Source organism: Staurois parvus, unplaced genomic scaffold, assembly GCF_062004578.1.
Source record: "Staurois parvus isolate SC_StPar_1 unplaced genomic scaffold, SC_StPar_1.0 ptg000017l, whole genome shotgun sequence".
Taxonomy (NCBI): Eukaryota; Metazoa; Chordata; class Amphibia; order Anura; family Ranidae; genus Staurois; species Staurois parvus.
The window spans coordinates 11566421-11638509 of record NW_028317813.1 but is presented as its reverse complement, the minus strand read 5'-3'; the positions used below and the strand labels follow the sequence as shown (position 1 = coordinate 11638509).

General features: G+C 43.4%; 1 protein-coding gene across 1 annotated transcript; it reads right to left on the bottom strand.

The window, feature by feature from the left end:
* Positions 1-42143: 42143 nt before the first annotated feature.
* BLOC1S1 (biogenesis of lysosomal organelles complex 1 subunit 1) lies at positions 42144-68916 on the bottom strand. The gene is made up of 4 exons (XM_089679727.1): positions 68772-68916; positions 62950-63022; positions 49988-50120; positions 42144-42714 (listed from the first exon to the last, which is right to left on the bottom strand). The coding sequence occupies exons 1-4, from the start codon at positions 68830-68832 to the stop codon at positions 42604-42606; spliced, it is 378 nt and encodes a 125-aa protein (XP_089535853.1). The 5' UTR covers positions 68833-68916; the 3' UTR covers positions 42144-42603.
* Between the last annotated feature and the right edge of the window lie 3173 nt (positions 68917-72089).

Genomic DNA, 72089 nt, shown 5'->3' with positions numbered 1-72089 from the left:
AGACCAACAGCTTAGCATGGGACCCAGAAGCAAGTGGAGATCACTGGAGTAGTGGTGTAAGTTTTGGTGAATTCCAGCTTCCAGGGGCATTGGCTTGGTATGTCTTAAATATATATATATATATATATATATATATATATATATATATATATATATATATATTACATTGGTCCAAGCTGGACCAATGTAACTATGTGTAAAATACCCATACCTGGAATTCTTCTTCAAACACTTTCATGCTTTATTGTAAATTATATATTTAATACCAGTTGAGTCTTATGGATACCACTGCTCATAGTCTATGTATTGCAGAGCCTTTCCTTCTTGCCTTGATTTGTAAAGTAGGAATAATTGCTATTGCTATTTGTGAAATTAATTTCCCTCTCGTGTTCAGAAGCTGAAAGGCAGAACATTGTGTTTCAGATTGTTCCGTGGCATTTTCTTTTCCTTTTTTTTTTTTAAAGGATTATCTTCATTATCTTTCATGGATTGAGTAGATAGGTAGATTAGACAACAAATGTAACACCTTGGGGATATTTAATAAGAAAGATACGATTCATTGCACAAAAACAGAATATACTGCTATACTTTAACTCTTTACTATATAAAAGACTGTAAAGCCTGTAAGCTATGTATTTGCCAAGGAAATTGTTTTCTTTTTTTATGTTTTATTTCCTTTCATTTCACCTGGTGACTCGGCTAGTAACACAGTTAGGCTACGTTCACACTAGCCTTGTGTGCAGGCGGCAGAGAGGCGTTTGGGCTTCCCAAACGCCTCTGCCAATTCTGCACATTACAGCACATGGTGCTGTTCTAACAGGAGCGTTTGCGTCGCGTCGCGTTGCGTCGCGGCAAAACGGATGCCTCTGGTCGAGTCAGGAGGCTTTGAAGCCTCCTATTCTCGTCTATGGTGCCGCTCCGCAAACGCCCGGCCGGCGTTTGCGGTGCGGTTGCGACGCGGTTGCGGGGTGTTTGCGGAGCGGTAACACCACTCAAATGCATTATAGGCGTTTGTGGGGCGTTATTAACGCTCGGCAAACGCCTAGCAACTGCCGCTAAACCGCGCATGCGGCGTTTGCAGAGCGTTTGCCGAGCGTTAAAAACGCTCCGCAAACACCGGACCAACGCTTGCCAAACGCTATAGGGGCGTTTGGCAAGCGTTGGCAAAACAGCCTAGTGTGAACGAGCCCTTAGGGGTTGATTTACTAAAAGTGGAGAGTGCAAAATCTGGTGCAGCTCTACATAGAAACCAATCAACTATTTTTTTGCCAACGCTTAATTGAACAAGCTGAAGTTAGAAGCTGATTGGCTACCATGCACAGCTGTACCAGATAACCCCTTAAGCCAGCCATACGTGGATCAAATTCCGAAAGAATTTTCTTTTGAAAATCTTTTCTAAGAATTTTCTTTCGAATTTTGCACCATTAATGGCCACAGAAATGGCCAATTTTCGTGCAACCATTAACCTCCCTAGCGGTATTCCCGAGTGTAGCTCGGGGTAAAATGTCAGTACCAAAAGCGGTAACCCCTAGCTACACTCGGGCTTACCATGCAGCGCTGCATAGGGAGTCCCTGCAGAGATTACCTTGTCCTTCGCTCCCGCGATGTGTCCCCTGCAGTGTTCCCGGCCATCTCCTCCGGCCGATGCCGGCATCCGGCTTCTGTGTTCCGGTCCCTGTGACGTCGGGACATACGGGCGCCAGCGGCGGCGGGAAATTTGAAAATTTTAAAAAATTTAATTTTTTTCAAAACAAATTTTTCATAGTAAAACATTGCTGTTTCAACCCATTTCACATACATACTGTCCCTAGTGCTTTGTCCTGTGCCCTGCCTGCATTTTGTCTGTTCTTTCTGCCTGGAAACTGAGAAACGTCCATGGCGTCCAAAAAGTGGCCCTTTAGGTCAAAAGCAGTTTTAGAACAGCTAGAGAACAGAGATAATAAATTAGAACCACTTGCAGAATTGAGTGATAAGGATTCGTGGGGAAATTCGTCATCAGACACTGAAAATGATTTTGCGACTTTGCTCAGCAATGTACGAACTTGGCGCTCTATTTCAAATTTCAGTGTTTTCGGTTTGATTATATTATTGAATTAAATGTATTATTATTATATTATTATTTTTTATGATTATTTAATAAATTATAATTTATGATTTTGTGTTTCAAATTTTATCATACCCGGGATGTTTAATAGACTCTTGTTCAGACAGATTTCAGTGAGTTATTCCTAAAAATTACAGCCTACAATAAAAAAACTACTTATTTCCATGCAAAATAATGGTACCGCTTTCAGCACCAAAAATCTGAAATAATCATACCGCTAGGGAGGTTAAATTTGAGTGATCGGGCATGTTGGAAATTTTTTTAAAAACAAACAAATTTCTGATCAATGATGCGAGAATCGTGCCAGAAATGTAATAAAAAAAAGAAACAAGAATGAGCTGTGACCTGGAAAGAAAAGAAAATTCTTCGCAACAAGAAAAAAACCAAAACGCATCAAAAACATGGCAAAAATGCATGTACAAAAACGCAACGAAAAACGCACTGCAGAAACGGATTGTGATGGAGATCAGAAATATTATTTTATTGTTGTGTTGTTTTGTTGACTTCACAGTGTGTCCAGCAGTCAGCCTGTCTGCTTAATTAAATGTAGGAGATCCTGTGCTAGCAGGGGGTGGGAGATGAGGTTGATCTCGGCAGGGGGCCCAGACAGCATGCTGTCCTGTGGCTGTCAGCACCAGGAGCTTGGTCAAATTGAAAGGACCATATGCCCTATGAGGATAGAATGGGCAGTTTTTGAGTCAGGATGGAAAGAGCAGCTCTTGGCTGCAGGCCTCACTAGGAGGTGCATTGAACTGTGCTTTGCTTTGTGCACTGCTGGGACTTGTGGTTCTACATTGCCTGGGCGGTCTTGCAGCTGTGGCCAAGACACACAGCCCTCTGAAGACCCTTGAGGAGTTGGTGCCTATCTGCCTAGACTTCCTCTGCTGGAGCCACTTCTGGCTGGTGAGTCCCTAATTGCTACCCTGTGCCAAGGACTTAACCCTCTCTGCTGTGCCTGCTGTGTGCCATCCCCTGTGCTGAGGATCCAACCCGGACTTAATCCTTACCCACCAGAGTTCTGCCTGTTTGCTGTGTGCCACCCCCTGTGCTGAGGATCCAACCTGGACTTAATCCTTGCCTGCCAGAGTTCTGCCTGTCTGCTGTGTGCCACCCCCTGTGCTGAGGATCCAACCTGGACTTAATCCTTACCCACCAGAGTTCTGCCTGTTTGCTGTGTGCCACCCCCTGTGCTGAGGATCCAACCTGGACTTAATCCTTGCCCGCCAGAGGCCTGCCGCCCTGCTGTGTGCCACCCCCTGTGCTGAGGATCCAACCTGGACTTAATCCATGCCCTCCAGAGACCTGCCGCCCTGCTGTGTGCCACCCCCTGTAATGAGGATCCAACCTGGACTTAATCCACGCCTGCCCAAGTTTTGCTGCCCTGTTGTGTGCCACCTCTGTGTTGAAAACCCAACCTGGACTTAATCCTTGCTTGCCAAAGTTCTGCCTGTCTGCTGTGTGCCCCCCCCGTGCTGAGGACCCAACCTGGACCTAATCCTTGCCCGCCAGAGTTCTGCCTGTCTGCTGTGTGCCACCCCCTGTGCTGAGGATCCAACCTGGACTTAATCCTTTCCCGCTAGAGGGCTGCCACCCTGCTGTGTGCCACCTTCTGTGCTGAGGATCCAACCTGGACTTAATCCTTGCCTGCCCGAGTTCTGCTGCCCTGTTGTGTGCCACCTCTGTGCTGAGGACCCAACCTAAACTTAATCCTTGCCCGCCAGAGTTCTGCCTGTCCGCTGTGTGCCACCCCCTGTGCTGAGGATCCAACCTGGACTTAATCCTTTCCCGCTAGAGGCCTGCCACCCTGCTGTGTGCCACCTTCTGTGCTGAGGATCCAACCTGGACTTAATCCTTGCCCGCCCGAGTTCTGCTGCCCTGTTGCGTGCCACCTCTGTGCTGAGGACCCAACCTGAACTTAATCCTTGCCCGCCAGAGTTCTGCCTGTCCGCTGTATGCCACCCCCTGTGCTGAGGACCCAACCTGGACTTAATCCTTGCCCACCAGAGTTCTGCCTGTCAGCTGTGTGCCACTACCTGTGCTGAGGACCCAACCTGGATTTAATCCTTGCCTGCCAGAGTTCTGCCTGTCTGCTGTGTGCCACCCCCTGTGCTGAGGATCCAACCTGGACTTAACCCTTCCCCGCCAGAGGCCTGCCGCCCTGCTGTGTGCCACCTTCTGTGCTGAGGATCCAACCTGGACTTAATCCTTGCCCACCAGAGTTCTGCCGCCCTGTTGTGTGCCACTCGGACTTAACCCATTGCCTGCCAGTCTGCCACACTGTTGGGTGTCATTCGGATTCAACCCATTGCCTGCCAGTTTGCCTCCCTTTTGTGAACCCAGACGGTGCTAAGGACTATCCCCCCGTGTTACCTACCAGAACTCGGTGATCCTTGTCACGTGTCCCACCCTGTGGTACGGACTTAACTTTTGTTTTGCCAGAACCTTGCTATACTCATCGTGTGCCCTCCAAATCACTCAATAAAACCCTTGTGTGTCCCACTGCTCTCCGCGTGTGTTCTGTTCCACCCACACCTCCGTCACATGGATCAAACACAAACTGCATAGGTGTGAACCTAGCCTTAGCGAGAGTAGCATTAGATGCACTAGAAGATTTAGATGGACTTGACTAATAAATCGTAGCTAAACTTCAGCTAACACATTTTTAAGCAGTGTGTGTGTCAGGAATCAAGGAATGACCAGAAAGGTGTGGACTGACACAGGGAAACGCAGGTTTCAGGTATAGTATAATACAGGTTATTATTAGCCACCCAGATATATATATATATATATATATATATATATATATATAAACGCACAGTGAGCAAACCAACCTTCCACTAATCTTTAGGAGGTGCAGGAACACAGGCGTAGTCAGGGCTGGAGAGGTGGAATGGTCAGGCCGGCCATAGGGTTCTGTAATGACCGTTTGGTGGTACCTCTAGCGGTCCTCAGGGCAGGATTCCACAGGGCGTGGAGTCTAAGCCCCAGTCTGCCTTTTCACCAGAGCCCCTGATGGTGGGGATGGACTTGGCGCAGGACTGAGACCAGGTCGCGGCCCCTGAGTACACCTGCTAGTGGTAGAGGGATCCGCCAGAGGTATGTGCAGGTACGGCTGGATCCGTGCAGGATGGATGGATGGCAGAGTAGTTAGCGTGGTCAGACAAGCCGGGTCGGTAACGGTGGAGGCAGATCAGTACAGAGCAGCAGGCAAAGAGTAAACGGGTCACAAGCCAAGGTACAGCAACAGGAGGTCAAACAGCATAGGAGTAGGCAGAAGAATAGTCAGGGATGAGCCAGTAGTCAGAACAGGAGACGGTCAACAGAGATCAGGATCAAGCCGGGTCAGCAACGAAGCAGGAACACAGGATACAGGTACAGAGGCTCATGGGAAAACATACACCAAGGCCCAGAGCACAGGCCTGGTCATGCCTTATATACACCTTTCTGCAATCAGCCCCAGGTTTGGCTGATTGTGAGCTTCTGGCTGCTAAGAGCACCCGCTGGTCAGCTCTGGTACTGCAGCCCACACGGCAGGTGAGTCCCACCACCAGTGCTGAGAGCACCCGCTGGTCAGCTCTGGTACTGCAGCCCACACGGCAGGCGAGTCCCACCACCAGTGCTGAGTCCATTCCTGACAGTGTGCTATATCTAATTTCCAGTATTTTATCACTTACTTCCTGCCCCAATGTGCCTTAACTTCTTTTCCAGCATTCTCATTCTAGGTATTCCAGCTGTTTGCCTTTGCTGCCTCCACTATTTCTTTGCCATAGAACGGCTACCAACCAAGAAAAGAGGAAAAATGTCCTTTGGGGCATTTATGGTTTTAAAAATGGGAGCTGGTACAGTGTCACTAACGCAATCAAATACAGTACTGTACTGGATATTTACTAAAACTGTAGAGTGCAAAATCTGGTGCAGCTCTGCATAGAAAACAATCAGCTTCCAGGTTTTATTGTCAAAGTTTAACGCCTAAGGGTAAAACAAATCGAAATGCCTAAGCACAATTTTGCAACGTTGACATGTGTTAGTAAAACCGTACATATCAAGTACTTCCAGGTGAATTATACCTTGTTTTTTTCAGGACAAATTGGGCTTTCATTTGGTGGTAAATGGTAATGGATATCTCCTGATTTTTCTTTTATTATCAAAGAAAAACTGGCCCATAATAGTAAAAAAAAAAAGATCGGTGACAGGGACATCCTGGGGGGCAGAGATGATGTCTGCATAGATGAAAAGCAAGTTGGGAGGTGTGCAGAGAGCTCCCAGCCAGCTGGTTGGGAGGGAGGGGGGCCCAGAGTAATTTGATTAGGCCATTGAATTAGGCCATTTGGCCTAGTGACACAGGGGACAATTGGAACAATACAGAGCAGGACGCTGAAGGCAAGTGATACAAGGTATTAATAAGGGGATTAATAATTGGCATGCTCCCATACTGTGACACCCCCTAAATACATATGTAAGCCGTGTACAGGGGTGGGCTCCCCAGGATACAGTGAAGTCACGAACGAGGAAAGCAACCCCAACACCAGCTTTTGCCACAACAGAATTTTACTTAGATGTGGCAAATAAGCACAACCACAAATGCTGGAAACATACAATAAATTTACATACACCCAGCCCAAAGGCTGAGACCCTTGTGCTGCACAGCACGGCGCCTTCTGATGGATGAAGGTAGAAAGTAAAGTAATTTACCTACTGGTGGGCACAAATAAACTGCCACACCTTACCTGTTATTACCCTAAAACAGCAGGAATCAGTGTATGCGTGTATGGTATGGGCTGGCCTGCGGTGCAGCACAACAGCTTACAATCTTACACAAATCTACAGTATTCCCCCTCCCATAACTGGTCCTGTAGCACGTGCCTGAGTATTCCTTCTGAGCAAAACGCCAGACTGGCTTGAGTTTGTAGGATTTTATCAGCTCTCCAATGTGAAATGTCACTTTAAGTTGTGGAGTCCTTCCAATAATCAGTAACAACACTTGTGGCCTGACACAAACAGAGACCCTAACTGACTAACTATAGGCCTGGTCTCAGTCTCAAGGCGCCAACACTGAAATGAGGTGCATGCACGATCTTTCCAACCCCGGTCCGTTTTGCATCCTCTGGTGACTCTGAACAGAACAAATGTCTCTCGCAACAAGCTTGCGGTCTTGCGTATATGTTGCTTAGTTCCTCTGCTCTCATCAGCCTTCCTGGCAGTACTCTCATCAGCTTTCCTGGCAGCAATCTCTGGTTACTGAGGGGTGCTCTCACACCTGGATGTCATCAGATTCTCAACTCACACGGCCTCCCTCATTCACCATTCTCCAGAACATGGCTGCTCTCTCTCCTCTGTGTGAAAACTCCACCTCTTCATGAATATAGAAATCTCTATGCAGTCTGAGGCTGTGTTAGAAAAACAGTGACATCTTGTGGCTAAACTGCAGAATGTCAGTCAAAACATTTAATATACTCCACACAAGCAGTATTCAAACAATGAGAGCTGTTTTCCCATCTCACACATACCTGAGCCTGATCTTGATCCAGCGATTTGCATCTGAGGCTCCCTTGGCTCTCTGCTTTCTCATTGGTTCAGATACAACAGCAAGAGCCTTTGGCTGTGAATCATAGCCAGTGAGGAGGGCCATAGCCAAGCCCCACTTTGTGTGTCTTATGGACTATGCGGGCACTCAGCAGGGGGAGAAGTCTGGAGCACCGGTGGGAGACCTGAGAAGAGGCGTATCGGGGCTGCTCTGTGTAAAACCATTGCAAGAAAAAAAACTTTAATCACATCCAGTTTCCAGAGAACTCTTCAGGTAGGTGGGTCTGCTTCTTGAAGCCTGGTAGTTAAAGTGTTACTAAACCCACAACAGTAAAATCAGTCTGTATATGCAGTAAAGCATGCTTGTTTTACTCACTGTGGAACCTAAGGGGTTAATCCTCTGCATTGTGTAAAAAGGCTGTTTGATCCTGACTCCTCTGATCCTCCACTTTTTCAAGCAACTGCCTCTTATCTCCTGATAAGACATACTGAACCATAGACATTTTGCACATACTCAGTTTGGTGTGTATTGCTAGAGAGGGTTTTTTTTTCTTGGGAGAGTGCATGTAATCAGCACAGGGCCAATCAGCACTGTCCAGACAGAGGATCAGAGGTTCTGCATCCTCCTAGAGCAGAAAGAAAGCTCCTCCTACAAGCTTTAGCTAGTGCTTGGCCAAACACTGATAGAAGCCACAAGACTGCTCTAACTGCTGATGAGATAAGGTATTTAGCAGTTTATAATTACTAAAATAAATGCATTTCTATGTTCTGTGTACTGTGGGAGACTAGATATAGTGGATGTGGGGTCCTGGGTTTAGTAACACTTTAAGAAATCTGATTTGTGGTTGTAAGGAACTTTTAAGTAATGGCAGTGCAGGTTTGGAGGATAAAGGATGTAAACAAATGCATGTCCTTTTACATTTACCTGCCCATAGACGTAACATGGGTCTGGAAATCTATGGTCACGGCCTACACTTTCTAACATCAGCATTGTAATCAGGGGCGGACTGACCATTTTGAAACTTGGGCACTGCCCATGTAGGGGGCCCCATGAGACGCCCCTGGTACCTTTTTCATAGGCTTTTTTGCGTTTGGGCAAGGACACAGGGACCCCATGATCCCCTATTGCCTGGGGGCCCCATGAGTTGTCAGTCCGCCCCTGCTCTCAGCACCTCTGTAGTTCAGAAGGCAGGTTCTGTGAAATGTATGACACAGCAGTGCCTACTCACAGGGCATAGTGAATACATGTCACAGTGTTCAATGAAATGTGTAGGGATCTTCACATAGTAAGTTTTCAGACTTCACGATCATTCAGATTCGTAGGAGTAGGCTAGAAATGATTTAAATACAATGTGGAAATGAATATATATAAAACATTGACCATAAATAGGCATTAACCACTTGCTGCCCATCCAGGACAACCCTGTACATCCTCAGGTTTGAGTGGTTATAAAGGGGATCCTTCCAACCCCCCCAGCCCCCGGTTACCCACTGGGACTGAAGACAGGGGTTCCACAGAGATTACCAAGGCCCAGAACTTCCCCGAACATCTCTACGGTCGAAGAACCTGGAAGCGATGAGGATTTGGTCACTTCTGATTTCAGTCTAATGCACACAGGCCTTTACCGGCCTGTGAAGGCAACGCATCACACTAATCTTGGTTTAATCAGATACTTGAAGCGCAGAGAAAAGATCTGGGGTCTAACAGACCCCAGATCTCGGCATAAAGAGAACCTGTTCGAGCAATCAGAAGGGATGTTGTTCATCCTTTGTGATAGACATACAAAATTAAAGAGACAATGCAAAAATGTAAATAAAATAAATAATAAAATGTTGTAAATTTTAAAGCATCCCTGTTCCCTCGTGCTCGCACAAAAAGGCAAACGCATACGTAGGTCGTACATGCATATGTAAATGGTGTTCGTACCAAACATGAGGTATAGCTGCGAATGCTATAACGAGAGCAGTAATTCTAGCACCAGACCTCCTCTGTAATTCTAAACTTGTAAAGACTTTTAAATAGTCACAAGGATATTTTTAAGTACCATAGTTTGTCACCATTCCAGGCACGTGCACAATTTTAAAGTGTGACATGTTCTGTATCTATTTACTCAATGTAACATCTTTTCTGTTTTACCAAATGGGTATTATACTGTATTCTTGTGCATTAAAATTCATTAAAAGAGAAGTATGTTATTTTAAAAAAAATCTTACTTAGGTGGATGCAGCATCGATCTGATATTGCATCTGTCTCCCTTCAGATCTAAATGTGTCTGTCAGTCACTGCGCTCTAATGCTCACTGGTAGAAGTGGCTGGCTGTCTCTCAGCGGCTCACTAAGAGGCTGAACCAGGTGGACATCCAGGCTCCTGGGTGGATCCCGACCATATGATCATGTTCCTTACCCAGCCTGGACCGGCTGAGTGATGTCAGCCAACAGCAGACTTTAGCCTGCTGTTGGCTGAAAATGGGTCACGGGAGTGCACAACAAACTGTGATTCACAGGAGAAGTACAGCCAAACGAGCTTTACAAAAAAATACACTTTAAAAAAAAAACACTTTAAAAATACACAACAAAATACACTTTAAAGGAGAAGTACAGCTAAAGCTCATTTGGCTGTACTTCTCCTTTAAAGTGTATTTTTTGCAGAAAATTCCATTTGAAAAACTGCTGTGCAAATACAGTGACATTAAAAAAATTGCAGCAACTACCATTTTGTTCTCTAGGGCCTCTGCTTAAATAAATAAATACATAAATAATTAAAATGTTATATATATATATATATATATATATATATATATATATAAAATGTTTGGCATTCTAAGTCATTTTCTAGCACAAAAATACTTATACATGTGGGAGAAAAATGTCAGAATTGGCCTGGGGATCAATGATTAAGTTCTGCATCTTCTGTTCTGCTCCGATTCAGCAAGGGATCTGTTCATGGATCCTCTGCTAATCAGAACAGATGCTGCCCATGCGAAGAACCTGAAACCAGAACCCAATTCCAAAGAATGACTCATCCACCAGATTCAATTCTATTCACTGTACAATGCAGCAAACTGCATGGTATGTTAAAAATGTATTTCTGTAAAGCAGGCCCAGTCTCATCAGAGTAAATGTACTATATGTTGCATTTTGAGTTTGCTGCTTTGCAGTTTCCAGCTCAAACACATGGAGACCTATCCCTTATTACACTGGTACCAGCTTATATTGGATCTAGGCATATCTACTCTCCACTTCAATTTTTGCAGGTAAGATAAACATGGCAGGGAGTCATGTTTCCCTATATTGTGAAATGGATTTATGATAAGAAAGAATCTATTGTGTGTCTTTTTTTGTACAGCCAGGGAGTTTTACACCTGACTGTAAGCAGAAAAATACAGGAACAAAGTAAATGATACCAGAGAACAATAAACAAAAGGACTGGTTATTGAGTCTGGGTGACAGCTGAGATAGACATCAATTACTAGGTCAAATATTTAGTGCTGTTGTGCTCCCTGAATGTGGCATGTAATAAAAACTAAAACAAAAGAAAAATGGTTATTAGATACATGAACATTGACTTGCCACTCTGGCAGTTTCATTAGGTCTGGAAGTCCTGTAGTACAGCAACAGCGTTAACTGAAATGCAGTACCCGATGCTCAGATCTCTTGCTATAAATACATGGAAACATAACTTAGATGTAGTATGTAGTAATTATCTTTCTACAGAGCACCATTTATCTGGCCAGAGACAGATTCCCAGCATTGCAACCCAAAGCAAGCAAGGATTATCCCTCTTAAAGCAAGCCCTTCCTTGTTATACTGATTCTAACATAGATTCGAATATTACAACAATGTAGATAAACCTATCTGAGATCACTGTATTTCTGGTGATAATGAAAACTATAAAGGGAAAAACCTGCCTCTTCATATCAGCCACCCAACAGACCTACTGTCTCTAATAGTTTGTCCAGCCCATGGCATTCTGAACCACACAAAAACAGGAATCAATGGTTCCTTCAACACTTTTTATACTGATGTATTTTATACTCTTTATACTGATACACGTGATTAGCTTAACCAGTTGTCTACAGCAGGGGCATATTTACCACAAGGAAAACAAGACATTTGCCTATGCCGGCATTTTTCAGGGGAGCAGCACCACCCACCAGAAGAAGGGCCGGAAAAAGGGACACATGCGGCATAGGGACCAGGTGGGATCTGAGAGAGGTTGCAGGCTGCTTGATGGTGTATGGAGAGCCCAACTCTTGATCCCAGGGGTTTTTAGAGGTGTGAAGGTGAGCTGGGGGGGGGGGTTAAGGCTCTCTCAGGTGGGCAGAGGTGTTGTTGGTCAATGTCAGGCTCCCTCTGTGGGGGGGGGGGGGGGGAACGCCGGATTTTTATGTTGCCTAGGGCAGCACAAAACCTAAATGCACCAATGGTCTACAGGGCAATACTTTGTGCAATGTTAAAATAAGCATTTTTTGATAGAAATTTACCCTAAACCCCCTACAAGTGTATTTTTCTGAAAGCAGAGGCCCTTAAGAATAAAATGGTGGCAGCTGCAATTTTTAATGTATATTTGCACAAATGTTTATCGAACACATATTTTCAGAAAATAATACACTAAAATGAGATTCAGTGCACACAAACACAATATAATTCCTTTTTTCTTGGTAAAATATAAAGAATGGGGTCAAGAAAATAGATACTCAACATGTCAAGCTTCAAAATCGCACCCACAAGTGAAATTTCAAAAAACTATACAGATTCTGGTATGTATTTCCTCTAATGAAGCAGCTTTGGCCGTGAAACGTGTAGAGCTTATGAATGACCCTTCTCCTCCCTCTTTGTGAAGAGTTCATTTGTTTACAACGTTACACATGGTCCATTTTAGGACAGAGTTATCTTGACTTACAATTGTAATAAGCTTGTAGAGGGCTGTACAGTGAGGAACAGAAGTATTTGAACACCCTGCGATTTTGCAAGTTCTCCCACTTAGAAATCATGGAGGGGTCTGAAATTCACATTGTAGGTGCATTTCCACTGAGAGACAGAATTAAAAAAAAAATTCAGGAAATCACATTGTATGATTTTTAAAGAATTTATTTGTCTTGCACTGCTGAACATAAGTATATGAACACCTAAGATACAGCAAGAATTCTGGCTCTCAGAGACCTGTTACTAAGCCTTTAAAAAGTCCATCTCTACTCCACTCATTAATATAACTTAGTAGCACCTGTCTGAGCTCTTTAAAGATACCTGTCCACAGTCAGTCAGACGCCAACTACTACCATGGGCAAGACCAAAGAGCTGTCAAAAGACACCAGAGACAAAATTGTGGACCTCCACAAGGTTGGAAAGGGCTACGGGGCAATTGCCAAGCAGCTTGGTGAAAATAGATCAACTATTGGAGCAATTGTAAGAAAGTGGAAGAGGATAAAGACGACTGTCAGTCTCCCTCGGACTGGGGCTCCATGCAAGATCTCACCTTGTGGGGTATCACTGATGATAAGAAAGGTGAGGAATCAGCCCAGAACTACAAGGGAGGAGCTGGTCAATGACATGAAGAGAGCTGGGACCACAGTTTCAAAGGTCACTGTCGGTAGAACACTACACCGTCATGGTTTCAAATCGTGCATTGCACGGAAGGTTCCCCTGCTCAAGTCATCACATGTCTAGGCCCGTCTAGGGTTTGCCAATGACCATCTGGATGATCCAGAGGAGGCATGGCAGAAAGTCATATGGTCAGATGAGACCAAAGTAGAACTTTTTGGTCTAAACTTCACTCGTCGTGTTTGGAGGAAAAAGAAGGATGAGTTGCATCCCAAGAACACCATCCCTACTGTGAAGCATGGGGGTGGTAACATCATGCTTTGGGGGTGCTTTTCTGTGAAGGGGACAGGACAACTGCACTGTATTAAGGAGAGGATGAATGGGGCCATTTATTGTGAGATTTTGAGCAACAACCTCCTTCCCTCAGTTAGAGCATTGAAGATGGGTCGTGGCTGGGTCTTCCAACATGACAACGACCCGAAGCACACAGCCAGGATAACCAAGGAGTGGCTCCGTAAAAAGCATATCAAGGTTCTGGAGTGGCCTAGCCAGTTTCCAGACCTAAATTCAATAGAACATCTTTGGAGGGAGCTGAAACTCTGTGTTGCTCAGCGACAGCCCCGAAAACCTCACAGATCTAGAGGAGATCTGTGTGGAGGAGTGGGCCAAAATCCCTGTTGCAGTGTCTGCAAACCTGGTTAAGAACTACAGGAAACGTTTGACCTCAGTAATTGCAAACAAAGGCTTCTGTACCAAATATTAACACTGATTTTCTCAGGTGTTCAAATACTTATGTTCAGCAGTGCAAGACAAATAAATTCTTTAAAAATCATACAATGTGATTTCCTGAATTGTTTTTTAAATTCTGTCTCTGAGTGGGAATGCACCTACAATGTGAATTTCAGACCCCTCCATGATTTCTAAGTGGGAGAACTTGCAAAATCGCAGGGTGTTCAAATACTTCTGTTCCTCACTGTATATTTGTTTAGGATACACCTATATCAACGATTATCAGAATCCTTTCCCCTTTTTTAAAAAGATGTTTTATGTATATATATTTTTTTTATATTTTGGAAAAATAAAATTATGTATGGTGATATGCAGTTGCCATTTGTTTGCTATCTGATGCATTAAAAGCCCAAGTGCTTAAGTGTTTTTGTGATTGCACCTTGTATGTGTAGTTTGGGGAATTGTAAGAGAGTAAAGGAGGTTCCTTTAGCAAAACAAATCGCTACACCCTTCATCTTATCCAGAGGGTTAGCCAAGTAAAACACCAGATGTTTATGTAGGAATGACTGGGAAATGAATTTCTTGAAGTAGAAGCATGTCAGCCCGGTGGGAATGGTAATACTGAAAATAGCTTTCAATCGATTGATGGGCGAATTAAGCCCCTTCGCATTATGGAAGATTATGCAACATGGCGTAGATTTAGGCATAGGTGTACTTATGGCTCAGGGGGAAGGTAGACCTATCAGGGAGGACATCACTCACCAGCCAACAAAAGGATGAGGATTGACCCCTTCTGCACCGCTTCCGCTGTTGCAGACTCTCCAACTGCAAGGAAGGAAATTGCCTAGGTCTAAAGAAAATGGGGGGCGTGTCCAAGATGGTGGTGGGAGTGGACGCATAGGGGGAGAGCTCCGCCGCCTCTTATCTGAATCTCAGTCCATCCTGGACACAGCGGGGTCCCACTAACTTTGGGGGCCCCTGTGGAGGTTGGCTGCTGCCTACTGAGGTGACCCATGTCAGATTGACCCCCGCCCGTGGTCCCGGCAGATTGCGGCCTGCGAGGCCCGAACTCGGCCTGCGCTGTACCTGGGACCGGCAGTCGGTGTTTTGGATCCCACTGACATCGGGGACCCCTCGTGGGCTGTGGCTATTACCCGGAGGTGAGATCCAGGCCGGCTGGAGCCCCATACACAGATTGATGCCCACTGCGGCCGTGAGGCCTGGCGCGGCCTACACGAAGCCCGGACCTGCCTTACTCTGCACCCAGGCATAGCTGGTGACCCGGATAGGTGAGTTGCTGCTGGGGGGAGTGTGATACCCTCAGCTGCCCCTGTATGCTGCGCAGGGGCCCGGAATCCTGTTGTGGCCTGCGCTCAAAAGAGTTTGCGTGCTCTCCCTGAGGTTTAAGAGGACTGACTTGGTCCAGAGGCTCTGCTGAGCGACCTGCACCTATCCCTCCCCACCACCGCTATTTTCAGCTGTGAAAATCTCTTCTACAATTTAAAGCCTATGGCGAAATGTATGGACTGCTCTGTAGAGATTATCCCTATGTAAAAGTACTCCCATTGGGGGACGCATGCGCGAGGGCAGGGTTGATGGCCATTTTGATCTCCCTGTCCCGCCCCACCGGAACATTTACCTCGGCGTATCAGGCTTCCAATCCCCACGCACTGGTACAAAAGATCGGAGGTGCTTGCGGAATACCTGGTTTATGCCCGAAGATGCATCGCACCTCGTGCATTAAGCCTAAACACCGGGCCCAGCAAAAAGACTCCCCACCCTGGCAGTCCAACAAGATAGCACCCAGCCCCCTTAAGCCCGATGACACCACACAGCTTACAGGGGATCTGGACTAGAGTGAGGACAGTCAGCACCAGTTCCCCTCTGTTTTAACCAGTTCTTTGGAGCACAATCCTGAAGCTTTATTACATAAATTCTGCTCCATTGTGTGGGAAGACATTACAACTGCATCTCGCAAGCTGTCCTCCGATCTGGTAAAAGGTCTAAAGCAATTGGGCCATCATGCTCATCAATTTGAACAGTGTATGGATCTGGCGACTACAGTCTTGAAAGGTCATGAGAAGGAAGTGGAGGATTTACACACAGAGCTGAACATCTTAACAGATAAATTGGAAAATATAGAGTATAGGGCCCGTAGAGATAACCTCTGCATTCAAGGAGTACCTGAAGCGGTAACTGATCTACAGGGTACTACTACTGCCCTCTTTCAGGAATTGGCTCCTGAGATCCCTCTGGAATGTTTGGAATTTGATCGTATTCATAGAGCTCTAGCCCCTAAACCCATAGAGGGCCCCCTAAGGGACATTTATTAAGTTCCACTATTACCGCACTAAAGAATGCTTCTTGCAGGCGGCTTGAAACCGGCCAACATTGGAATTTCAGGGTAACTCCCTTCAGCTGTTTGCTGATTTGTCTCCAGTTACAATAGCAAAACACCGTACCCTGAGACCCTACCTACAAATTCTACAGTCAGCTGATATCAAATATAGATGGGGGTTTCCGCTTAAGCTCTCTTCTCCTACTAAGGTCGCCAGTTCCAGACTTCTTCTCCAGCGTATCTTCGTCACTTCCAGGAACTGAAATTTGACTTGCCACCATCCCAGGCTGAGGAGGCCTCTATCCCTGCACGTTTGCGGGGATCTCAATCTTCACGCAAAACAGTTCTCAAGCTCTTTGAACCCTTCAGGCTCAACGATTCCAGGAAGTCTCCACGAGCTGACAATGTGTATCCTGCTGAATTTCCTACTTTTTTCCATTTTGGCAGTATGGGCGACATTGCCCTTGAGCACTCTTTTTTGTTAATCTCCAGCCCCTGTGTGGTCACGTGATATATTACCTCTTTTACTGGGGCCTAGGCCTTTGTGGACATAATAGCTTTGCTTAGTTGTCCCACTTCTCTTGCTGACGAGGGGCGACACTGGAGGTGGATATTCTGCTATGGGCATGACCCTGCTTAGTGGGCTGGACCCGTGAGCGGTCCCGCGCATATGGCTATCCTGGGTTTTTACCCACCTCTGTGTCGCTTGTTGACTACAGTTTATATGGCCTTACTCACCATCTGATGATTACTAGATAGTGGAGTAACTTAGCCTATGTTGTTTGCTAAATAACTTTTTGTTTTAGTTAAGCCGAGTGGTTCCGGTGCACCATTGCGTCCCCTCGAGCTGGTGTGTGGATTGGACCGTTGTCCTACCCGATACCCAGCCTACATATGGGTTTATCCCCCACAACTGGTTGTTTTGCTATTTGTACTGATCTTATTGTGTTAAATGTATATTGCTTGTATATGAGATGGTTTTATGTCTTCTTCCTTATTCCTTGCCTTTTATCCTTTTCCTGGTCTGTTGTTCTGTGTACCTCATGTTTTCACCTTATTTTTTTCAAGGCTCCCGGGGATTGTGACAGAGGCTATCCTCTTCTTTTTTGGTTACCATGTCGCTAAATTGGTTGTCCCTGAATATTCAGGGTATGAACCTCCCCCAAAAGAGAGTAAAGATATTTAAGTTCCTCCGGGCTCGCCACATGGATATTGCTTGCCTACAGGAAACTCACTTTTCTGCTACTTCTAGCCTGAAGTATTTTGATGCCCGCTACCCTCAGATTTTTCAGGCTACTGGCCCTACAAAAAAGGGGAGTCCTCATTGCTTTCCACAAGAAAATCCCATTTGTTTGTGTGAAGCATATTGCGGACCCAAATGGTAGGTATCTTTTATTGCAGGGTACAATTCAGGATGTAGACGTCACACTTTTGACTTATTATGCTCCCAACGTTAATCCTGGACCTTTCTTATCGCATGTCTGCTCCCTTTTTGCGGTCCACCAACAAGGCACTCTTCTGGTAGCGGGGAACTCGAATTTAGTTCTGAATCCTATCCTTGATAAGTATCCCCCAGAGGACTCTAATCCCTCCACTGTAGACTTGTGGCATAAGCTCCGCCCTGGGGGAAAAAAACTACACTCATTACTCGCACCCTCATCACTCCCACTCCAGAATTGACCATGCTCTAGTCCAGGGGTGGGCAAACTGCGGCTCTCCAGCTGTTGTGGAACTACATTTCCCATAAGGCATTGCAACATTACAAAACTGACAGTTACAGCTATGACTTGCAGAGGCATGATGGCACTTTAGTCCCGCAACAGCTGGAGATCTGCAGTTTTCCCACCCCTGCTCTAGTCTTACAAAAACATCTTCCCCCTTGTGCACTCCATCTCTATTCTTACTGTGCCGTGGTCTAATCACGACCCCATTTTGGTGGTCTGTCAATCCCTTCTTTGCAAGCCTTCCTACTCTTCTTGGAGTATGAACAACTCCCTGCTTTCGCTGAAAGAAGTTCAGGCAGACCTTCTGCGCAAATCAGAGGAATATTTTCAGCTCAATTCAGGTTCTGTCTCTTCTTCAGTGACACTGTGGGAAGCGCATAAGGCAGTCCTTCAAGGTCATATTATCCGAGTAGCCTCAAGGCGCAAACAGGAGAGGCAACATAAACAGCGTCAGCTTGAATCACAATTAGCTACTGTGTCATCTCAATTTAAACAATCACCGTCTCTCTCCAACCGAAGGTTGTTGGACCAGGCTCGTCTGGAATAGGATCTTTGCTTAACAGATGATGCCGAGCTCTCCTTACGCTTGACACGTCAGAAGTGGAACAGCAAAGCAAATAAACCGAACTCTATGCTAGCGTGTAGGTTGCGTTCTTTTACACACAATCTCTTTGCGTACTCGTCACGTCCTAACTAGTAATCCTATCATCTGTATGCAACTTTGGTGACTATCCTTGGCCTTTGCCCACTAGCACATTGGTCAATACTTGTTTGCTGTTAACTCAATTTATAAGGTTTCATTCCATCCTTTTATATATTGTGTTTATGTATTCCGTTTCTCTCCGTGTTAATACTTCAGTAAATTTGTTATGTCCTTCATCAGAAGAATTGTACACCTTATTTTTTATGTTAATGAGATTGCTTTTGACTGCCTCTTTGTTGTTGTGCTGTCTATAATAAAATTAATTGTAAAAGAAAAGGAATAGAAGTAAGGAACAAGAGACCCAGGAGGACTGAATGAGATCTAAAGAGTAAACCAAAAATTGGCCCAGTAGTGAGGAAACATCACCCCTGATCAATTTGACAAAAAAAGCACCCACTGCTTTCAAGGTGCATAGCAAGAGCCTAAGCTCAGACACATCTGAGCAGCAATTCAAGTGGGGAGGCACAACAAGGTGTGGCCTCTACCAGGACAATGCTGATAAGAACTCAAAAGTGCAGTGCTTAGTAAGAAAGTAAATCCTCCAATATCACTTTAAAGGATAAGTTAACCCTTTGGACAAAAAGAATGCTAATTTGTTTGCAGGTAAAAAAATGTGCATTTATTATTTTTGTCCGAAGGAGCCTGTAAAGCATTGCACCAGTGATCAGTAGATCACTGATGTCATGCAGGTCTCCTGCAGACCTGTCAGAATATCTGCTTGCCGTACAGGATGTTGTAGGGATATTGTATATATATATATATATATATATATATATATATATATATATACTTTATGAGGTGTATTCTCACGTTATTGACCAAGTCAGAATATGACTGAGCTAGATGTATTTTATACAACAAAAGCGGAAAGGAACTCTTTGCTATGTTAATTTTAAGCAAGATAACCTGGGCACTCAGGGGCCGACTTGTTACATTTCAAAGGAGGTAATTTGCAAACTTGCAAGGGTGATAAAATGCAGATAGCATAGCAGTCAGACTTGAAAGGAGTTGGTCAACATCTACTAAAAGAGGTATTAAGTATGGTAAATAGCATTCTTCAAAGGGTAACTTGTTTATCTAATTCATAGTAAAAGAATGCAGTTTAGGAAATATCTAGTCAAGTTTTATTTCATCTGTCCAAGCCCAAAAGGCATTACCTGTCACCCAGAAGATCAAAGGGGCCAATCAAAGTGCTTGCCATTGTACTGAATGGGAAAAATGTGTATATTAAGGAAGCTTATTTTTGGTTAAGTGTAACAGGAGAAAGGGGTTCTCTGAAGGTTTCTAATGATTGCATGAATATTCTAAGTATCCTGTCATCTGCCTTGTCTGTACCTCCGCTTTATGAGAAGCTTCTTCCTTTTATTAATGTGGGAGCACAGGTATAGATCATAACTCGCATTATTGCATGCATGGAAGCTACCTCGGTGCATTATAGATCAGACATATGCTGGACAGTATCTTAAATGGGACTCTGAGGGCTGTTGTTCATTGTAATATTTACAAGTATTCAGCTGGGTTTCTGTCATCTGTAACAAATATCTTTATTCGAATTAAGTCATCTCTCTGGAAAAGAATCATTGGACGAGTTGCTGCGGGAAAAGTACATTTATAAATATACACTGGTCATTCATCCTCCATCATTGATATAAGACAACAGATTTATCTTTTGAACAGGTTTTGTGTGGACCTCATAATTTAAAAGACAACAGATATACGGTCAAGCAGATATACTGACAGGGAGCTTAAATAAATTACCACGGCGCTCCACAGCACCATCGTAGTTCATTGAAAACTACAAGCCGACAGCCGCTAAGGCTGTCGGGATTTGTAGGCTAATTCGCAGAACACTGTGAATGAGTGACGTGGCCATGTGGGTGAAACCCCGCAAGGCAGCGCTGCTTTAAAATCTGAAAGATAGTATGAGGAAGCTTCTGACAGATAGTACAGGGAGGGGGGGGGGGGGCGACAGGTACGGCTGACGCTATGGGAACATGTTACATGTTCCACCCTAAAAACAGGTGGAAAATGTAACATGTTCCAAAGATGAACTTTTCTTTTAACATAGTGAATTAACTTACTGCAGGGGACTTACAAAATCTAAACGAAAGATGGGTCTTGGGTCTAATGATCAATATATAACTACGGAGGCCCATAAGGAAATCACTAAGGACGTTTCATCCAGGGTATTACTGTGACCCAGGAGAAAAAGGAAAAAATTCCCTAAGGCACACATGGAACTAGACCTAAGGTCTCAGAGAACTACAAGAATATGACCCTGCGATTGAACAACTGAAAATAAACCAATATATAAACATGGTTAAATTAAACTATCATTCAAGAGTTCCTTGAAAGAGTCCTATGAGGACCTGAAAAACCCGGACAAGAAAAAAGATGAAAATAACATTCAGAGAGGGCAAGAATCCCGAGAGCACTGAGTTGTTGACTGTTACCACAATGGAGAGAATGGAAAGGTACCTTGCGAAGATCTTCCAGGCATGTTCTCAGGAGTGGAGCATAGAGGAGGGTCTTGAGGGATGATGCCCAATCTTAAGAGCAGTTTCTCACCTTCCAGGAATGAAGCAAAAGGAATGTGACTTATTATAGGAGAAGATATGGCATAACTAGAAAGCCCAGCTGTATTTGCTGTACTTACAAGTGCTAGCAGCAGTGGCTTAAGGGCCCTGCACTTCTGTCCTGTAAAGGAAATGTATATTATATAGGGTGCACTTGTTGGAGCCCAACCTCTGTAGCTGTAAGATAAAGGTGCCAGATGGATATCAGGGATGGATGGAAGCAGTAACACTGAGGCAGCGCTTCTTAGAGTTGAAGCAAGGCTCTAATGCAGTAACAAGAAAAAGAGAGGAAGGCGCCTCTAAGTGCAGTATTAACAATTTATTAGTAGACAATGGAAAATTTGCACTTACAAGATAAACGGCTAAAAAGACTCATCGTGTGGTAATTGGATCCAGGTGGGACATCCAGCCGTCCAGCAGCAAGCTATGCCTATAGGATCAGGAAGTAGAGTCCAGGATGTGCCTGTGCATCAAAAATGAAGCTTGGAGAGCTTGGAGAGCAGAGTCAGATGTAGCAGGTGAAAGGGGCGGTAATGCATTTCAGAGCATGCTCAATAGGCTCCTTCTTCAGACCTTTTTTTTTTGCTCATTTTTGATGCACAGGCACATCCTGGACTCTACTTCCTGATCCTATAGGCATAGCTTGCTGCTCGACGGCTGGATATCCCACCTGGATCCAATTACCACACGATGAGTCTTTTTAACCGTTTATCTTGTAAGTGCAAATTTTACATTGTCTACTAATAAATTGTTAATATTGCACTTAGAGGCGCCTTCCTCTCTTTTTCTGTCCTGTAAAGGCCCTAATCAAGAAGGCCTGAGATTTTGGCAAACAATATTTGCTACTCCATTCCTTTTGGGTGAAGTGGGCTCAAAGCATGATCATAGATCCTTTCAGGACCTGCAGCAGTTATTTACCCTCGCATATTTTTTTCAATACCTCCAGCTATGCCATGCCCTTTTAGCGCACGCCAAATTTTCTAACATGAGATCGATCCCCACTTATGGACTACCTTGCATCTGCCACGAATAGAAATGGTCTAATTTCCTCACTCTATAAGTCGTCATTGAATAAATTCCTGTCCAAACTTTGTATCCCCAGTAGGATAGGGTGGGAAAAAGTTCCTGGGGAGCTTGATGAGAGGTCATGGCAGGCTGTGCTGGAGCAGATTTTACTAGTATCCCTTTTGCCTACGCAACAATTATCTCAATGATTTGTAATACACAGAGTATATAGAACTGTGAAGCTTCATCAGTGGAACCGTAGCAAGAGTCTTGATTGCCCAAGATGCTACAGCTCCCCTGTGCTGCGGATCTTTTACACATGTTATGGAGATGCCCCAAGTTGGTCCACTACTGGCACCCTATTATCAATACTATAAATAGGATGTTCCAGATAAATCTGAATAATGATCCATTGACGTGTGTTAGGATTGTTAGATGTAGAAGCCTTTACACCACAGATTAGCACTCCTTTTACCATTACTACTTGACACGTAAATGTATGACCTCCAAGTGGCTATCTCCTCTTCCCCCAACATTAGAGGATTGGTGTACACAGGTTAATTCTACCCTTCTCAAAAGAGCGTCATATCCTACAACAAAGGGGTACTCCCAGCAAATTTTAAAAGCTATGAGATCCATGGATGGGGAGGATGGGACACTGCCCCTAATGTCCTTATGGATTTTTCAGCATTATTGCTAAAAAGAAAACATATTGCTCAAGGTTTTGTAGTTACATTTCTATTTCTGGCAATAGGTGTATGTATCCCACTGGTATATGTATAGCAGAAGTGTACTGATTTAAAGTCCAGCCTTGGTTGTGACAAACTTTATTGTTCTTTGGTTAAGACTGTGGCTCTTCTCTTTATGGTTCACTCATTATGGTTTACACAACTAAATCTCACTGTACTTGGTGTCCCCTGATTGAAACAGGGAGTGAGTTGTGCTTTGTATACCTTTAAGATCGCTAGCTTATGGTCACAGTCACTTATTTCTAATGTGACTGTACTTACTTACAATGTAATGTTAAGTCTGTGTACACTGCTCTTGGATAGATTGCAGTGAGAATGTATGTTGCAGTCTCTTTAGTGTACCATCTTTACCTTTTTTGTTTGTTGTTTTTGTAAAACCTACAAAAATGTGTTAATAAAATCCTATTTGATCAAAAAAAGGATGATCATAGATGGCAGGGTTGCCAGGTTTATGAATTTACTGAGATATGAGAAAATCATCCTGGGTTCACTTAATCAGATTCTGTAGATGCTGAGGATTTGCAACCAGGTAAAGACTTATTCATGGTAAAAGAGTAGGTTAAGCTGAGGGATCATCACAGCTAAACTGCCCAGATTGCCCTTTGTAGAAGTTTCATCATGTGGCTGGGACTGTGCTGCGTCACCCTCTTGCCTGAGGCTGCAGAGGAGCAGGATGTTGGTGATGGCCAAGAGTGGGAACGCCCCCCAGTTGCTCCAGCCATCGCATGGAGTGGGATGCTATCTGGGACCACTGTCCTCAATTGTGCCAGGTGTAAGGCCCCCAGGGTTGCAGAAACTGGTAGGCCTGGTGCAAAATTCATAGTTTAAGCAGCCATCCTGGCAAGCTGCGTACATGTGCCCCTTAGAAAGGTAATTTTTTTTATTACAATTAGGCTTGTGTCACAATTGTATATGCTATAAAAAAATGTCAATCACAAAGTAGAGTTACCCTTTAAGCAATACCTCTGTATGTGTTCCAATGGTGTAATTCACAGTTTGGTTTAAATTTCCTCCTTTTAAAATTGTATTTATATGTGCAATTTCAGTTTTGCTGTAACAGCTTCCTATGGTCGCCCATTAAAGAGGAACACATCATTTTAAAGCCCACACAAGTGCTTCCTCATTTTCTTGGATTTATGGAATGCACTGGTACGTGTCCTTAATGAGGTTAGGGACGGTATCAGCATGATACAGAATACACAAACTACTTGTAAATGAAAGGATAACTTCGTACACAATGATAAAATAGCATACAGAAAATACAGCAACTGCCATTATCAGCATGATACAGAATACACAAGCTACTTGTAAATGAAAGAATAACTTCATACACAATGAGAAAATAGCATACAGAAAATACAGCAACTGCCAACATTGCTTGCTGTGAATTTTTTAACGGACAATGCTAGAAAATAAGAAACTGAAACGGTTGGGAATTGTGAGGTGTTGCCCTTTCACATACAAATCCTGTAGTTTTGGCACTAACACATTATTAGCCTCATACAATATGCACCAAACATTAATAATGCACATTACTCGCACTGTGTAGTACAAACTGCTCATTAAAGGATGCTGCAAGAGCACCTTCCAAACATATGGTTAGAAGTTGTCACACAATGCCGCCATTAATGGTTTGCTTCCCTTTTCCCAGAACAGATGACAAAGCTTAAGGCATAAACCAGCCTTAAAATCATGTGGAGAGAAACAGCAGGTGTTTAAAATCCAGCCTGTGACATCACCCAGCCCCTCCTAAACAAGTACAACACGGCTTGCAAAATGTAGCGTCGACATTAACCAGCTGCCTCCAGGAAAGAGTATTTGAAGACATAAAATGACATGTCTGCACCTCTGGGGGAAAAAAGAAAAAAAACAGCCACAGGCAATGCCTTTATGGTCATGTCCTCGGTTAGCACTGGTTTGCAACCCTTGTGAAGTAAAGCATGACAAAACTCTAGATAGAAAAAAACATGCAAAACATAGGAAATAAAAGGCGTGCATCTTTAAAGTCCAAATGAACTTTCAGAGTAAAGTAGAACTATACTCACCTCTGCTCCAACAATACAGTGTTCCCGAGCTTCCCACTCAGCCACAGACATCGTCAGGTGGCCATCTTCCGGGTCTCGATCACCAGGCGCCTTCATTGGCCAAGTGGAGATGACGTCACTCCTGTGCATACGCGGGTGTTCACTCAGATTCGGCATTGCCGAATTTGTAGAGTGAGCTGCACGTACACGGCTTACTGCACAGGGGCACACAGGCAGGTAAGTAACTTTAATGTAGAAGAGACAAAGCATGTTTCTTCTCCATTAAAATTCCTGCCTGTTTGCCCATTTTTTATTTTGGCCTAATGTTCCACATTAAATTAGCTGAATACATTTCAGGTGCATCAAAACAAAAGGTGTTCAAAGTTTTGCAGTTTGTTGTCTTTAGAAAGCAGCCACAGCAAAAAAACCTGCATTCTGCCAGCATGCTGAAGTGGGACCTTTGCTTTCTGTAGTGTATGGCATGTGTATCTGAATCTTGGTGTGTTTTATCGTCCAGATTGGTGCAGTAATCGAGTGTGACCAGAGGTGGACTGACCATTTGGAAACTCGGGCATTGCCCGAGGGCCCGGGGTCAGTAGGGGGCCCCATGAGATGCCCCTGGTACCTTTTTCATAAGCTTTTTTGAGTTTGGGCAAGGACACAGGGGCCCCCTGATCCCCTATTGTCCGGGGGCCCCATGAGTTGTTAGTTCACCCCTGAGTGTGACACTTTATATCTGTGCTTGAAGATTACTGTAATAAAGACCATTCACTGCTGATCTCTCTCCCTGTGCAGGGTAACTGGTCTGGTCTCCGCCCCCTCCTGTAGTTTTCTGCAGGCAGCCTGTAGTGGGTGGACCTGTTGGGTCTGTCTCACAGCTCTGCTCTACACACAAGTTGTGAACAGCCTAGTAATGATATTGCTTGAACATTTTTTGTGGCCAGAATTCAGCTTTACTTCAATACCGGCACTTTTACCCCCTTCCTGTTCAGGGCAATTTTCATGTTTTCAGCTCTTTCGCACTTTGAATGACATGCAACACTGTACCCAAACAGAATTTTTATAATTTTGGTCACACAACTAAAGCTTTCTTTTGGTGGTATTTAATCACTTGTGAGTTTTTTCATTTTTTGCAAAATTAACAAAAAAAAAAAAGACCAAACTGTTTAACCCCCCCCCTATGATTTTGTTTGTTATAAAATTTTGCAAATAATTATTTGTTCTTCATAATTTTAGGTCAAGATGTATTCTGCTACATTTCTTTGGTGTAAGTAACCCAAATCAGTATATATTATTTAGTCTGTAGAAAAAGTTATAGAGTTCACAAACTATGGTATATATCTAAAAATCGATCAATCCTGAAGTACCGACAACCAATCTAAATTATTGAGGCCCAAAAATGTCAGGACAGTACAGATATCCCCTTTTTGCAAAGTAGACAATTTGATATATTTAGTAAGAGGCATGGTGAGTTTATAAAAGTTGTAATTGTTCGTCATTTTTTGGAAAATAAAGAAATTAAAAAACATTTTTTTACAATTTTTGTCTTTTTTCATACGGTCACCAGTGCAGTACAGCATCATCATATAACTGGTGTGGCGGTGATCATTGACTGGTGAAAGTATGAAAAAAAAATTGTTTTAAAATTTTGAAATGTATTTTTGTTTTTTTTTAAATTAATATTTTTATTTATTTTTTTAGGATTGTTTCTTTTCATAACATACTGTGACCAGAGTAGTATAATGTTACCATAGTAACAATGTATTACTCTGGGGAAGTGATCAGCATTTTTTTTTTACACATTATTATTGCTTATAGCAAAGAATTTCATTGCTATAAGCAAGCATTTAACTGAATAAAAGTTTTTTTGTTGTTTTTAGCTGTGATTGGCCACAGCTTATCACATGACACAGATAGGCTGTGATTGGCTTAGTCTGTACCATGTGATTACTGTGACCAATCACAGCTAGTGACACAATTGTATACAATTTATGGCATGAAAGGAAGCAATCCATTGTTTACCATTTTCAGGTGACCTGCTGTGATTAGTAACAGTGGTCACATGGTACTGGCAACAGGCTGGTACACAGACCTGTCATCCACTGTGTCCGAGGGACACAGCCAGTGACAGATCCCGCCGCAGCACGGCCCCGTGGGAGGCGTGGTCCGAAAGGACGTCATATGATGCCCACCTGGATCGACAAGAGTCCCGCTCAGCCGTCAGTTTGCTATTTGCCGGGCGGGAACTGGTAAATTACCATTCAGGTCCAGTTTGGGAATGTTAAACACAGATCTTTGGAGTGTTGATCGTCACTTTAAACAAGCTTCTAGCAGATTTTTGTAAGCTTCAGCACTACATGAAATCTGATGAAAGCCTACCGAAGCCTGCAAGCAGCTTGTATAAAGTAGCAGTAAGTTTAACATTTCCAAAGTGGAAATGGAGAGTACTTTAAACCTTTCACTGCCAAAGTCGTTTCTGCATGTGTTTAAAATGCACATTTTTAACCTGAAGATTAAAGCATTATACCAAACTATATATATTTCCTGAAAGCAGAGACTCTGGAGAACAAAATCTGGTAAACTATACAGTAAAAGATTAGGTTTTTGGTGAGTAGTTACTGAATATGTCAAGCCTTTAAATTGTGCCTGCCAGCAAAACAGTGACAAAATTCTGTATCCTTTACAGGTCATCAGTTCAGAGTTAATATATGATAGAATTATTGCTTTCACTCTGGTTTGCACATCTAAACCAAATATTTGTTGCACTGTCATTGTTTTCATATGTACAGGTGAAACTCGAAAAATTAGAATATCGTGCAAAAGTTCATTTATTTCAGTAATGCAACTTAAAAGATGAAACTAATATATGAGAGAGACTCATTACATACAAAGCAAGATAGTTCAAGCCGTGATTTATCATAATTGTGTTGATTATGGCTTACAGCTCATGAAAACCCCAAATCCACAATCTCAGAAAATTAGAATATTGTGAAAAGGTGCAATATTCTCGGCTCAAAGTGTCCCACTCTAATCAGCTAATTAAGCCATAACACCTGCAAAGGGTTCCTGAGCCTTTAAATGGTCTCTCAGTCTGGTTCAGTAGGAATCACAATCATTGGAAAGACAGCTGACCTGACAGTTGTGCAGAAAACCATCACTGACACCCTCCATAAGGAGGAAAAGTCTCAAAAGGTAATTGCAAAAGAAGTTGGATGTTCCCAAAGTGCTGTATCACATTAATAGACAGTTATGTGGAAGGGAAAAGTGTGGAAGAAAAAGGTGCACAAGCAGCAGGGATGACTGCAGCCTGGAGAGGATTGTCAGGAGTGGACTGAGGCTGGAGTAAGTGCATCAAGAGCCACCACACACAGACGGATCCTGGACATGGGTTTCAAATGTCGTATGCCTCTTGTCAAGCCGCTCCTGAACAACAAACAACGTCAGAAGCGTTTTACCTGGGCTAAAGAAAAACAGACCTGGTCTGTTGCTCAGTGGTCCAAAGTCCTGATGAGAGCAACTTTTGCATCTCATTTGGAAACCAAGGACCCAGAGTATGGAGGAAGAATGGAGAGGCAAACACTGCAAGATGCTTGAAGTCCAGTGTGAAGTTTCCACAGTCTGTGTTGATTTGGGGAGCCATGTCATCTGCTGGTGTTGGTCCACTGTGCTTCATTAAGTCCAGGGTCAATGCAGCCGTCTACCAGGAGATTTTGGAGCACTTCATGCTTCCTTTCACAGACGAGCTTTATGGGGATGCTGACTTCATTTTCCAGCAGGACTTGGCACCTGCCCCCACTGCCAAAAGCACCAAAACCTGGTTCAATGACCGTGGGATTACTGTGCTTAATTGGCCAGCAAACTCGCCTGACCTGAAACCCATAGAGCAGCGGTTCTCAACCTGGGGGTCGCGACCCCTTTGGGGGTCGAACGACGCTTCCACAGGGGTCGCCTAAGACCATCGGAAAACACATATTTCCGATGGTCTTAGGAACCGAGACACCGCTCCTCGCCGCCGCCGCCGTCTCCAGGTGTGGGCGGGATGACATGCCGCCCCTGTCATCTGGACACACCTCGAGATCAATCCTTGCCTGTGATTGGCCGCCGGCACTGTAGCTCAGGAGAGGCACACAGGCGGCCAATCACTGGCAAGGAGGTGGAGCTTGGAGAGGAGGAGCCGAGCGGCACCGCGAAGATGGAGCAAGTGAAGAGGAGGAGAGCGGCCGGAGAAGGAAGACAGCTGACAGGTAAGTGTGTACCATGGGAGAGGGAGGGAGTGAGCGAGCCCAGGCTGGAGCAGGGGTCAGCAAGGTAAGTATCATTGGTGTCAGTGGGAATAGTGCCCCATCATTGGTGTCACTAATACCAATAATGGGGCACTATTCCTCCCACTGACACCAACGATGGGGCACTATTCCTCCCACTGACACCAACGATGGGGCACTATTCCTCCCACTAACACCAACGATGGGGCACTATTCCTCCCCCAAGTGACACCAACGATGGGGCACTATTCCTCCCCCACTGACACCAAGGATGGGGCACGATTCCTCCCCCCACTGACACCAAGGATGGGGCACGATTCCTCCCCCCACTGACACCAAGGATGGGGCACGATTCCTCCCCCCACTGACACCAAGGATGGGGCAGTATTCCTCCCCCCACTGACACCAAGGATGGGGCAGTATTCCTCCCCCCACTGACACCAAGGATGGGGCAGTATTCCTCCCCCCACTGACACCAAGGATGGGGCAGTATTCCTCCCCCCACTGACACCAAGGATGGGGCACTATTCCTCCCCCCACTGACACCAAGGATGGGGCACTATTCCTCCCCCCACTGACACCAAGGATGGGGCACTATTCCTCCCCCCACTGACACCAAGGATGGGGCACTATTCCTCCCCCCACTGACACCAACGATGGGACACTATTCCTCCCACTGACACCAACGATGGGGCACTATTCCTCCCCCAAGTGACACCAACGATGGGGCACTATTCCTCCCCCACTGACACCAAGGATGGGGCACGATTCCTCCCCCCACTGACACCAAGGATGGGGCAGTATTCCTCCCCCCACTGACACCAAGGATGGGGCAGTATTCCTCCCCCCACTGACACCTATGATGGGGCACTATTCCTCCCCCCACTGACACCTATGATGGGGCACTATTCCTCCCCCCACTGACACCTATGATGGGGCACTATTCCTCCCCCCACTGACACCTATGATGGGGCACTATTCCTCCCCCCACTGACACCAATGATGGGGCACTATTCCTCCTCCCACTGACACCTATGATGGGGCACTATTCCTCCCACTGATACCAATGATGGAGCACTATTCCTTCCACTGACACCAATGATGAGGCACTATTCCTCCTACTGACACCAATGATGAGGCACTATTCCTCCCACTGATACCAATGATGGGACACTATTCCTCCCACTGATACCAATGATGGAGCACTATTCCTTCCACTGACACCAATGATGAGGCACTATTCCTCCTACTGACACCAAGGATGAGGCACTATTCCTCCCACTGATACCAATGATGGGACACTATTCCTCCCACTGATACCAATGATGGGGCACTATTCCTCCCACTGATACCAATGATGGGGCACTATTCCTCCCACTGACACCAATGATGGGGCACTATTCCTCCCACTGACACCAATGATGGGGCACTATTCCTCCCACTGACACCAATGATGGGGCACTATTCCTCCCACTGATACCAATGATGGAGCACTATTCCTCCCACTGACACCAATGATGGGACACTATTCCTCCCACCGACACCAATGATGGGGCACTATTCCTCCCACCGACACCAATGATGGGGCACTATTCCTCCCACAGATACCAATGATGGGGCAATATTCCTCCCATTGATACCGATGATGGGACACTATTCCTCCTCCCACAGACACCTATGATGGGGCACTATTCCTCCCACTGATACCAATGATGGAGCACTATTCCTTCCACTGACACCAATGATGAGGCACTATTCCTCCTACTGACACCAATGATGAGGCACTATTCCTCCCACTGATACCAATGATGGGGCACTATTCCTCCTACTGACACCAATGATGAGGCACTATTCCTCCCACTGATACCAATGATGGGGCACTATTCCTCCCACTGATACCAATGATGGGACACTATTCCTCCCACTGATACCAATGATGGGGCTCTATTCCTCCCACTGACACCAATGATGGGGCACTATTCCTCCCACTGATACCAATGATGGGGCACTATTCCTCCCACTGACACCAATGATGGGACACTATTCCTCCCACTGACACCAATGATGGGGCACTATTCCTCCCACTGATACCAATGATGGGGCACTATTCCTCCCACTGACACCAATGATGGGACACTATTCCTCCCACTGACACCAATGATGGGGCACTATTCCTCCCACTGATACCAATGATGGGACACTATTCCTCCCACTGACACCAATGATGGGGCACTATTCCTCCCACTGACACCAATGATGGGGCTCTATTCCTCCCACTGACACCAATGACGAGGCACTATTCCTCCCACTGACATCAATGACGGGGCACTATTCCTCCCACTGACACCAATGACGAGGCACTATTCCTCCCACTGACACCAATGACGGGGCACTATTCCTCCCCCCACTGACACCTATGATGGGGCACTATTCCTCCCCCCACTGACACCTATGATGGGGCACTATTCCTCCCCCCACTGACACCTATGATGGGGCACTATTCCTCCCCCCACTGACACCTATGATGGGGCACTATTCCTCCCCCCACTGACACCAATGATGGGGCACTATTCCTCCTCCCACTGACACCTATGATGGGGCACTATTCCTCCCACTGATACCAATGATGGAGCACTATTCCTTCCACTGACACCAATGATGAGGCACTATTCCTCCTACTGACACCAATGATGAGGCACTATTCCTCCCACTGATACCAATGATGGGACACTATTCCTCCCACTGATACCAATGATGGAGCACTATTCCTTCCACTGACACCAATGATGAGGCACTATTCCTCCTACTGACACCAATGATGAGGCACTATTCCTCCCACTGATACCAATGATGGGACACTATTCCTCCCACTGATACCAATGATGGGGCACTATTCCTCCCACTGACACCAATGATGGGGCACTATTCCTCCCACTGACACCAATGATGGGGCACTATTCCTCCCACTGACACCAATGATGGGGCACTATTCCTCCCACTGATACCAATGATGGAGCACTATTCCTCCCACTGACACCAATGATGGGACACTATTCCTCCCACCGACACCAATGATGGGGCACTATTCCTCCCACCGACACCAATGATGGGGCACTATTCCTCCCATTGATACCGATGATGGGACACTATTCCTCCTCCCACAGACACCTATGATGGGGCACTATTCCTCCTACTGACACCAATGATGAGGCACTATTCCTCCCACTGATACCAATGATGGGGCACTATTCCTCCTACTGACACCAATGATGAGGCACTATTCCTCCCACTGATACCAATGATGGGGCACTATTCCTCCCACTGATACCAATGATGGGACACTATTCCTCCCACTGATACCAATGATGGGGCTCTATTCCTCCCACTGACACCAATGATGGGGCACTATTCCTCCCACTGATACCAATGATGGGGCACTATTCCTCCCACTGACACCAATGATGGGACACTATTCCTCCCACTGACACCAATGATGGGGCACTATTCCTCCCACTGATACCAATGATGGGGCACTATTCCTCCCACTGACACCAATGATGGGACACTATTCCTCCCACTGACACCAATGATGGGGCACTATTCCTCCCACTGATACCAATGATGGGACACTATTCCTCCCACTGACACCAATGATGGGGCTCTATTCCTCCCACTGACACCAATGACGAGGCACTATTCCTCCCACTGACACCAATGACGGGGCACTATTCCTCCCACTGACACCAATGACGAGGCACTATTCCTCCCACTGACACCAATGACGGGGCACTATTCCTCCCACTGACACCAATGACGGGGCACTATTCCTCCCACTGACACCAATGACGGGGCACTATTCCTCCCACTGACACCAATGACGGGGCACTATTCCTCCCACTGATACCAATGACGGGGCACTATTCCTCCCACTGACACCAATGACGTGGCACTATTCCTCCTACTGCAAAATTACAGTTATGAAGTAGCAACGAAAATAATTTTATGGTTGGGGGTCACCACAACATGAGGAACTGTATTAAGGGGTCGCGGTGTTAGAAAGGTTGAGAACCACTGCCATAGAGAATCTATGGGGCATTGCCAAGAGAAAGATGAGAGACATGAGACTGAACAATGCAGAAGAGCTGAAGGCCGCTATTGTAGCATCCTGGTCTTCCATAACACCTCAGCAGTGCCACAGGCTGATAGCTTCCATGCCATGCCGCGTTGAGGCAGTAATTGCTGCAAAAGTGGCCCAAACCAAGTACTGAGTACATATGCATGCTTATACTTTTCAGAGGTCCGATATTGTTCTATGTACAATCCTTGTTTTATTGATTGCATGTAATATTCTAATTTTCTGAGATTGTGGATTTGGGTTTTTTATGAGCTATAAGCCATAATCATCACAATTATGACAAATCACGGCTTGAACTATCTTGCTTTGCATGTAATGAGTCTATCTCATATATTAGTTTTACCTTTTAAGTTGCATTATTGAAATAAATGAACTTTTAAACGATATTCTAATTTTTCGAGTTTCACCTGTAGGTACACACATACATGTTTATGTATGCATGTATTCATGTAGGGGCAGGAGGCTTTAATTTTTTTTTTTTTTTTATGCATTACTTTAGTTTCTTTAATCTTTTTTTGATTGTGTATGTAAAAGCATGTACTGCCACGAATGTAAGATTTACGGCAGTGGTAGTGAAAGACTTAAAGGCCAACCCCACCCTTTGCACCATGTTACACCTGTACTTAGGGTGTAACGTGGTAAAAATGGGACCCCTCCTAACACCTCCTGTAACAGCATGAAGGAGTTCTTCTCCCTCACAGCCACTTTTGAAATTCACGAGGCTGTCTGAAGACTGTGAATAAACTACAAGTTCCTTCTGCCACCACAGTAGACAAACTTATAGTTCGTCAATGGAACACGAGTCCACACTCAAAGTCCATTGGCACTTCCTCCAGCTTCATCACTGATAGGAAATGGAGAAAGAGTCTACAGGAGCCTGTCATTGCACCTGCAATCCACTGATTGGAGTTGCAATGCTTTTCAGGCCAATTTGCAAAAAAGTACATGTGCAATTTTGTTGGACTTAGCCATTAACCCCTTTACTGTAACCAACATACGTATGTTGGTTGTCAGTGGGGGGTCTTACACACACGCATTCATTCGCTAATCTCCCCTTCCTATTACTGACCCAAAAGTGATGTGTAAGACCTCACAGTTACTTTCCCCAGCCGCTTTGGCCGGGTAAGGAACTAATTAAGGGCAATCTGCACTGAAATATTTTTTATTGGTGGACAGGTGAGACATCAAGGGTTATAAAGACAACCTGTCACTGTAACGGACATGTAAAATTTATTGTAACGGACATGTAAGATTTGAGTGGAAATATGGAATCATAGCCATGACAGGTTGAGTAGATTAAATTAGGCCAGGCCCTTTCATTGCAAGGGTGTGTGCAGGAACAGTCTGGAAATTAAGGATGTATATTGAGCCCCTGGGCAGTAGAGAAATGAATAGATGGTACAAACAAGGGGTCATCAATTGATCTGGGATACAGATGTGTATGTATACACAATTACTCCATAGGCCTTACAGATTCAATCATCATTTAGCATCAATTAGCGTTAATTAGTCAAAAGCCAGGTTCCTGGAGGTGACACCTTTTGTGTGTCAATCAGGTTATCACTTTCTGGGAAAACAGGTTTGGAGGGAAGGACAACAGACAGACTGTCTGCCTTATGTGGAAAGCTCTATAAGTACATCATACATCAAAGAAGGATGTTCCATCTCTCATAAAAGCTGAAATATTAGTTACAGAGATATGAACATGCTTCCTTCTTGTAGGCCATTCTGTACGCTGCATTTGCATATGAAAATCATATTTGTGCCTTGGAGAGGAAGCCAGGAAAATGCATGGAATGGTTAGATGATGCAGGGTCGTGGCAGTCTGATGGTGTTTGGTACTGTTGCGATCGGGCTGATGCGCTGGTGTCAGAAATCCAATCCCCGACTTAGTGTTTAGGCCAGTCTTGGCCCAATTGAACTTGGGCAGGTCCATACACAGTACCTCTTGTGGGCAGGTCAGGATCACCTCCCCCATGGTCGGTTGGCCAAGGACTAATGTCCCGCCCATCTCCTAATCCCAATAAATTGGGTACACGGACATTTGGACATTCGAACCAGCTCCGTAAGGAGCTGGTTCGATTGACCAATGGATTGCTAAGTTTCTGGCTTGCTCCAGCCGCAGGGTAAAGTGTTATTCTGTCTTTTTATTCCCTTTTTATTTTATAGTAATTAGTCATTTGTGTGTCTTCTTATATCTTTTGTATTTCCTGTAACTTTTTATATTTTGTACATATTTTATGCACTGCCCACTTTGGGAAATTAAATCTTAAAATTAATTTGTGAACTTCTGTGTATTTAAGCACGTGCTTATATCTTCATCTTCAGAGAGACTAGATTGGGGAGATTAGATTGTATTGTATTATAGTGCCTTTAAAACGCTCAGTTATGCTCATTGCCAATCTGTATGCAATTGTTCTGTGTGTGGGCAGATTGCGTGCAGATTGTAAAAGGTAACAGATCGGCCAGACGGAGATCTGTGTGTGTGGGGTGTCTCAACAGACCATTCTGCGGATAAACTGTTGGGTGGTGGCAGGCTACCTTTTGTGGTGTGTCTGGTGTGTGGACAGTGGAAGGGTTATCAACACCGGGGTTCAAGCTAGGATAGCTGGAGGGACCTTAGAAGGGTGTGTGATTACTAAGCTGGTCCTCAACTCTAATCAGGGCACCAGGTTGTATGTAAGATCGTATCTGCCAGTGTGTGGTCGACCAGCTGGATTGGAGTGGAGTCTCCATCCGGTGGTGGCCAGAGGTAGTGCGGGCTGTGAAAAGGCATCACGGCTGGTCTTATATACGGTTTGAGATATTCAAGTGTAAATCCCTTTATTCCCCCTCTTTACCACCCTGTCGCGGCCGCATGCATGCGTCACGGTTAGCTAGTCGCTGTGGGCATGGCGTGTGGAGGACACGTGACAGCGTAATCTTTGACAAATCCTTGACAGTCACAAACATGCATCACATAGGGGAATTTATATCCCCTATGTGATGAAAGGAAAAAAAAAAAAAAAAAAAGGTTAAAAAAAATGCATGATTTTTTTATCATCACGGTCACGACCATAGCTAGTCGCTGTGGGCGTGGCATGTGGTGGACACGTGACAGGGTGATCTTTGACAAATCCTTGACAGTTGGCGGCAGCGTGCGGGATCTGCTTAGTACATTAGTGCATGGTTTATTCATTTAACCCATGTACTAAAGGTTGGAAGCTTGGTAGAAGTGACTGTCCTACAGAAGCTCACTCAGTGCATAATTTTTGTTTTGTAGAAGACATACTTGGCTATTTGCTCCTCCCCCCCTTCTTTGTTTTTCTTTTCTATCCTTTATTTGGGCAAAAACGTGAAGATGGTAACCCAGGAAGATAAAGTAATCCGCTGGTACCTGAGACAATCCGATGAGGCTGTGATTGAGCTCTGTGATCTAAAGGACATCAATACAGTTGGCAAGACGAGGTACCAGCTCCTAGGTGCTCTGATAGAGATGGAGTTAGAACAGCACACCATGTCGGTGGAACCCTGCAACTGTGCCACTCCAGATGACTGCGTGAATCGGTGTGACTCTGTTCTCAAACCCTCTCGTTACAAGAAATCAGAGAATCTTTCTCTGGGAACAAACCTACAGCTTTTGGCAAGTGATAACCTCGAGTTGCAGTTTCAGCTCATTTCCGAGTTACTCCGAATTGGGAGAAAGTACCAGCAGCAGAGGGAGCAAACTGAGAGAAGGTACAAAGCCGAGAGGGCCCAAATCCAGCAGGGTAATGCGTTGTTATCTACATCAAGAACTACAAGAGCCAGACCTATGTTTATTGAGACCTGGAAATGTGTTATCTGTAACCAAGTGGGACATTACGCACGGCCCTGTCCAAACGTGAGGATATCTAGCCCACCAGCAAAAGTGTAAAATGTACCCCCTACTGTGTTTCTTGTTGGAGAAAATGGAGGAGGCCAAGCGGATAACCAGCCACCATTTACTGCAAGTAACAGCGTTACAGTTGGACTACAAGGTACGGGATCAGAGAATGTCCTAGCTCGTCCAGAATTGAGGAGCTGTGAGGATGTGATCCCAGTGGAAGCCATGGCTGGCACAGGGGTTGGAGGAGCCATCCCTGCTGTGCCTATGGCTTGTGTTTCTTTGAGCCAGGAGTCTGGAAGTCAAGTGGAAGAAGTGGGCAGAGCAGATCCCACTAATGAAGGAAGCCATGTGGAGAGACTGCAGCCAGTCACCGCAGGCAACAATGTTTCAGCTGGACTCCGAGATAAGGGACCCGAGGATGTCTTAGCCCTTCCCGTATGGAAGAGTCGTGAGGATGTGGTCCCAAAGAAAGCTACAGTTATCATAGGGGTTGGAGGAGTCACCCCTGTACTACCTGCAGCTTGTGTTGCTTTGCCCCAAAGATCCAGAAGCAAAGTGAGAGAAGTGGGCATAGAAGCTACCACGAACATACTGTCAGGTACTGACCTGGGGCAGTTGGTAACCCAGAACAAGTCTAAGTCAACACCCCGGAAGTCTACATTTCCACCCGAGGCCTCAGATTCACGTAATGTACTGTTGAGCGACTCACTGCACACTGGGAATTCTGGGGAGGGTCAGGGGGTGAATGACTGTGTACCAGGGCCTGGCTCTAGTGGCTGTCTGGAGTCAAGGCCTGGAGAAGAGTTTAAAAATCACAGAGGACTCTGCAATGGATAATGTTTTATGTGATGATAAATGTAATGACATGTGCAAGGCAGACTTCCCTCTGCTGCAGTGGTGACTCGGGGTGCCCGCCAGGTGGCCCCGGACCATTCATTGCCCACTGCTACAGAGGAACTGTCTGTGGCAGGGCCCAATCTAGCTGGGTTGGACCCTTGTGAACCTGGCCCAGAGGGCCTAAGGTCTCCTCAGACTGTTGTCCCCCTGGCACCTGTGGCAGATAGCGCTGAGTCCCCTGGAGCTGTGAGAATTGATGGCAGCCCAGAGGATCTCGGGGGTCTGGCTGAAGGACTGCCAGCGGTGGATAGCAGGATGGGGTTGCATGGGCAAAAGGAAGTTGGTTTTGTACCCATATATGAAGAAACAGAGTGTTCTTCTGAAGTTCCTGGGGAGAAGGCACATTGTGTTTCAGTAAGTCTTGGTATAGACCAGTGTTGTGTGCCTCTATCCCCTTGTGGGATGAAGTCTTCTGTTGTCTGCTCCCCTGTCCCCACAGATACCAGTCATGCCATTTTGGATCCTGGGCTGTGGAGCACAGAGGAGGGACCGCAGGGTGAGGGTTTAAGTCTGACTCAATCTGACTCTACCCCCTCAGTAGCTGTGGCTGACGGCACGGAGTTTCCAGCGGCTGTTACATCTGATGCCAGCCCAGAGGAACTCAGGTGTGCCGACAGACGCTCTGCTGAGGACAGAGTAGAAGTGTGTGATGTGGGTCAGAGGACAACCGCTAGTGGAATCTTTCTTCCTGTAACTTTCCCCTCTGTCACCACAGGCGCGGGTGCTGCCAGTGCAGACTCCTTTCTGTGTGTTTCAGAGGAAAGTCTGCAGGATGTTGGGGTGAATCTAGCCCAATCAGTGTCTTCCACCTCAGCAGCTGCAGCTGACATCACTGAGTCCTTCCAGGCTGATAGGTTTGAGGTTGACCCGGAGGAGCTCAGGGATGGTACTGACAGATGTTCTGCTGAGGAGGACAGAGTAGAAGGGCGTGGCACAGGTCAGAGGATGACCCCTGGTGGAATAAAGTCTTCTGTGGATTTATCCTTTGTCCCCACAGCTGTGAGTATCATGATTGAGGATTCATTGCTGTGCACAGCAAAGGGAGGATCACAGGATGATGGGGGAACACTGACCCCCTCTGAATCTGCTTTCTCAGAGGCTGTAGCTGACAACACTGTATTCTCGCAGGCTGATAGGTTTGATGTCAGCCCGGAGGAACTCAGGGGTTGTGCTGACCAGTCTCTGGCTGAGGCAGAAAGAGCAGAAGTGTGGGAGACAGGTCAGAGGGTGGAGGTTCTGGTATCCAAGCCATGGAACCAGGTCCAGATCACCCAGGAACAACCTTATGTCAGGCTCAGGCATCTGGGTGTCGCAGCCAATGGCGAACCACCAGATGACCTGGCCCGGTCAGTCAATAGTCGGTGGCCAGCAGATGAAATGGATCCGCGGGGGATCTGCTGGCCAGTGGTGACCCAAACCCTTTGGGATCAGTCAGAAAGCTGGGCAGAAGCCCTCTCCCATCGGCAGGGGGATGGGCTGAGCTGTCAGCGGTGTCAAGCTTTAGTTGGGAGAACCCCCCCCCCCCCAACCTAGGAAACCTTCCATGTAGACGCGTTAGCCGACCCGTTTAGGCTCAGCTATGCGTCATCTGGAAGAGGGGAGATGTAACGGACATGTAAAATTTATTGTAACGGACATGTAAGATTTGAGTGGAAGTATGGAATCCTAGCCATGACAGGTTGAGTAGATTAAATTAGGCCAGGCCCTTTCATTGCAAAAGTGTGTGCAGGAACAGTCTGGAAATTAAGGATGTAAATTTGAGCCCTTGGGCAGTAGGGAAATGAATAGATGGTACAAACAAGGGGTCATCAATTGATCTGGGATACAGATGTGTATGTATACACAATTACTCCATAGGCCTTACAGACTCAATCATTTAGCATCAATTAGCGTTAATTAGTCAAAAGCCAGGTTCCTGGAGGTGACACCTTTTGTGTGTCAATCAGGTTATCACTTTCTGGGAAAACAGGTTTGGAGGGAAGGACAACAGACAGACTGTCTGCCTTATGTGGAAAGCTCTATAAGTACATCATACATCAAAGAAGGATGTTCCATCTCTCATAAAAGCTGAAATATTAGTTACAGAGATATGAACATGCTTCCTTCTTGTAGGCCATTCTGTATGCTGCATTTGCATATGAAAATCATATTTGTGCCTTGGAGAGGAAGCCAGGAAAATGCATGGAATGGTTAGATGATGCAGGGTCGTGACAGTCTGATGGTGTTTGGTACTGTTGCGATCGGGCTGACGCGCTGCTGTCAGAAATCCAATCCCCGACTTGGTGTTTAGGCCAGTCTTGGCCCAATTGAACTTGGGCAGGTCCATACACAGTACCTCTTGTGGGCAGGTCAGGACCACCTCCCCCATGGTCGGTTGGCCAAGGACTAATGTCCCGCCCATCTCCTAATCCCAATAAATTGGGTACACTGACATTTGGACATTTGTGATCCGTACGGAGCTGGTTCAATTGACCAATGGATTGCTAAGTTTCTGGCTTGCTCCAGCCGCAGGGTAAAGTGTTATTCTGTCTTTTTATTCCCTTTTTATTTTATAGTAATTAGTCATTTGTGTGTCTTCTTCTATCTTTTGTATTTTCTGTAACTTTTTATATTTTGTACATATTTTATGCACTGCCCACTTTGGGAAATTAAATCTTAAAATTAATTAGTGAACTTCTGTGTATTTAAGCACGTGCTTATATCTTCAGAGAGACTAGATCGGGGAGATTAGATTGTATTGTATTTTAGTGCCTTTAAAACGCTCAGTTAAGCTCATTGCCAATCTATATGCAATTGTTCTGTGTGTGGGCAGATTGCATGCAGATTGTAAAAGGTAACAGATCGGCCAGACGGAGATCTGTGTGTGTGGTGTCTCAACAGACCATTCTGCGGATAAACTGTTGGGTGGTGGCAGGCTACCTTTTGTGGTGTGTCTGGTGTGTGGACAGTGGAAGGGTTATCAACACCGGGGTTCAAGCTAGGCTAGCTGGAGGGACCTTAGAAGGGTGTGTGATTACTAAGCTGGTCCTCAACTCTAATCAGGGCACCAGGTTGTATGTAAGATCGTATCTGCCAGTGTGTGGTCGACCAGCTGGATTGGAGTGGAGTCTCCATCCGGTGGTGGCCAGAGGTAGTGTGGGCTGTGAAAAGGCATCACGGCTGATCTTATATAAGGTTTGAGATATTCAAGTGTAAATCCCTTTATTCCCCCTCTGTACCACCCTGTCGCAGACGCATGCATGCGTCACGGTTAGCTAGTCGCTGTGGGCATGGCGTGTGGAGGACACGTGACAGCGTAATCTTTGACAAATCCTTGACAGTCACAAACATGCATCACATAGGGGGAATTTATATCCCCTATGTGATGAAAGAAAAAAAAAAAAAGGAGGTTAAAAAAAATGCATGACCTGTAGACGCTTTCAAAAACTGTTGCCTATGCAAAATACAAAAAGGTACCATAGTTTATCGCTGTTTCACGGGCGCATGCAATTTTAAGGTTTGACATGGCAGGTATCTATTAATTCAGTGCAATGCCATTTTTTTATATTTTAAAAAAATTGGGTAATATATTGTGTTTGTGCCCTAAAATTAACTTTAGTGTATTTTTTACTGAAATTTTGCATTTCGTAAATTGTTGCACTAACATTGTGTGAAACTAAAAAAATAGAACTACCACTATTTTATCTAGGGTGCCTGCTTTCAGAAAATATATAATTTTGGAGGTTTTACGTAATCGTAAGGTCTAACATTTTTTCAGACAAAAAAAAAAAAAAAAAAAAACGTCTCTGGAAGCAAAAGGGTTTAAGGATTCAACAAAGCCTCTAAAAGCTTGTCAACAGTTTCCCAATTACTTTGCAAAACTGGCTGTACACACTAGCACTTACACAAGTGAGATTGTGTAAAATGTGAGACTTCAATTTACCTACATTTTGTACAATGTGGACCCAGTAAAAAAAATAATTAAAATTCCTTTTTCAGAGCATGGATAGTTACACAAGCCTTAGCATAGTTTTTATTTTCAAGCTTCAAAAGCATTTAAAGTCTTTTCTTAAATATACAAGGGAAATAGATTAACTTAATGTAAAGAATCTTATCAATGTTTGTTAATGCATTAAAAATCTTATTGCAATGTATGAAAGATACTTTAATGTTCATGAGATGCTGCAAAATACATCTGGATTAGTCCTCAGATGTCCATTTTAAGCTGTCAATTCCATAAATGTACCCAGTATGCCAAGTTGTGCTTCAGTGCCCTGTACCGTATTTAGGAGGCATCATGAAACCTAGTTAGCAGGCTGCCAAAATAATGATTTGCTGTACACTGCACAGTGTTATAATCCTCACTTTCATCAAGGAACAGCCAACACTTCAGAGCTATTCGCATTCAAGAAACACCTCTGGAGGTCAACTTCTAATATCTGGATTCCCAGAATTCACTGCGGAAGTTCAGGAGGCAGAGGGCTGCAGCTGGCCTTTATACACATACTCCAAAGCAGTAGCAATTATCCTCATGTCCTTTTCAATGCTTCGAGCCCAGTTCTCCACATCACCAATCTCCTACAGGGGAAAAAAAAGCAAAAAACAAAACAGACTATGGTTGGTCTAAAAGGTCAGCTTTGATTTACCCAATACAAATGCCACCCTAAAAAGTATGTGGCATCATCCATGTATATGCTTTCATTCAAAAATTTATTTGTAGGGGTTTTTTTTCTACTTGCAGGTATATTTATTACAAATTGTCGATGCTTAAAGAACAATTTAGGTAACAATTTGATCACAAGATGACATCCATTCATCCATGTAAAATTAGCATCTGTTTAATTTTGTGAGTGGACTATTTATCTCCCTCTACCACAGTAAACATTTAAAATGTACTCCTAATTAAGCCTGGAACACACGATGAGAGTATCGGTCATTTGTATTCTAGTCTCATATTGAAAACAAATAGGTTACTAAAGTTTAGAAAATTCTGATAAGACAGAATACAACTTCAGAAATTATGTAATGTGTTGTATTGTAATGTATGCTTTCATTATTGAGTATGAGTGGCCTTGGTCGCTTGATTTTTTTATGGACAAATACTGTACTGATGAAACAAAAACGGTTTGTTCTGTTATTGTACGGGGAACATTTTCATGCTTGTTCCTTCTAATAATTTTGTATGAACTGTCTTGATCTTGAAAACTTTACTAAATGATCAGATTATTGAACATTTACTTTGAAAGTGTTTTTTTGTCCAATTTTCTCATCAAGTGTACTAGGCATCACTCCAAATACAACGTTTTTTGGTCATGTCCAATAGGTGGATGCCTTCCCCCTCACAACATATTTTTTAAAGGCCGGTTTCCATTTATTTTCCATTGTTTGGCAATTTCTTTTGCTTTGTTTTCTTTTATTGTTGTAAACAACTAATATTTTCTCGTGTGTTGGTTTGGATTTTTGAAGTTCAAGAACATGTTTAATTAGTAAATTTACCCCAATAATGGATGCTGACATAGTACTTAGTTTTATAAGGAGTTTACCTGCCAGTTTTGTTTATTGCCCGTAAGGAAAGCAATACACACTTGGGACACATACACATGCGCAGCATCAAGGTTAGAAGCAATGAGTGCACGAGTTCTAACATTGAAACCTGCTCTGTTCCAGATCTGGGGGGTTCCCCTTAACTCTGGTATGTTTAACCCCCTTTGATGGTGGCGGATTTGATATGGGAATGTGCATTTTGACAAATATGCTGGGAGTGATTACATGAATACATTAAAGTCCAAAGTGGAGCACAAAAAACCTTGCAGTGGGAACCTCAATCCTCTTCCCACACTGCAAGTGTTAAATGCTTGTTAAGTCTAGGGATAGAGTAACAAAATGCAATGCTTACCTTATTTCTCCCTCCATCTGTCCAAGTGCTCCCCTGAAGCCTCCTCTTTAAGACGCTCCTGGCCACAGCCACATGCTTATCTCCTCACATACAGAGCATCCAGAAAGCATTCACAGCGCTTAACGTTTGCCACATTTTGTTATGTTAGAGCCTTATTCCAAAATGAATGAAATTAATTTTTTTCCTCAACATTCTACAAATGATATCCCATAACGGCAATGTGAAAGAAGTTCATTTTGAAATCTTTGCAATTTATTAAAAATAAAAAAAGGGAAAAAAAACACATGTACGTAAGTATGCACAACCTTTGCCATGACACTCAAAATTGAGCTCTGGTGTATCCTGTTCCCACTCATCATCCTTGAGATGTTTCCACAACTTGATTGGAGTCCATCTGAGGGAAATTCAGTTGATTGGACATGATTAGGAAAGGCATAAACCTGTCTATATAAGTTCCCACAGTTAACAGTGCATATCAGAGCACAAACCAGGCCATGAAGTCCAAGGAATTGTACGTAGACCTCTGAGACAGGATTGTATCAAAGCACAGATCTGGGGAACGGTACAGAAACATTTCTGCAGCATTGAAGGTCCCAGTGAACACAGTGGCCTCCATCATCCGTAAATGAAAGAAGGTTAGAGCTACCAGGAATCTTCCTAGTGCGGGCCGCCTGGCCAAAATGAGCGATCGAGGGAGAAGGGCCTTAGCCAGGGAGGTAACCAAGCACCCGGTCACTCTGAAAGAGCTCCAGCATTTCTATGTGGAGAGAGGAGAACTTTTCAGAAGAACAGCCATCTATGCAGCACTCCACCAATCAGGCCTGTATAGTAGAGTGGCCAGACAGAAGCCACTCCTCAGTAAAAGGAAAATGACAGCCTGCCTGGAGTTTGCCAAAAGGCACCTGAGGGACTCTCAGACCATGAGAATTGTAAGCTCCACTACCAGGGCCCTCATATTCCTTCTGTACTGAAATGTATTGTAATTGTGCCAACTCTGTGAATGTCCTGGAGTGGCACAGCCAGAGCCCAGATTTGAAACTAATTGAACATCTCTGGAGTGATCTGACGCCCCCCATCCAACCTGATGGAGCTTGAAAGTTACTGCAAAGAAGAATGGGAGAAACTGCCCAAAAATAGGTGTGCCAAGCTTGTAGCATCATACTCAAAATGACTTGAGGCTGTAATTAGTGCTGAAGGTGTTTCAGCAAAGTATTGATCAAAGGCTGTGAATACTTATGTACATGTGGTTTTTTCATTTTTTATTTTTAATAAATTTCAAAGATTTCAAAACGAACTTCTTTCACGTTGTCATTATGGGGTATTGTTTGTAGAATGCTGAGGGAAAAAATGAATTTAATCCATTTTGGAATAAGGCTGTAACATAACAAAATGTGGCAAAGGTTAAGCACTGTGAATACTTTCTGGATGCACTGTATAATACAAAATTAACAGCCCTGCATTGTAGTGGTGGGTGAAAAGGGGCCACACATAGCACAGCATGGAATATGGCAAGTTACACTATATAGCCACTTCCTTTTTTTCCCATCCTGGAGTTGGGCTTCAATGGCAATTTAGAAGGTGTATTTCCTGTTCTTAATTAACGGTTTACTGTCCACATATACTATATTGCCAAAAGTATTGAGGCACCCCTCCAAATCATTGGATTCAGGTGTTCCAATCACCTCCATGGTCACAGGTGTATAAAATCAAACACCTAGGCATGCAGACTGCTTCTACAAACATTTGTGAAAGAATGGGTCGCTCTCAGGAGCTCAGTGAATTCAAGCGTGGTACCGTGATAGTCCATCCGTGAAATTTCCTTGCTACTAAATATTCCACGGTCAACTGTTAGTGGTATTATAACAAAGTGGAAGCAACAGGGAACAGCAGCAACTCAGCCATGAAGTGGTAGGCCATGTAAAATGACAGAGCGGGGTCAGCACCTGCTGAAGCGCACAGTCCGCAGAAGTCGCCAACTGTCTGCAGAGTCAATAGCTAAAGACCTCCAAACTTTATGTGGCCTTTAGATTAACACAACAACAGTGTGTAGAGAGCTTCATGGAATGGGTTCCCATGGCTGAGCAGCTGCATCCAAGCCTTACATCACCAAGTGCAATGCAAAGCGTCGGATGCAGTGGTGTAAAGCACGCCACCACTTTAGAGCAGTGGAGACGTGTTCTCTGGAGTGACTAATCACGCTTCTCTGTCTGGCAATCCGATGGATGTGTCTGGGTTTGGTGGTTGCCAGAACGGTACTTTCCTGACTGCATTGTGCCAAGTGTAAAGTTTGGTGGAGGGATGATTATGGTGTGGGGTTGTTTATCAGGGGTTGGCCTTGGCCCCTTAGTTCCAGTGAAGGGAACACTTAAGGCGTCAACATACCAAGACATTTTGGACAATTTCATGCTCCCAACTTTGTGGGAACAGTTTGGAAATGGCCACTTCCTGTTCAACATGACTGTGCATCAGTGCACAAAGCAAGGTCCACAAAAGACACAGGATGAGTGAGTTTGGGGTGGAGGAACTTGACCAACCTCAACCTTTGAGATGAATTAGAACAGAGACTGCCAGCCAGGCCTTTTCGTCCAACATCAGTGCCTGACCTCACAATTGCGCTTCTAGAAGAATGGTCAAATATTCCCATAGACACACTCCTAAACCTTGTGGACAGCCTTCCCAGAAGAGTTGAAGCGGTTATAGCTGCAAAGGGTGGGCCAACTCAATATTGAACCCTCTGGACTAAGACTGGGATGCGTGTAAAGGCATGCGTCCCAATACTTTTGGCAATATAGTGTATGTCACCTTGAGAAAAGAAAACCTTAATGTCTCTGAAATGTAATTTTTTTTGTTTGTATGACAGGCAATTGAAGTGCTTGTAAAGGCTGAAGGTTTCTTTCTATGCATGAAGGTAAGAAACCTTCTGTGTGCAGCAGCTACCCAGCCCCCTCAATACTTACCTGAGCCTCATCGTGATCCAGCGATGTGAATGACAGCCTCAGCTGTCCCGGGTCTCTGCCTCCTCATTAACTGAGACAGCAGGTGGGAGCCATTGGCTCCCGCTGCTGTCAATCACAGCCAGTCAGCTAATGAGGAGAGAGAGGGGCGGGGCCAAGTCACAGTTTCGTGTGTGAATGGACACACAGAGCAGCAGGTGCCCGCATAGTAAGCTACTTGCTGTAGGAGCACCCAACAGGATTGGGGGGCCAGGAGAGCCTGCAGGGGACCAAAAGAGATCCAGGATGTTCTATGCAAAACCACTGCACACAGTTGGTAAGTATAGACATGTTTGTTATTTAAAAAAATAAATAAATAAAATGAACCTTTAGAATTGCTTTAAAGCAAAACTTTATTTGATGATCATTATGTTGGCCATTTTTTTTTGGTTTGTCTGTGCCCCTTTTGAGGAGATGCACCCTCTCTTTGGCTCAGTTAACACTAGCTCAGCAGGCATCTGGGAAGCGTTAAAAACGCTTCCCAAACGCCTATGAAAATTCTCCAGGACAGCACACAGTGCTGTTCACACTGAAGCGTTAGTGTCGCAGCAAAACTGACGCCTCTTGTCGAGTCCGGAGGAGTTGAAGCCTCCCACTCAAGTCTACAGTGCCGCTCCTCAAATGCCTGGCAGGTGTTTGCGACACGGTTGCGGAGCGTTAATACCATTTAACTTCATTATAGGCATTTGTGGTGCGGTTTTAACGCTTGACAAATGCCCATCAACCTTCTCAAAACCATGCATAGGGCGTTTGGGGAACATTTGAGGAGCGTTAAAAATGCTTTCCAAATGCCTACCTAAGGCTATACAGGCATTTGGCAAGAGTTAGAAATAAAGTCAAGTGTGAACGAGCCCTAAGTCTTGGTGAGCACTGTCACAGGGGCAGAAGTGAGATTTCCCCTCACTTTGGAAAGATCTACTCTCAGTCCAAGTTGTTTCCAGTAAATCATCACAATGGCACAATGAAGACGGTTTTGCAAACATTCCATCTGCCATCCAAACCTAAGAAAGTTTTGGCTTTAGATATATTTTAATCCAAACAGAAAGTTGACTATAGTTTGGAAGGTGTATGGCATTTTCATTTTACCATGTACACCTTACAAGGCAAGGTATAACAATAATATATATATATATATATATATATATATATAGATAGCTATCTATCTATCTCATACTCCTACAAAAACCTAATGAGTGCACTGTATCCATACTTGTCTCAGCTATTAAGCTATATATATTATATTTATAATTATATATACTTATTTGATATATTAAGCTATTAAGGTTGTATAAATTAAGAGCGGTGTCAGATGTGTCCTCATATCTACTGTACATTCTAAAGTCTAACACAAAACACCTCACCATGTAAAATTACTTTTAAAATCAGATTTCAAAGAAAATGGAAATTGCAGTTATTTGTGTATATACCTGGAAGATGACCCGTGCCCCTGACCAGCTCCAGGGCTCTGACACCACCTTTTGATGAGATGAGCAATACCACTACAGTAAAGAAATAGGGCTGATGTTGATTGAACCTCCGTCTGCAAGCACTAGAGCTGTGGGAGCTGAAGTGTTACAAAACAATCGCCTCTAAAATTATATAAAATATTTGTGGGGAGCAAGCTCTGTAATGATGTAGGAATGTAGTGTTAAGAAGCAGTGAACTGGTAGGGTAACAGCACCATGAGTTGGGGGGGGGGTTTGAGGTCTCCAAAATTTGTTCAGGGTACTAATAGTTTCCTCCTGTCTACTGTAGGCAACCTAATGCCACTTTAATTGACATCTAGTGGACATTAGTTCTTCCAGTGTGCATCTGCTCATAGCCAGTCCTGATGAAGAGGGTGCAATAATGTTGAAACATTTAGTTCTGTTAGTTTTTAAAGTATCATTTTAATACAAGAATCATCCAAAGCCTTTATTCAGATGTTGCACTTGTGTCCTAACACTCTACTGCATGCGCCACTGGCACACATTGGTGTGTTATCACATTTAATAAACAGCTACTGAAAAAAAACTCTAGTTCTAGGAAAAGTTCATCTAAACAGTGTATACCAACACTGGAGTCAGCAAGACAAATTCTGAAGTGTGGTCTGCAAAACTCTTGGTTGAAATCTCATGTCATCTTATTTTAATGTGTCTGTTGACATCTATAAAAAAAGATATGCTGTAACCCACACAAAAATTATTTTCCGCGAGAGATTGGGGAACAGTTACAATGTCAGTTATTTATGGTATTCTATGTGGCTATTGGCCAGACTTCACTCCACTCTATCCTATGGTGAGGGAAATTCAACTTTTGACATCTGTCATCTGAACAGGTATCTCCACTGGGAGACAGGAACATGGGAAAATGATAGTTAAAGTATATCTTAAACCCAAGAATAAAATTTGTGTATATTGCAGCTTATTAGACCTTTGATGTGGTGGCTGCATTAGTTCTTTTTTCAGGGCCAAACCCATCTTATGCAAGTACAGGAAAATATTTGAAGTAAAAAAAAAATGTAAATATTCCATATATACATTTCATACTAAACATTGCCTGTCAGGCAGTGTAGTTCTAGACTCTTTTTTTTTTCTTTTTTTGGATGTTTATCTAAACGTAACTGCTTTGCAAAAAAAAAAAAAAAAGCCTTTTTTTTTTTTTTTTTTTTTTAAACAGAGCCAACTAGATGAAATTCAAAATAAACACAGACGCCCTCTCATTGGCCCAAGTGGACTTTCATTTAGAGAGACAATCACAAAGGAAACAGTTTCTGGTGTGCTCCCACTTTGGAAAATCAGAACATTCTGTAAATGTCTGGTCCTGGCTGAATCCTGTATAAAGTGATTATTTTTATAATCAAGAATGTATACAAAATATACATTAGTTTAAAGATGACAATAAAACTGATCCAGAACCATTACAGTTTTCCTTCAAGTCGTGTACACTATAAGGTTGATCTAAAGGTTTCATCATTTCTCACCTTCAGAGCCTGATTGAAGTTTTCCACCAGACCAATCCACTGTGTTGTCTGCTTTGCAAACTGTGCAGCCTGTATCTGCAGGGTCTTCACTTCATGGTCCAGCTTTCTTTGATTGACATATGCCTGTGCCACCCTATAACAGAAATTATAAGGAAACATTTTAATAGGAAAAATGTCACATAATGATGCTGTGCCTCAATGAAGTGGAACACACCTACACAGATAGTATGGGCATATAAAAACACCTAACAGCCTCCTATATTTCTAGAAATACAATGGCTCCCTCTGCTGGATTTCTTTCCCTCCTACAACTATCATCCTATCACAAAGTTTCATTATTGTGCAGCACAAGAGGCGCTGCTGAATTCTCCAAGGACGTCCAATGCTGAATGAGGAAGTAATGTAAAGGAAGCAATGAGACATCTGTTTACCAAAGCAATGGAGAGTTATAACCAACTGTATGCGCAGTAAAACAATGTCTATCCTGCTACAGACCCATTGCTTTTAAATATACAGTATTTACTATCTCAATAACCCATATTGAACTTAAGTATTTACTTGTATAACTAATATGGAGATTGAACTATTTAAAAGGATAAGTTCACTTAAAAAAATAATAAAAAACGCACTTATTTTTGCGGGTAAAAAAATGTGCATATATAATTTTCTTATGAGCCTGCAGATCATTGCACCCGGGTGCAATGTCAGGCTCTTGCAGATGCTCAGTACAGCTGTCTGCGCATACCTCCTGTACGGACAGACAGTTACTGAAGAGCTGGAAAAATGAATGAACTACAAGGGCACGCACCAGCTCCCTTGCAGTTCACTGAGAACTACAAGCTGTGTGCCGTGGTGGCAGACAGGACTCGTAGTTCACCCTTTCCCAGAATTCTGTGAATGAATAATGCGGTTATGTGGGCGTTGCCCTGCACAGCCGCTATGTTTTTAAAATTCTGACAGCAGATGCAAGGAGAGGATTCGGCACCCGCTGTCACAGTTGGGGATTGGGGGGGGGGGGCGCGGGGCTGCTGCTTTAGTGACATGTTACACCCTTCATATGGGTTTAACATGTAACATGTTACTAAAGCCTTTAATGGCAGGGAAAGTTGTCAGTTTCTAGGTGTACTGTAAAATGCAATATTATTTGGATGCTGGAATATAAATACAGGAAATAGACTTCTTTGAGCAAAATATTAAAATACATGACCTGAGTGTTAAAATCATGCCGCGCCCTATCCAGCTCTTTCCAGGAACAAGCTCAGCTATTGAAGCAAAATAGTTTAATCTGTGCTGCCATAATCTCTTTCCTGTTATGCCTCTCCCATTGGAGGATTCTGCAGAAGACTGCGACATCAGGAAGATGCGGTCATTCCATTTACTGAATTAGAGGGTGTAGCTACTGGCTGTGAAATGCCTTAGAGGGGGACTCGCTCGAATGAAAGAATGGTTTTCCAACACCATCACTATACAGCCAAGATATTAAACTGTATGCATAATGAAGAGCTGCTAAAAACTTTCAAAACGCTCATTCCTTACAGAATTAGAGATATTTAAAGCAGTATTAAATACAAAACCAACAATGTACTATATTGCAGCTTATCAATCATTAGCTGTGGCGGCTACATTAGTTTTCTTTTTCCCTTTGTTTTCACCTGGTGATCTGTCTAGCAACACACGTCCTGTATTAAAGTGCCCCCACTACCAAAGTGAAGCTAAACTCCAGCTAACTCTTTATAATCAGTTACAGCAAACAGTTTTTCTTTCCTTAAATAAAAGGTTTACATTAATAAACGCTGATCATTGCAAGCACTCATGCCAATGCTGAATGGTTTGTCTCAGCTCTGTAACTGATCCATCTACAGGACAGCCTGTTCTTTAAAAAAAATACTGGCAAGATCACAAGATGAAAATAGTAGAAATAAAGCCTGAAAAAGAAAACTAATGCAGCCATCACATCTAAGAATTGGTAAGCTGCTTTATAATAAATATCTGCTTTTGGGTTTAATACTGTTTTAACAGACATGATGGGCAGCACTATACTTCTAGCTTAGTCTCTCCTCAGACAATTCTTATTCTTTCTTCAGACAATCTGCTTTGAGATCTGTGTCGGTGGGCTTTTGTTCGCTTCAGACAAGTTTTGCATTCCCATACAAGTTTTTGAGAATGAAGGAGGTCAACTGCAGGCCAGGTGCACTTGTTAATGAATTTTCTCAGAAGCATCTTAAAAAGTATGTAAACCCAGAATTTCATATTCTTGATATGTGCCTGCTGTCCCATGTACTTGTATGAAAAATGATTCTGTTCTCTTTGTATTGCTTCCTCTGTTTGAAATCCCTGGTGTTACTGCCAATCCCTCTGCTTTCCTATTACAAACTGACCACACTAAGCAGGAGAGCACACTGTGGTCAGTTGTTTAGCTGTGCTGGGAACTCTGTGTGCTCTCCTCCAATGATCAGACTTGTCCTGACAGGGCCCCCCCCCCCCCCCAAACACAGCCAATCACTGGGAAGATCAGAGTACTGCTGTGTTTCCTCCCCTGCTCCTTATGCAGCTGGAAACAGAAGATAAGCGATCATTTATATTATTAAAAAAAAGGGGAGGGAAAAAAGTTGTTTATAATGTTTTTTCCATCGATACACAAACATTTTTCCTTTCCTTTAAACTGAATGGGTTGTTTTACAAGGTGAGGGTTGATGCCATCCACACAAGCCCAAATTTACAAGCTTCATTGGAATGACAGGAATGGAAAACTTCCAGGATTTGGATCATTCTCTTCCTGCTGGACGCTAGTCCACAACAGCAATAGCAGGAAGTCCATGTGAATGAATTGTCCCGAAACACGTCATGACAACAGCCTAATCCTCATCCGTAGGTGGCCAAGCTTGCGCTCCAGCGCTGTGTGGTTTCCGGTCAGCAGTTTCTCCGGATCTGATTACATCACATCTGGCGTGTCACTGCCAGTGACAAGCGGAGTGCTGGTCCGTGCTCCCGTGCCCCAGCGGCTTCTGATGTGGGTGCCTCACCACATGAGCTGCCACTCCCAGTCACAGCACCACCGGCACGCCATTACCACCTCTAGGTGCCGGTCACCGTATCACTGGCACGCCATTACCACCTCTGGGAAATTAAGCAGTCCATTTTGGATGTTATATAGACAGAACTTTAAATTGTCATATTGTGTTTTTAGAGACTGAAGTGCTTTTTCACATATGGCACTGTACAAGGAGACCACACAAGTTCACAATAAATGCATTATGTGGTTTTAAAGGAGTCACTGCAATATAACTTTATCAGTTACACAATTAATACTGTGACTTTGAAATTTTTAAGAGTACCCCCGAGCGCCTATATTCTGGATTTTGGACCAATGATTGATAACTGCCCACAGACAAAAGGACATTTTGAAGAGATCCTAAAAATTCAAAAACTCTAAAAAAACAAAACCAAAAAGACTAATTGCAACAAAATAAAAAGGCAAAAGAGCCCCCACCAGAAAAAGCGGTTACCTCAAGAGACTAATTCAGCATATACTAGAACAATATATATATATATATATATATATATATATATATATATATATATATATATATATATATATATAAAAATGACTACATTTTATTAAATCATTTAAAATGATAAATAAGTTACCATATATAATGAAAAATTGTACACACATCCATCACCAATACCTAGACATCGTTGGTACAGAAATGCCTGAAATTAACAGTGTTATTGACAACACAGTGTATAAATAAATAATGTCCTTAACAACAGTGCAGTGGTTGAGTTATATCAAACACATTCACTAGTTGTGTGATACACAGTGCAAATGATAGTCCAAAAAATTATATCTGATGGTGATGAAACCACGGATAAACTAACAAAGAGGTGACTTGATTAAATCCCAGTGACAGCTATGATCCGGTGCCGTGCAAGAATAATGAGTAAATTGCACACTCACCAGAGGCGCAATATAAATGCGCATTTGTGTCATATACACCAGAGGTCCCCTCAGTCATGGATGGAATGTATCCTGGAATGGATGACTCCTCAGTGGGTGGTAAAAACTCCTAGGGGTCCCCTTTACAGACCTGGCTACAGGCGGGATTAGCTGGGTACAGCTCTCCTCTGGGCCCTGGAATGGTCACCTGGTGATCTTGGGAAGTCAAATGCTCCGTATGGAGCAGAAAAAAGTACCCATAGTGTAGTATTTTAAACAAAATGGAATTGAGTTTATTGAGGATTAAAACAGAAAACACACACACTTCTTAGGTACTGTAGTAAAAAACAATCCTTGTGCACAAAGGATGCAGTAATAATGGAATGCAGCATAACACTGACCAGCTGGTAGTAATGGGTGGCCACCGGACCTCCTTGATCCGGCGGCTTGACGTCACGGCTAGCAGGAGCTCCTCTTTGACACACGTTTCGTATCACACGTACATCATCAGAAGGGGTAAGCGCTTATTATGTGTGAAACATTTCCACAGAGTGAGCTTCAGCTTGCCTTGCCTCTATAGAGTTGTATGTCAGATTCTCTTACATGAGTAACATCCCTGCTCCAAAGTCAGCCAGCTGGTCTCCCGCAGTTGTAAGGTGGCCACATGTGACATCTCTGACATCCTGACGTCACCACGTTTCGCCAATGGACGTATCCATCTCAACTTCATTAGGACCAATGGGCTTCTTCCCTACACAACACTTTAAAGCTGTGGCTCCACCTACCACTTGTCAATGTGTCTTAAAGCAGCGGTACTATAAAAGTTTAGTGGAAAGAATAAAACTGTGAAATATATAGTATACTGGTAGTTACTAATTCCAAACATATATCAAGTTTTTTTTCTCTATGGACCTATTTTATATTGTATTCTTAAATATTCTCCCTTGCATTGTTCATAGAGATGAATACTGAACATACTGGCTTTCGAAAATATTTAGATATGAAAAGGAGAAAAAGAACATACCTAAAATAAAAAATAAACTAAAAACAAACAAAAAAGTACACAAATACCAAAAATTACTATGTTTCTATAATTTACGGCATCATCTGCTACTATCTCTTTAATGTTCCAAGCGTGCGTGAAGATTTACTGTAGTCCTGAATTTAAGCCTTTTGGGTTCAAAGTATCCAACTTATATATCCACATTTTTTATGGCTAAGTATTTCTCTCTAAAAATTCCCTCTTTTTGGAAAATACAGGGCATAAAACCCTTTCACCTTTGTGCCATGCAGTTTACTTTCACAAAAATTTTTTATTGGTATGTCTTTGAAATGTTTCCCTATTCTTAGTTTTAGTTGTCTTTTTGTTTTCCGCACATACAGCATATTTAATTACATGGGCAAGTGATCATATACAAAACCCGTGTAGTAGAACAATGAATTAAACTACTGATTCAGTTTTGTGAATCTGTAAAAGTCTGACTAATCTACATGTTGACATACTTGGCACTTACCACATGGGAAAATTCCTTTAGAGTGGGCAAAAGAAGACAGCCAGGTGGGGTCATCACTGATAGTGAATTCAGAGTGGATTAAATGGTCACCAAGATTTGGTGCTCTTTTAGCCACCATTTGTGGTTCATCACCCACGATCTCCTTCACTTTTGGGAGCTCCGTTAAGACACGCTAGTGTTGGTTAAGGATTTTCTTAACTTCATCCCACTGAGCACCAAATTTGGTGATCATCCTTACCGGCTGTCTTCCAACCTCCCTTTCTTCTTTTCCCACATCTTGGGTTATCCCCGATTGTTTTTTTTTTTTTTTTTTTTTTTTTTTTTTAGGAAGTAGAAATGTTTCCCTTTCCATTTCATATGCCCTTTTTATAACTTTTCTTATCTGAGAATGGGAGTACCCTCATTCTTTAAACCTCTTATATAGTTTTCTTGCTTCTTTTCTAAATTCCTTTATGTCTGAACAATTTATGTCTGAACAAACGCAGGAATTGCCCTATTGGAATCCGACTGATTAAAGAAGGCAGGTGGTGACTGTCTGCCTTAAGTAATCTATTGGCCATAGGAGGTTTGTGGTAAGTGCTTGTGGATAACATACTTGAAGCACTTGAAGATTGATCAAGCTCAGATTTCTTTTCTTAATAATTATCAGATCAAGAAAGAAATCTTACAAGTGGCCACTTGTCAGGTCTTTATATATGGTAACTCATTATCATTTTAAATGACAATAAAATTATTCATTTTATATATATATATTTGATCTGTTATATACCGCAATAGACTCTTGAGGTAACCTCTTTTTGAGGTAGGGACTCTTTTGCCTACCTGTTTGTTACAAAATGTTTTGAAGAGTTGTGATGCACCTTGTTGAAGATCAAAGCTCTGTGTACACAGTGAGAACTCTGCTGAAACAGTAGTGCAGTTCAACTTTGGTGGAGGGGTTAATGGTGGATTAGCCCAACTCAGGTTTTCACTTGTCAACGTCAGATCATCTCCTCTAATCCCAAATAATGCATGACAGGCAATTTCAAGAAAGCAAATGAGCACACATATAAACACAGCACTTAAAGATTTTTCAAGCTTATATAGTCAGAATACATTAACCTTAGTACATGGCTGAGTTACACTTTATAGTGTACCTCACCAACCAAGTCTAATAGTTGTCTGTACCCAAGTCTCTAGTGCAAACAAACAACCTAAAGCTGGTCATAAATGGATTTTTTTTGTAATTAGCCAGCCGTTAAAAAAACAAAAAAAAAACAAAAAAAAAAAATCACTGGATAGATTTACCACCATATGGATAACATCAAGGATATCACAATCAAATGGATAAAGTAGGTCAAGGACTGGACAGCCTATAAAAGGCACACATCTCATTACAGAGCAAGCCAAGAGTGCAACGCATAGAAAACAAAGGAACCCATACGTGGAACAAATAGAAGAAAATCTCTCTTGAACATATCCAATAATACGTATGATGAAGGGAGAGCCATTCAACTCCATAAAAAGAAGGAACTCCCCCAAGTCCATCCACAAGTCTAGCGTTAAAAACTCAAAATGGCGGCACCTACTTTATCCTTTTGGTCGTGATATCCTTGATGTTATCTGTATGGTGGCTGCATAATTTGTTGGTTGGGTACACATTTTTGCTATTTTTCATATTAATTCATTTTGGTTACAATATTATTAAACACACAAATGAAGTGGATCCTGAGGAAGCTCTCTTCGGGCGAAACACGTCGATCCATCTGCTCTTTGTTTGTTTTTTTTCGAGTTGAAGCATGTGTACCTTCTGACTGTACTGTAACTGGTGTTGAATGTTTTTATACAATCGAAAATACGCTTAACTTGTATAATAAAAAGTGTTTTTATATTATATTTCTGGCTTTTTTTTTTAGTTTGAGTATGACTAACAAGCACTTACTTGTTCCAGGTCAATATCTCACTAAGCAGTGCAGGAAAGAAAGAGAACAACCCTGGAATTGCTTTTTCAAAAACAATAGCAACTTCCATATTTATATTCTTTTTTCACTGCCTCAGAAGGGAGGGGTATAATTTATTTCAAGTGTCTGGAAACAGAACAGCATAGGGGGAAAAAAAAAAAGAAAAAAAAAAAAAAAAAAAAAGGAGTTCGCGTTTGTATGTATGGTGGATATAAAATGTCTACCCACTCCTGTAAAATTGCCAGGTTTTTGAGATGTAAAAAGTCAGAACAAGATATTTCACTTATGAACATGTTTACACCTTATGATCTGTGCAATGCAATTATACACAAACTGAGTTCTTTAAATTGTATGTGGTTGGGGCTGTGTTCAGAATGAACCAATCACATTTAAACGGATGTTAAATCATCAATGCCACCAATGAAAGGGACTCTGACTAATGCAGGCCATAGATGGGTCGAAAATCGGCCAATTTTTTGACCGAAAATAAAATCGGCCGATTTTCGGATCGTTAGTGAGCTAATTGTTCGGCCGTTTTTCGGTATTTTGGCAGATTTTTTTTATCGGTAAAGTTGGAAAAAAATCGGCCGATTTTCGCGGCAATGATGGCCAAATCGGACGATCTTTTTACTGATAAAAAAGTCTGCGCATGAGCAGTGACCTGCAAGAGGAAGACAAAAAGAAGGAGGGAAGAAGAGAGAAGAAGAAGAATTCCAGTCCGGCAAAAAATGTCCCTGCAGAGAGCTCCGCTATTTCTTTGACAGTTCCTTGACATTTATAGCGGTTGCAACATTGTATCTATTCGTTTCTGAATAAAAACATCTGTATCCTAAATGGATACAAATACATTGTTGCAACCGCTATAAATGTCAAGGAACTATCAAAGAAATAGCAGAGCTCTCTGCAGGGACACTTTTTGCCGGCTGTAGACGGGATGAAAATCGGCCGATTTTTTTTTACCGTTGCTGGTAACGTTGGCCGCTTGAACGACCGATTTTTCGTTTTTTTTAAAGAAAAATCAGCCGATTTTCGACCCGTCTATGGCCTGCATAAGCCCATATAATGTTCAGCTGTTCTAGAAGGATATTTACTCAGTTGCCTCCTACAGCAAATGCCAGGGTCCGAATAAGCTTACGATGTTTCAAAGGGATCTCATTTTTTGAAGGTATCAGTCAGAAAAAGGGTTAAAAAAAATTTCAAGGCATTAGATATACCATGGAACACAGTGAAGAAGGTCAACTATGACTGGAGAAAAAAAAAAATGGTACAACAGTATGATTACCAAGACTGGACATTCTTCCAAAACCGATGAAAAAAGTGGTCTGGGATGCTGCAAGAGGTCTACAGCAACATTACAGTTACAGGAATTTCTGGCAAGTACTGGTTGTATAGTACATGTGACAACAATTTCCTGTATTCTTCACATATCTGGACTGTGGGTGGCAAGACAGAAGCCTTTTCTTGCTAAGAAAAATATCCAAACTCAGCTAAATTTTGCAAAAGCGATCTGATGAGAACAAGATCAAACTTTTTGACCATAATTCCAAAAACGTATGTTTGGTGCAAAACCAACACTGCGCATCACCAAAAAAATACCATATCCACAGTGAAGAAAGCATTATGTTTTGGGGTTGTTTTTCTTCAGCTAGAACTGGGCTTTAGGCAAACATTCAAAATTTACAGCGCAGAATTTACATAGGACCTCTCAGCTCTGAAAAGAAGGAGAGCTAAAATTACATCAGTGAGAACTCTGACAGCTGATTGGAGGAAAGGGACACACCCCCTTTACACAGCACACAGGAACAAAGCTGAGGCTGTAAATCACAGGCTGTGCCCTCTACTGTCACCATTTTTCTCTTGGTGTCAGGAAAACTCATTAGAAGTGACTCCTGCTTATAGCAGAAGAGCAAAGCAGCAGACAGAAATGACACTTAGTGCTATGGATTGAGACAAGCACGCACTATACAGGGATATGCTTTTTTTTTATATTTCAGGTTTACAACCACTTTAATGCATTCTCTGCACTAAGTTAAACATCCCACTAGCTCTTCAACACCCCCCTTTCCTAAATACCTAGCTTTTCTAACGATCCAGATCTGTCCTGTATGCAGTACCACTCCACTGACTTTCTGGTCTCAGGATACATAGGCTCCTGCTGCTGTCAGTCAAACCCTGTGAAGAGGGAGCAGGGGGTGTGGCTAAGCCACGCTGTTTCCATCTATGGACGTGCACAGCCCAGCTCAGGAGCATGCCCACACAGGTGCCCCCATAGCACACAGCTTGCTGAGAGAGCACCCCGAGAAACAGGATATGGGGAAAGCCAATGAAGGGGTAAGGGACTGCTCTGTGCAATACCGTTGTACACAGCAGGTAAGTATACTATTTTAATGAAATAAAAAACAAAATAAAACTAAAAATGTACCCTTTATTATCACTTTAAATTTGGAAAGGAAAATAAGAAGTGATTTATCTTGGTCTGCTTTTTTTTTTCTTTACATATCTTATAAAACTGGCATTTTTACAGGGGTGTGTAGACTCTGTATATCTAGCATGTACTGTATGTATATACAGACACACACACACAGACTATAGAGCTACTTTATCCACTCATTTCTTGTGACTCAAAATTTTGGCAGCACACAATGTAATTTATTGCACCAATGTTGGCAGACGAAGCCCTGGAAGATGACCCTAGGGTAACATCTCACATCCTGGAATTAAATGTGGTACAGTAAAGCATATCTGCAGGCAGAACACTCAAGTGCTCAATGCCACAACTGTGTGAAGATACATAAATGGGCAGTCTGATTGTGATGGTCTTCTGACTGAGCAAAGATTCATTTACCACCCCAAGGGTAAATGCAGCTTTCTGAAAAGCTGTGGAGGGGTGTCCTAAGCTGGTACTTGCAGAGTAAAAAAAAACAAAAACCAATTTAGTTTGCAGATCATCTACAAACCTAAGCTGAAGTATATGGAAATTTTGAAGCTTGTACATCACTCCGCCTAGACAGAAATCTAGCTAGTTCAGTTGTTAGTGCCATGCAGACGTGGCACTAGGGTGCTCTGCCAGCGATCAAAAACACAGATAGAACGCTACATCCTGCACATCACATCCATACAAGCATGTTATTCATGCAGTTATTAAATGGATGCTGTTGGTGACTGAAGGTTCCTGTAAAGATAGTAAACATTGATCTCTCCCACAGCCCAGTGCTGCAGAACACCATGCTAATGAAGAGAGTTTACGGTCTTTCGTGTCTGCAATGGACACTTTCACGCATTTCGATCTCCTGCTGCACTCAGTGGTTCCTATCCCGAAATCACTACAAGGCGCAGTAGTGGCTTAAGGATCAGCAAAAAGGAACCAGGGAGTGCAGTGGGGAACCAGAAAAGAAGAGACTTCAAGTGTAAATCTAAAACCCAAAAAAACTTTTATTTTGGTTTTAGATAGAGTGGTAAGGGATTAGTACCCCTGTCGAATTAGTTCTTTCTGTGCCCCCAGTGGGAAAATCTACTCTAGCCATCCTGGTGACCACTATCACTGGGAATGAGAGTAAGGGAAAAAAACTAAATTTGGAGTTGCCACCAGAACAAGAATAGTGAAAAATCTTCCCATGGGGACACAGATGGAAGAAACATGGTAGAGTTCTACTCTAACCAAAATAACAAAAAAAGTACTTTAGTTATATTTTAAAGCCGATCTCCAGCTTTTGGTGAAGTTTGGATAGATCAAGCTGGTCCAAATTAACTATTTACTTTACGAAAACATGCAGTGGCTCTCAGTATGTAGTTGATGACTATTTATCATCAACTACATACATTATACATTGCTGTATTTCAGCAGTGGGATGAGAACTTCTCTTTCCACTCCCAGAACAAAATCAAGTCAGGTTGAGTGGTTCAACCTGGACACGGGATTAAACGTTCCTTCCCACCCAAGGCACTTGGGAACCTTCAAACTCCAGGACCTGATCCAGAGTTACAAAACCCTCCCAATAAACATGCCAGAGCCTCTCAAACTGTACCTTTGAGAGAGAATCCTGTGTCCTTTTTACTAGTGGTACACCGAAATGAAAATTCTGGTGCCGAAACCGAAAATTCAAAATGCACTTGGCTGAAAACCGAAATTGAAATGCGCAGGTTTTAAAAATTAAAATATATTTTATGGAAAAAAATACACTTTGATTAAAAAAAAATATATATATCCCAATTTTTTGGTAAAATATGAAAGAGGATGTTACGGCGAGCAAATAGATAGCCAACATGTCATGCTTTAAAATTGCGCACGTTAGTGGAATGGCGTGGAACTGCGGCACTAGAGGAGGTCTAGTACGAGCATTGTTGCGGTTGCTTGGACGTTCGTGGCGATACCTCACGTGTGTGGTTTGAACACCATTTACATATGTGGGCATGGCCTACATATGCGGTCACCACTACGTGCGAGCACAGGGGGACGGGGGCACTTAAAATTTTTTTTTTTGCACTGTCCCTTTAAAAAAAAATTTTTATCACAAGAAATACATGCATCCCTTGTGAAATAAATAATTAGTGACAGGTCCTCTATATGGAGAGATATGGGGTCAATAAGAACCCACATCTCTCCTCTGCAATGTAAAGCATTGGATCAAAAAAAAGCATTGATCTAGTGCTTTAAAAAAAAAAAAAAAACACGTCCGGAACCGGAAGGGACATCGCTCCGGTCCTCCAAGGGCACAGAGATGAGTGGAGGCCATCTTTCCTTCACTCATCTCTATGCCCAGCACCGAGATCGTTCGATGGTTTCTCAGGTAAGGCTGAAAACTACCAAGCGGCGGTTGGTGGCAGGGGGCGAGGGCGGGGTTTTTCGGCACCTGTATCGGTGCTTATTTTCATTTCGGCCGAAAGGGGTATCTTCAGCCACCGAAATTTTGGTGCATCCCTATTTTTTACATAAATTTACTAAAGCCATACAAAGCAGTGTGCAGAAGCTGACAGGTGAGAGATCTGTATTGTTTACATACAGGTCTCTCCCCTGTCGGTGATACTCTGCTCGGTGATTGACAAACGAGGCCATGAATTACGGCGTGGGTAGGGCATCCGCACCCCCTACCCAGAAATGCAAAGTCAAATATATACGTGATTTTGCACAGCCATGCCGCACTGTAGCTGTATTTCTGCTATGGGGCAGCACGGAAGCGGTTATCTTAACACAGTGGCAATTGCTCTCAGGCTGCTGGCTCCTAGATTGTGGTCCCGCGAGCTGGAAAATCTTTGTGCAGGTTGCAGCTGAGATTGTCATTGTTACGAAAGTGACAGCACAGTGTGAGATTGGCCATTCCTTTGTCACGAGTTGGTGAGAAGGGCAGGGGTCTGACATCCGCATTCATCACATTGTTCATGTAGACTTCTGAAAGTACATGTTATGTACTAGATGCACTTTCTGCATGTGCTCTTTTTTTTTTTTTCATGAAAGGTGTCAACTAACAGGTTCTCTCTGCTGAAAGTGAAATGTACAACTACCATTCTGACATTTGTTGAATCTGAAGCTTCTTAGTAAAAAATAATAGGAAATAAAACATATTTACTCACCCTACATTTAGATGGTCTACCAAAGCTTCTGTCAGCGTTGTAGCTGCTGCAATGGCTTCCTTCCTTCTTTTTTCTGTTAAAACAAACAATACATAATTTAAAATTCCTGATAACTACACAAACTGCTTCTCTGTAATTGATGTACCAAATATGGCCAGACAGATAATATGCTGTTTTCTATTTTAACCTCCCTAGCGGTCTGATTATGTCCATATTTCTGTGCTCAAAGCGGTACATTTTTTTGCATGGAAATATGTATTTTTTTTTATTGTAGGCCTGTAATTTTTAGGAATAACTCACTGAAATCTGTCCAAACAAGAGTCTAGTAAACAAACATTACAATTTTAAACACAAAATCATAAATTATAATTTAATAAATAATCATAAAAAATAATAATATAATAATAATAAATTTAATTCACTAATATAATCAAACCAAAAACACTGAAATTTGAAATATAGCGCCAAGTTCGCACATCACTGAGCAAAGTCACAAAATCGTTTTCAGTGTCAATTTCCCCACAAATCATTATCACTCAATTCTGCAAGTGGTTTTGATTTACTATCGCTGTTCTCTAGCTGGTCTAACACCGCTTTTGACCTAAAGGGACGCTTTTTGGACGCCATGGACATTTCTCAGTTTCCAGGCAAAAAGAACAGTCAAAATGCAGGCAGGGCACAGGACAAAGCATTAGGGACAAAATGTATGTGAAATGGTTTGATACAATAATGTTTTACTATGTGATTTTAATGTATTTAGTGAATGTCACTTTTTGTCATTTTCAAATTTCCCGCCGTCCCGCCGCTCGCAGGGGATGGAACCTAGATGACAGATGCCGGCATCCGCCGGAGGACATTGCCGGGGACACTGCAGGAGGGACATCGCGGGAGTGCAGGGCAAGGTAAGTGAACAGATCCCAGAGCAGCGCCACATGGCAAGCCCGAGTGTAGCTCGGGGTTACTGCTTGTGGTACTGAAACTTTACCCCGAGCTACACTCGGGAATACCGCCAGGGGGGTTAAACAATGCTTTCTAACAGCTCACGAACATGAATAAATACAAATGTCTAGGCAAGGCCTGCACACATGCTCTAGAACAGTGGTGGTGAGCCTATGGCACGTGTGCCACAGCGGGCACACAAGGCCCTCTGTCGGCAAGCGAGCTAAGTCGCCCCAGCAGCCAAGCATCAGATAACAGCGCACATAGGGGCCAAGCGCAATGCTCAGGAAGGCGTAGCGGCACCAGACAATGATGTCATGAGCCACGACTCATTAGCCGCAACTCATCTGAGCTTTCGCATGGTCGGTCAGTGCGTTGCCAAGGATATATATATATTGGACTGGCTGTGAGTTTTAATACATTTGTTTTTTTTAACACAAGATGGTGCTGGTGGCCAGTGGAACTTTGCCCCCTTGTGCTGGTGGTCAGTGGAAGCTGTTATTGTGTTTTTCTTTTAGGACAAAAGATGTTAACCGCTTCCGTCCGCCCTATACAGGGCGGCATGGGTGCACAAAATCACGTATATATACGTGATTTTGCATCTCCAGGTAAGGGGCGCCCACACCTCCCGCGCCGCTGTTCATGGCCATGGTTGTCAATCACAAAACAATACAGTTCTCTCCCGTCAGCTCCTGCGCACTGCTGTGCATAGCATAGCCATGCAAAGCAGTGTGCTTACAGTGAAGCAGAAACACACAACTCCACAGTAAAACAGCACACAGTTAACTTCTTGAACGCCCGTCATGGTAACCCTTTCCTGCCCAGTGCCATTAGTACAGTGTCAGTGCTTTTTATTAGCACTGATCACTGTATTGGTGTCACTGGGGATGTCTGGGGATGTCAGTGTCACCAAGTCAGTTCCCCCCAGTGTCAGAATGCTGCCGCAGTCCCGCTATAAGTCGCTGATTGCCTCCATGACTAGTAAGAAAAAAATCCCAGTATATATACCACCATTTGTAATCACTATAAATTTCACGTAAACCAATTAATTTACACATATTGAAATTTTTTTGTTAGCAAAGACATGCAGCAGAACACATTTTGGCCTAAATTTATGACAAAATTTGATTTTTTCATTGAACATGTTTAATAGCAAAAAGTCAAAAATATTGTTTTTTTCCCCTCAAAATTGTCATTTTTTTTTTATAGCGCAAAACATAAAAACCACGCAGGCAATCAAATACCATCAAAAGAAAGGTCTATTTGTAGGGAAAAAAAACAATAAAAATTTAATTTGGATGCTGTGTTGCATGACCGTGCAATTGTCAGTTAAGGTAACGCAGCACAAGTGGTTAATGTATGGATTGTTTTTTCTAAACTAACCCCTCAGTATTCAGGTTTAATTGCAGTGTTGGCACTTTTCGATAAATAAGTGGGTTTTGAGTTGCAATTTGGGCACTTGGTCTCTAAAAGGTTTGCCACCACTGCTCTACAAAGCAATAATAGGGCTCTGTTCTTATATATGCAATTCTCACCCTCCACAAAAGTCATTCAAACAGCAGGACCTGGCTTCCCTTATGAAATGTGTCCTGGGACTTATGGTCACATCCTGTCGCATGAACCATGAAATGTATACATATAGAGTATTTGAGTCAGGACTGCACCACATCAGAGCAGGTACTCAACCGAAAGTATATTTTGGGGATCTGGTGCCTTGATAAGGGTTGCTCTCCCTCTTTGTTATTATGAACTCACAGAAGATGAGCTTTCAATTTTGTTTTATAATCAATGTAGCTCCAGTTCTACAGCATGCACATGAATCCAGCACCAGCAACTTGGGGGTTCAAATATATGTGCATTCCATGAATTTTAATACAATCCCGGCAACTGCAGATCCAAGCTGTGTGCTAGATAACTTAAACTAGATACACAAGTACTGAAATTCAATCAGTTCAGCAGGAACCAGCCGACTTTCAGAACGTCTGTACTCCTCTCTGTTCAACAGAAGTTAGTCTAATGACTGTCTGTGAAACTCTCCTGCTGGAAAGCCAATGACTACAGCACTGATCTATGTATTCTGACCGAGGGGGGTGTAGCCCCTGTTGTCAGAATATAATAGCGCTGTGGGGGAGACCCTGGTAAATACATTGCTTGTGTGGATGTGGAAATGTCATTTTTTTTTTTTTCATTCAGCTTCCTGGTTGAAAAAAAAAAAAAGCTGTGTGTATATGATGCATTATTCCTACTTTATGCAGACTCTGTACAGTGGAGTGATCTCCTGCCCCACAGAATCTATATAGTCCCAGCAGCAGGAGGAAGAAGAGGGAGAGGGCAGCAGCGTGGGACACAGACATCTATGCAAGATAAGTGTTGTTCTTGTCTACTGAGACCAATGTTCATCGCCACTTTGCACTATAATACGCCCCCACTTCCCCTGCTGAGCATTATTGTCGTCCTGGTCCCCCAGCTGACTACGTTTGTTCACTCCACCACCCTGCTGGGCACTACTGTTTCCCACCCCACACTAGGTTCCATTATTTATAGCCCCCCCATCCCCCATTGGGCACTTTAGTTTCTCCCCACATCAGGCTTTATCATTCTCTCCAACCCCTGCTGGGCACTATTATTCTTACTCTCCAATGGGCACTATTATTTCTTGCTACCCCCTGCTGGGCACTATTGTTCTCCCCTAGCTAGGCACTACTGTTCCTTCTCACCCACACAGGCTGTTATTGATACCACCACCCCCTGCTGAGAACTACTGTTCTCCCCCTAACTGCTGGGAGCTATCCCCCCCCCCCCCCAGCCTCTGGCTGGACACTATTGCACCTATCACCTGCACAGCCATGCCCCCCCCCCCCCAAGAAACATTGTTGCCTCTTTGCCCCCATCTGAAATAAATGCATTCTTGAGCACCCCGTCCACCATATTAGCATGTTATCGCAGACTTACCTTGCTAATGATCCTCTCCAGTGCTGTTGTATCAGTGCTCAGTCACAAGCGCTTCCATCTTCTCCCGGTTTTCTTCTGAGTTTGGACTCTTCTGCTGCATGGTTGGCCAGGCCTAGAATGATGTCACCTCCATGCATGCACACCGGAGTCACATTGCCGTGTCACAGAACCATACCATAAATGCACGCTGAGCTATACATGCACAGCTCAGTGTACACAACACTGGCAGGTATGGAGAAATACATAAAATTCCTCCCCGTCAGACATTTTTTAAGTTTAATTTCACTTTAACCATACACCTTTAAGCCACGCCCACTATTCCGCAGAAACTAGCCATGCCAATTTTCAGCATGGCATGCTGCACGTCTCCTCCATCCTAAATCCGGCCATACACGGGTCGAATTCCGAAAGAATATTATTTTCAAAAATCTTTTCTAAGAATTTTTGTTCAAATTTTGCACCATTAGTAGGCGACAGCAACAGCTGATTTTTGTGCGACCATTAAATTTGAGTGATTGGGCATGTTGGAAATTTTTCGAAAATGGAACAAATTTCTAATCAATGATGAAAGAATCGCGTGAGAAATGTAACTGAAAAAGAAATGAGCATGAGCTGTGACCTGGAAAGGAAAGAAAATTCTTGGCCATGAAAATTCTTTTCTGTAGCAACATGAGGTGAAATTAAAGGCTTGGCTGGTCGAATTTCGAAATCAATGGTGGCAACATCGGATTACAAAAAAAAAAAACGCACAAAATGGGCAGCACAGTGGCTAAATAGTTAGCACTTCCGCCTGGCAGCACTGGGGTCGTTGGTTCGAATCCCAGCCACAGCACCACCTGCCTGGAGTTTGCATGTTCTCCCTGTGCCTGCATGGGTTTCCTCCGGGTACTCTGGTTTCCTCCCACTCTCCAAAGACATGCTGGTAGGTTAATTGGCTCCTGTCTAAATTGGACCCAGTATGTGTATGTATGAATGTGAGTTAGGGACCTTAGATTGTACAACCCTTGAGGGTTACGGACAGATGTGAATGTACAATATATATGTAAAGTGCTGCGTAAATTGATGGAGCTATATAAGTACCTGAAATAAATAAATAAAAAAAAAATAATACATTTCTGATTTTCTAAAGAAAACTCATATGGAATTTGACTCGTGTATGGCTTCATAAGGCATCATGTTTGTCAACTTTCAAAGTTGGGAGGTCACCCTCTCCGCTCTCATAGTAAACGCTTGTGAAGATTTTGGGATTTCAGAGAAAACGGAAGACCTGGATAGAATAAATGTAAAGCTGGCCATAGATGGATCAAAATTTGGCTGGTTCAGCAGGGACTGGCAGAGAATCGATCCATGTATGGGCAGGCTCATTGTACTGAAGTTGATCCATCAATCGGCTTCAGTAAAATCAACCTGGTGTTCTTTTCGCTCAATCACTGGTGGTGGATATAGCTGCCAGCAGTGATCATTGTATTCTGATGGTGGGGAAACCTCCTGTTGTCAGAATACAATAGCACATGGGACGGGATTACCCCATCAACACTGACTGTGTTGATGGAAAAGTGAGCCATTTTCTCCATGGTTGAAGGAAAGAAAATTGCATAATGTATGGCCTGCCTAAGGAGGATTAGGAACCTCACTGTAAATTGGGGACAACCAGCATCACAGTACACGATGTTCCTTCAGAACCCTGAGAAATGAGTACAACACAAGGGTGACTACTGGTGTTTACACAATAAATATTACTGATCTCTAACGTTCTACATCCACTTCCGGAAACACAGCTCTTATTGACAGGAGAATCCACCAATCAGAGTCCTGTACACCACGTGGGCGGTTCCTGTCCTGAGCCCACCTGACTATATAAGCGCAGTGTGATGTGAAGGTGTGCAGAGCCAGGAGGCTTTGCTGTGGATGATGTAGAGGAGTTCTCGTACCTTGCAGTTCCTTCCGCTCATTCTGTTTAGCCTGGTGTTCCTTCAGTAGCCGGGAGAGCATGATACAACCTGACCAAGGCGAGGAGGACTTCCTATGGAGTGTTCGCCCCCTCCCAGATAGACGGCTCTTCTTTTGTACTGAGCATGCGCTGTACTCTGTTCCTGTAATGTACGACACAGTCCTGTAGATGGCGCTGTTTACAGCAACATTGCTCTCTGGTATAGTGTGCACTCCACCACTAGCATTTCAATCTATGTAGCCAATCCTGAGGGTCTTTTAGCCACTTGAAGACCGAGCATTTTCTGGCACTTTTTGTTTACAAGTTGAAATCACTATTTTCTGCTAGAAAATTACTCATACCCCCAAACATTATATACATATATATATATTTTTTTAGCAAATACCCTCCTAGAGAATGAAATGAGGATCTTTGCAATTTTTTTATGTCACATAGTATTTGACCAGCACATTTTTTTTGGGTAAAAATACAGTTTAATGAATAAAAAAAAAAAAACAATATATACCCCAAATTTTTGTACAATATGAAAGAGAGTGTTATGGCGAGTAAATAGATACCTAACAAGTCCCAATTTTAAATTGTGCACACTCATGGAATGGTAGCAAACTGCAGTATTTACAAAACTCTCCATAGGTGACACTTTAAACATTTTTACAGGTTACCTGTTTAGTGTTACAGAGGAGGTCTAGTGCTAGAATTATTGCTCTCGCTGTAGCCTTCACAGTGATACCTCACATGTGTGCTGTGAAAAATTTATTTTTTTATTTTATATTTTTACACTGTCCCTTTATGTATTTATTTTTTATCACTGTTATTCCTATTACAAGGAATGTAAACATCCCTTGTAATAGAAATAAGGATAACAGGTCCTCTTTAAAGCGGAGTTACAGCCATTTTTGTGTTTATTAAAAGTCAGCAGCTATGAAAACTGTAGCTGCTGACTTTTAATAAACATACACTCACCTGTCCCGGGGTCCAGCGATGTGCTCACCCACGCCGTCCCTTCTCTTCTTCTTCTCTCCACGGAGCCGGCATCTCAGCTGTGGGCACCAGGCTGTGACAGCTTGTGGCTTCACAGCTGGGTGCCCACTGCACATGCGCAAGTCACACTGCGCCTCCTGATTGGTCCGGCAGGCTTCTGGGACCTGTACCCCTGTTGGGGTGGCATCCACAATAATAATTGATTTGTTTTCCAACCAATCTCTTCCTATCCATAGTTGACAACCTATAACACAATCAATATTCCACACACAGGAAAGTGGATTTCAATAGTTAAAGCAGTTCTAAAGGTTCTTTTTTTGGGGGGGGGGGGGGATAAACAACATGTCTATGCTTACCTGATGTGTGTAGTGGTTTTGCACAGAGCAGCCTAAATCCTACTCTTCTCAGGTCTCCCGCAGGCTCTCTTAGCTCCTCCTGTCTGTCAGGTGCCCCCACAGCAAGCAGCTTGCTATGGGGGCACCCAATGCTCCGTGAGCTGTGGCTTGGCCCCGTCCCCTCTCTCTCTTCATTGGCTGTGATTGACAGCAGTGGGAGCCAGTGGCTCCAGCTTGCTGTCTCAGCCAATAAGGAGGCAGAGACCCGGAATAGCCAAGGAGGTCGTGCACATCACTGGATCGCGACGAGGCATAGGTAAGTATTGAGGGGGCTAGAGGGGATGCTGCACAGAGAAGGTTTTTTACCTTCATCCATAGAATACATGAATGTTAAAATGTTCAGCCTTTACAACCACTTTAAGATATGCCTGTAATTTTTGATTGATGATGTTTCCACCATGTAATCTCATATTCTGATCAGTCAGCATACGACTGTATTCCTGAACAAAGTATCTCAGTGATCGATGTAAAACAACAGATCATTTTCCACCGTGGCTAATCAACTCAGTTTGATCAAATCCATTCAAAATTGAGTCTAAATCAATCAGCATGGAAGTTATGGCTTTGTGATTATGGATCCGATTGTTTTGATAAAACAAAACAAAGTGTGTGTAGCCACTATTCGGCCTCACTGCACATGTAAATGCACCCAAAATTGCACAGCGTCTTTGTGAGCGTTTTTGTCATGCGCATAGGGCAGCCTCTTGATTTTATTGGGCTGTTCTACATGTGATAAATGCAGCAAAGTAGCTCAAGCACCTTACTGAGCGGTAAGCTTTGTACATTTTTTGTCGTACATATTTCATCTTTTTTGGCGTGTTTGGGGTGCCATTACAATGAATGGCAATGCAAGCATGACAGGTGTTTTTTGTACTTTTTGTTAATGCGGGCAAGATCACATGAATTTACATGCTGTCTCGAAACGATAAAGTGTGAATGCGTTTCTTCTTAGGGAGATTTATTCTCTATAATGGTGGCCATAAATGCTTTGATTTTATTATGTGGTTGATGTGGGATTTGATTAAAATGATCAAATAAATAGGAATACCTTCCATTCTGATCGTTTTACGCTAGGTTCACACTAGTGCTGTTTTTTTGGGATGCGGCATGGCAGCCCATTGATTTGAATAGGCTGTCGTGCCTCATAAAACACACGAAAAAGGTCCCAGCACCTTTCCAGTTCTACAGTGCGGTTCCCAGTGCGAGTGTGATTTCTAATGCAGACGGCATGCCATAAAAATGAATGCCACCCGTGAGTCACGTCTTTTGTGTGTGGGTGGTTGTAACTGCAGGACAAGTGCGGGCCCTGCAGCCGCTTCAACCCACACTAGTGTGAACCAAGGCTTGGAATTTATTTAGGAGACATTCCATCAAGTCAATTGACCAGGGCAGAAAATTATTGATCATATTGCGTCGATCAGCAGCACTGAGATTCTTTATTCATAAATTTGATGTTTCAGATTATGAGATCGCATGGTAAAAAAAAAGATGCAATTGACCATTTACAATCGTGTCTTTCAACTATCAATTGGAATCCACATCCTGCATTGTGCCAAGTGTAAAGTTTGGTGGAGGGGAGATTATGGTGTGGGGTTGTTTTTCAGGGATTGGTCTTGGCCCATTAGTCCTGACCTCAACCCAATAGAACACCTTTGGGATGAATTAGAGTAGAAACTGCGAGCCAGGCCTTTTCGTCCGACATCAGTGCCTGACCTCACAAATTCGCTTTTGGAAGAATGGTGTCAGGAATGGACTCAGCACTTGTGGTGGGACTCACCTGCCGTGTGGGCTGCAGTACCAGGGCTGACCAGCGGGTGCTCTCAGCAGCCAGAAGCTCACTCCTGTAGTCAGCCAACACCTGGGCTGATTGCAGGAGGTGTATTTAAGGAATGACCAGGCCTGTGATCTGGGCCTTGGTGTAT

Bases quoted from the DNA above. Each gene is read 5' to 3' on its own strand.
- BLOC1S1 (XM_089679727.1), bottom strand. From the start codon at position 68,832: ATGCTCTCCCGGCTACTGAAGGAACACCAGGCTAAACAGAATGAGCGG. The intron at 63,023-68,771 runs GTACGAGAACTC...TTGTTTTAACAG, and splicing joins TGAGCGGAAGGAACTGCAAG to AAAAAAGAAGGAAGGAAGCC. The intron at 42,715-49,987 runs GTGAGAAATGAT...TTTCCCCTGTAG, and splicing joins ACTTCAATCAGGCTCTGAAG to GAGATTGGTGATGTGGAGAA.